The sequence below is a fragment of the Peromyscus maniculatus genome, chromosome 19, assembly GCF_049852395.1.
Source record: "Peromyscus maniculatus bairdii isolate BWxNUB_F1_BW_parent chromosome 19, HU_Pman_BW_mat_3.1, whole genome shotgun sequence".
NCBI classification, from domain to species: domain Eukaryota; kingdom Metazoa; phylum Chordata; class Mammalia; order Rodentia; family Cricetidae; genus Peromyscus; species Peromyscus maniculatus.
In genome coordinates this window covers 55279300-55351388 of record NC_134870.1, presented here as the reverse complement: position 1 = coordinate 55351388, position 72089 = coordinate 55279300, and positions in this window count along the sequence as shown.

Here is a 72089-nt window from a genome sequence, read left to right as displayed (position 1 = left end):
ACTGTGAGCCTGTGTGTGTGTGTGTGGGGGGGGTAGGGTTGGTGATTACAGACCTGAAGGTATTTTCTTTAAAAGCCTGTTTAGCCAGAGCCTGTTTGTGTGCTGGGGTGTGAAACTCTATGAATGTATTATCAGCAGGGCCTTAGATGGGTTCCCGAGATTTGCTTTGGGCAGACACAGACTCCTTCTTCCCAGATTCCCTGGGGGCAGAGAGACCACGGGACCACCTGCCACTCTAACGACCCACCCCTCCACCCACAACTGATGCCAGAGATGTTTTGCTTCTTAAAGGAATAGTATCAGCTTGCTCTAAAGGTGAAATGTGGAAAACACTAGCCCCTGGTCCCAGGTGCCTACTTGTACTGCTAGAATTGTAGCTAGTCCAAATTCAAATGTGTTGTGAGTATACAATAAAACCCACCAGATATTAAAGGTTTGGTGGAACAAAAGAAAACAAGGCACCCTGTTATTAATTTTATATTGATTGCATGCTGGCACGCTAATGTTTGGAATATACTGGAGTAAAACTATCTAAAATTACACATATGGATCATATTATATTTCTACTATGAAGTCTTATTCTAAAAGATACCTTATCCAGGGATATAATTCCAGAAAGCATGTTAAGTTTAGATCTTGAAGGATCTATAAACTTGGATACACAAGACAATGGAATTTGGCACGAAGAAAAATGCAGACATGTGAACTCACGCGATATATAGGGCAAGATAATAGACCAGTTGTTCACAAACCCACCCAGCTTCCCTGTATTTTATTTAATAATTTGGGAACTCCAGTGACAACTTCACTGTTATCTCAGTACTTTGACCAAACAAACACTACAATGATAACTAACATTGGCTGACAACTTGCTATGTGCCAGGGGTTATGCCAAATACTTCATATACAGCATGTAAATGCATATATGTAGGCACCTAACTATCCTCAGACGGTATGCAAGACAAATCACATGGAAGTCACTGGCAATGGAAGGTGAGGGACAGGGAATAGGCACAGGCATTGCCTCAGTTCCTTGCTTGACAAGTAAGTAACTGCTGAGCCCACATCCTGGCTGGGGATGGCAGAAGAAGGAATGTGCTGGGCATCGTCACAGCAGATGCCTGCCAGAATGCCTCCTGTGTGACATGTGTTCATTAAACATTGGTTTATTACCTGATCCTTCTCCTTTCCCCTTATTTGAGTCTTGGCCCCATTACTGCTTCCCAGAAACACTCTGCCATTTATTGCTATATGCTGGACAAGCAATGATCATTAGCATCAGATGGACTTTGGTGTGGAGCCAAATGCCACTCACTGACTGCGTAACTTAGGAAGGGAGGTGATAATACCCACTCCTAGGGTTGTAATGGGGTTTAATGCCGTGTGGGATGCAGGGAATCTCCAGGGGGAAAGTGAATAATGAATACCAGCCAGTGCTGCTGCTTAATCTTTTCATGTGATTTCCTTCTTTCTTTTTCTCTATTGTTTATTTATACTTTTTAAATTTATTTTATTTATTCTTCATTACAGTGTCTTATTCTAGAGCTCAGGTTGGCTTAGTTCCTGGAATCCTTTTACATCACCTCGTGGAGTACTGGAATTGCAGGTATGTGCACTACACCTGGCTGTGGCTTTCTAACCCCTAAATCTCAATTTCAAAAATTAAGGGGGTCTAGAGGCTAAGAACTGAATAGGAGCAATTTCTCCTCTAAGAGCTACCCCTGACTCCCTCAGGTTAGTTCACCCCTAACTACTCTGTAAATTCCTTAGAATCTAAAAAGAGGGAATCTAGAAAAAAAGCTTAGAGGCAGCTGAGAAAAAAAAGTGTAAGGGCACCATGTGGAGAGCAACAGAGAGGAGAATAGAAGAGTACACATGATTTGAAGGGGGAAATGGGGAGAACTGAGGGAAAGGAGATAAATACAGAAGATGGAGGGTCGACTAGCATTAAGGATGTCTGAAAAAGTCATAAAAGCATAATATTATCTATCTAAAATTATGTATAATGCATATATATTTAAATGAACTCTTCCTATCTGGGCTGACAATGGTTCCCCCCAAGAGCCAGAGATTGTCTAATGAAAACCCCTACACCAGGCATGAGAACCTTCTTTTGAGTTGTTAGTTAGGGTCATCCAAGCTGTTTCCCAAACATATATCCTATTGGTGTTATCCTTTGTTACTTCGCAGAGGTGGAAGTTTAGTCCCTATTGTTGAAGACACCGTGTACTTCAGGTACAGGGCCCAGAAACCCTTTTCCTGGAACTGATGAATACTGATTTTCATGGTATCAGAAGGTGCCATACAAGCCTCCAAAGAAGGGAGGCAAAGAACAATCCTCACCAGGTGTGACACCAGTGAGCTATAACAATAACCGGCATGTGCAGTGGTGGTATGCATGCCTTGTCTGTAACCAACAGCATTGGTCTTAGGGTCTGCTCAATAAGAGGGAAACCACGCCTGATCCTTGACACCTAGTCAACTAGTTGGTAGTGAAATCATGGATCTTGGAGGAGACTCTACAAGCCCTCACTTCACGAAACCAGCATAATTACTAACAACATACTAAATATTTGCGATGATATCAAGGGACATGCTAATATGGAAGAGGGAAAACTTGTGGGGCCTCAACCCTAGACAAGGAATTATGAGCAACTGGGGAAGGCTGAAAGTGGGAGAAACGCACTTCCCCAGAGAAGAGCCCTTCCCAGTTGGTCATCTAATACCAAGTGGCCAGTCGTGTGTGTGTGTGTGTGTGTGTGTGTGTGTGTGTGTGTGTGTGTGTGTGTGTGCGTACATGTATATGTATATATGCATATACAAAATTTGAGTGACAGATTCCGTTTATGTATTTAAGAAAATGCATGAACTGTTGACCAACAGCTGAGGAGCCCCCATGGTACTGGACTAGGCCCTCTGGATAAGAGAGACAGTTGTTTAGCTTGAACTGTTTGGGGGTCCCCAGGCAGTGGGACTGGGACCCCGTCCCTAGTGCATGATCTGGCTTTTTGGAACCTAGGGCCTATGCTGAGACACTTTGCTCAGGCTTGGTATAGGGGGAGGGGCTTGGACCTGCCTCAACTGAATGTACCAGGCTCTGCTGACTTCCCAGGGGAGACCTTGCCTTGGAGGAGATGGGAATGGGGGTGGGTTGGGGGTGGGAAGGCTGGGGGTGGGAGGAGAGGGGAATATGTGGTTGGTATGTAAAATGAATAGAAAATCTCTTAATAAAATTTATTTAAAAAATAAAAAAAGAATAATCTATCTCTATGTGGCAACTAAGGAAAGAGGAGCTGAGTTTAAGAGCAGGGGATGATGCATGGGAGGATCTGGAGGGAGGAAAGAGAAGGGGGAACAATGTAATTGTATTATAATTTCAAAAATCAAAGACATCATTATAAAGAATCAAATCTTAAAAAGATATGAAGAAGCAATACCGCCTTTAGAAGTGAGATCCTCATTGCTTTTAGTAGCAGCCCTCATTAACTGATTGTTTTACTTACTGTGGGGTCTATCTGCAACCTATGCTGGCAAGAAGAAAAACCTTTCTCATTGTTTATAAATTGTTAATAAAAATCTTTATTTCTTTTTCCAAATGAAGCTTCTGGCCTCTATTATATTCATCTGTCCTATGTCATAAAAGTTAGGGGCTGCTTGAACTGATTCTTTACTCAGAATTTTTGTGCATTAACTATAATTAAATATTTTCTTAGGTTAGAAAAAAAAAGATTTTTCTTAAGCAGTTTCTGTAAATATTTGGAGGTCATTTTTTGTCTTTGAAATTTCTATATGTCACTGAAAGTCCCAAAGTACTTGGAAAGCTACTTTGCATATACACATAACAAATAAAAGCCAAAGCTGTATGAGCAACATAGTTCTCCAATGTGAGCTTCCCTATTCCTCTGTTGTTAGTCCAGCCATTACCACAGCTCCAGGAAAACTCAGCGAGGGAGCTGGAGAGCAGCATGTCCTGCGGCAGCCTAGCCTGTTGATAGCAGGCAAGGGCTTCTGTTCCAGCTCAGACATATAGGCTGAGTTGGCTGCCGGCCACCTCTCTCCTCTCTGGATATCAGTATCCATGTCTAAAAGGGAGCTGAGTCAAAAGTCTCAGCTCTTGAGACCTTTGCTGGAAAACCTGAGAGACACAGACAGCGCTATATTTCTTGTCTAACTTGTACCAAGACCTCCACGAGCATTTACAGAGTAAATGGGCACTCCCAGCTGTTTGGGCTATGACTTCCTGTGTCATAGCTACCGCCATTCCTAAAACATCTCTCTCTTGAGAAATAAGGATTAAGAGGAATAGCAAGTGGATAGAGTTGTCCTGGGAAAGCCAAGAGGTTCTGAACATTTTTTTTCATCTATTGCATTTCTAGACCTTGTATACACTTGGCCTGACCCTATTTATAACACAAGATAATAATAAGATAGATCACTTAATTCAGGTTCCTTAGTATACGGAGAAACCAGTAATAGAATGTGCATGCTTAGTGTCTCTTCTTGCTTAATAAATTAAGACTGCTTTATTTAGATTCCAGGGAAGGGTCCTCGCCAATGCTTAGCTAGTCATACTGGTTAAGTGATAGTCATTGGCTGCAAATATTTTTCTGATATGCTTCTACCAACTATATGTTCTATCCAGGAGGGAAAGAGAAGCTGAGGCAATCTGGCAGCCTTCATTAATAAAGTCCATTTCCTCAAGTCCTTTAAGAAAACCAATGTCTGCAGACCCCTCCTGCGGCCATTGATAGTTAATGAGCACATGGAATCTTCTGCCTTGCGGAAGAGATGATATACATTTGAGCATTTGGACCAGGGAGGTACTCAAGATATGTGGCACTTGGGAACCAGTAAACAGTAACCAATGACCTATGGTTGGAAGCATGCCGTATCTCAAGCCCAAGGTGAAGGATGCTATCTGAAAAGAGCTCTCTCTTGTATAGTCAGGATGAAAAGAGGGTCATGAGTGGGGTACTGCAGTATTTCTAAACAGACAGGTACAGTGGGGCTTCTGAGAGCAGGTGAAACGATGCCTTGGTCCAAAGAAGAGTCACAGCCATGGTCTGACTCTTCAGTGGAGTCCTTCTGGCCTCCAAACTCTTAGGTCCCTTATTTCCTGCTATGCAAAGCTGAGCAGTAAGATATACAGAACACCATAAATCATACAGATTAGAGTAGTATCATCTTAATGGGCTGACCTTTGCAAAAGTGTGTGTGTGTGTGTGTGTGTGTGTGTGTGTGCGCCCGCGCGCGCGCGCGCGCGCGCGCGAGCGTGCTTATGGATTAGGATAGACTAGAAGGCCAGTGAGCCTTGGAGATCCATCCATTCCTGCCTCCCAAGGGCTGAAATTACAAACACACACTGCCACACCCAACATCTTCATATGGGTTCTGGGAATCACATAGATCTTCACATCTGAGGCTGAGCTATCTCCTTCCCTAATTTAGTTTTAATGTGCCTGGTCTTTGTCCCATTTGATCTTGTTTTCTAGAGCCCTTTCTGGGGGTTACAAGAAGGATGACTTCTCTGTCCAGTTCTCCACAGCTTCTGGTATGAGAGGACAGAGGTGACCACCCCAGCTCTAGGGTGCCAGTTTCTCCTGGCTGTAAGTGCCCAGCATGCCTGGTGGACAGTGTAGTGTCATTTTACTCAAAGCGTTGTTAGATCTCCCTCTGGGAAGGGAAGGGTTACTGCAGAAGTTTTTCAAGCCAGTTTCTTTGGTTCTGATGAAATCCAAATCCCTGTATTGAGCATTAAATGATTGCTTAAGGGGGTGGGTATCTAAGGCTGTGAGATTTTTCCATCATTTACAATTCTGTAACTAGATTTTCAGAAAATGCTTGGATCTGCTGGATAAAGGCAAGGTAGATTTGTAGGCTGGCCCTCTCACTAGCAACCTATACAGAGGCACTGATCCAGACTGTAGCATACACTTTCTCGTCATTAAGTGGGAAGGATAGTCCTAGCCATGCCATATTCCATCGTAGGGTGCTCCATCAATTTGTAGCTCTTGTTCCATCTAGTCGGCAGTGCTGTTTATTCTAGTATCAAACATCCAAAGAGTATTGGGTTTCGTTCTCACAGTACAGGAACTTATGTAAGCTTTTCAGATAGCCTGCAGAGCACATTGACATCCTTTTTTTTCAGATAAGGTACAGAGAGGTAAAGTGCTGGGCCCAAGACCATTTGCCACTGAGAGAAGGAGCTGAGCTTTAAGGCCGGGCAACTTTGCCTCAGAATCTGGGCTCCTGATCACTGGGCCACTCTGTCTGCATGTATGTGGTAGGGAGGCTGGGCTCTGAGGAGTTCTGCATCAAACAAACAGCTGTTCCCAAGCCATTGTGAGCAAAGGGCCCTCAGGAAGCAGGGGCCTGTGGTGACTAAAAGTAGAGTCTTGTCAGCCATAGCCGGGCTCATCTTCCCTTCCAGTTACAGCCAGGGTGTCCTTGGGCAGGTGTCCAAGCTCTTTAAGCATCAGTTTTCTCAGGCATGAAATGGGGAAGGGGAAGATTAAAAAGACAAAGTACAGACATGTCTTTAAATAGCGGTTAGCATATTGACATATTGTACAAATATCAAATTTTGCTGCATATGGTAAATGAAGGCTGACATCGGTATCTATTGGCATATCATGTGGATGTCAGTTTAATATATAATGGTGAGATATACTACACACACACACACACACACACACACACACACACACACACACACACACACACAGAAACACACACACACCCCAGAGATTTATACATGCACAGGACCAATTAAGCAACTACAGCACTTATTTCCCGAAACACACTTTAGGGAGTATTAGTATAACTGCGTCAAAGATCTTTTATTTTCCTTTTCTTCTCATTTCATTTCTACTTTTGAGTTACAAAGTTGCTATTGACCCTGTTAAATAACATGTAAGCTTCCTACAGGGAATGACTGCATACTCACAAGGTAATGTATCTGGGAAGGGGCTTAGGGACTGTGGTGTCATACTTGGTTCATAGAAAGCAGAAGCCTGGAGGCTCTGGGGACCTGCTAAGGGATACCCTCCCCATGCCAGCATAAACAATGTAGGACTAAGGGTTGGCTCATGACAGCATGAGCAAGGTCCTGGGTTCTATTCTCTGTTCTGAAAAACAGACACACAGAAGATGAACCCCCGGCTAGAGAAACCTGTAAGAAAGCACCCCATCAGGGCTCTTGCTTTGGGGTACTGTAGGACTTAGAATCAATATCCACAGGCAGCTCCCACAACCTCAGGGTAGGAAGCCCCATGCATGCCTGGACCTCTTTCTGGAACCGCATAAGATAGCTGAGGGCTCCCCCAGAGCCTCTGTTGCAACCGACTCCTCGTGCTCTTTCCTTGATGGGTATCAGCCACATGAGCGTTATCTAAGGTCTGAGTCACACACTCTTGGGATCACACACCCTTGGACCTTCTTGACCAAGCTTACATCACAGATGGGCGTGGGCCCCTACAGGAGACACTGTGAATGACTGTCTGTGGAGGACCCCAGGCCCCAAAGCGGGCCCTGGGTGGAGCTTCCCAGGACTGTGTGCAGAGGAATTAGAAGCCTGGTTTGAGTCTTGTTCTCACACTTGGTGTTTGTGTCTCTTTCCTTCGTTCCCCATCTGAGTCTTGTTCATCTGTATAGGTAGCTGGCCATGCCAGCATGATTGTTTCTCTGAAGCTTTGCAGCCTTCTCTGCATAGGCCTTTGTTTATTTGGGGCTGGCCTTCCAGCAACTTTCATAGCCACCTTAAGAGAATTGTTACAGGGAAGAGCTGACCTACTGGGTACCACTGGGTCCTTTATTTATCTAGGTGGGGGCCATATGCTTACTTTTGGCCAATGACATGTGTGGAAAGTGATGTGAGCTGCTGGCATGCCTGGACTACATAAGCATCCTTTTGAGATCCTTGGCCATCTTCCCTCTATTTGCTGGTCTTACGTTGAGGCCCAAGGTGGCCTTGAAGACCATGTGTTAATGATAGCAGAACCCTTGGCAGTTCTGACCCTGAACACCCACAAGGAGTTGCAGCCCAGCCTCTAGCCCCACTGCTGTGTCAGAAACACACTTAGGGTGTAACGGTACCGGCATCTGAGCGTGTTGTAGTTAGTATCCTCCTTAACACGCTCCTATTTCTTCCACAAGCAGTATTTTCTGTTCTTGATTTCAGCTTATGTTTTACTCTTTTCTGAATGCCCCCTTGGCTTCACTGCCCTCAAGGTGCACTGTCTCTGCATTTTTTAAAGCTCACATGGCTGCATCCACGCAGCCCCCACCACCACATGGGCTAGTGGTGCTAATTGAGAAGGACAGAGCGTTCATTGTGCATCTCCCCAAATGCCCGGCAAACGGTCAGCACTCAGTCAATACCAAGTGATCGATTTGAGCGGCTGGAATGATCCACATCAAACTCCAAGCATCATCCGAGAGCTTTCTGAGTAAACGAATGAGTCTTGCAACTTTTCACATACATTACCCCTCGGCCTTTGCTGAGGGGGGCGCCCTGGGTCTCAGCCTCCTGGCTAGTGAGTCATACTTGCTGGCCAGCTGTTGTCCGGTTCACTGGGGCTCAAGGTACTCTGGGCCACTCTCAAATGGCTGAGGCATCAAGTGACATGGTGACTGAAGATAAAATGTCTTTGTTCTTTCTACACTCATGTTTTAAAAAATTCACGAAAATAAAAAGCCCCTCAAATGAAGTGCAGACTCCCCCTCTTTTATTACCTGGGAAAGATGGAACAGAAGAGCGGAATGGATGTGTCTTCCAATAACTATGCCGGTATTTTTGAAGTATCATAAGTTGTGGAAACTGAGCCCATCACTAGGGATTTCTAGTGTCAGCAGCATGCTCAGAATTGCTGGGTCCCATTCAGTGGTCCTACTGTAGTGGGGAGTGGGCAGCACAATGATCGAAATGATCTTAGAGATGGAAAAGTTAGCGTGTTTTTTTTCTTTAATTTTTCATGATTTTTGAGGCACCAATACTTTGTTTAATGAAAAAAATCTAGATAACGTCAATAAGCAACTGGAATTTATGTGACATGTGTTTCTATGAATGAACCATAACTCACTGTGAATATTTTCATGTGTGTCTTGCCAGACTTTCCCTGACATCAACATATGAATTTCTGTGATGCTTGCATCACTTGCATCCCATTTCAGCAGCTAGTGTTTGCTTGACTTTCTACGTTAACATCATCACTTTCACTGACTCCACATTATTTCTTCTTATAGAAGTGTGTCGCCTTTAATCCCAGCACTTGGGAGGCAGAGCCAGGCAGATCTCTGTGAGTTCGAGGCCAGCCTGGTCTCCAAAGTGAGTTCTAGGAAAGGCGCAAAGCTACACAGAGAAACCCTGTCTCGAAAAACCAAAAAAAAGAAGTGTGTCATTGCTCAGAAAACAATTCTTATTTTTAAGAACTATTTTTCTGTTTTTTTTTTAGATATTACATATTCTCTATAGATTAACATTTGCACATGTGTGTGACTGTTTCCAGAGGGTCTATTCATAGAGTGGATTGGTTTGGTCATAGGCAACATAAGATTTTAAAGTAGAGCAATGGCTTTGGTCAGAAATGTCACAGCACTTACCCTCTAGCTTGGCATTCCGGTTGCTTTTAAGTTTATTCAAGTTGATTTGTATAAGTGGATACAAACAAGACAAAGATAGGATGGGAGGAAGAATTTAAATAGTCAACTTCTGAAGTGGAATGATTTGATCCAATCTGTTCTGGGTGAACTTCTATTGATCTTTAAAAAAGACCTTCGGAACTCACTCTGTAGACCAGGCTGCCCTCCAACCCAGAAGACCCCCTGCCTCTGTCTCCCAAGTGCTTTGACTCTTTTGCTTGCTTTGGGGACCCCTTTCCTCCTGCTGGGTTGCTTTGTTCAGCCTCGATAGGAGGGTTTGTGCCTAGTGCTACTGCGACTTGTTATCTGTGTTCAGTTGATGTCCCTGGGAGGCCTGCTCTTTTCTGAAGGGAAACAAGGGGAGTGGGTCTGGGGGAGAGGGGTGGTGGGGCGCGGCAGGGGCTGGGAGGAGTGGAGAGAGGGCAAACTGTGGTCAGGACTTATTGTATGAGAGTAGAATAAATAAATGAAAAAAAAAAAACTTTCGGGTTTAGATCAAGTTTCCACACCATGAAATGTGGCCATTTGTATACTTTCACAGCTACAGAGGAGATATGTTTGCTTTCAGCATCCTCCCAAGTGGCAAAAGCTGTATGTTCTGGAGAGCAGTGTTTGTCGGGATATATAGTGGTGTGTGTGTGTGTGTGTGTGTGTGTGTGTGTGTGTGTGTGTGTGTATTTGTGTGCATCTACATTCAATGTGTAGCTCAAAATCCCCAAGAGCCATGTCTTGGTTGTTTGAATAGGAAAAAAGGAGAAATCTGTTTTTTGAGATGCTCAGGGGAGAGAAAGGCAAGGTGAAGAGTGAGCCATTTATCTTCCCAAGAAGCACCTCGGAGCAGTGAAGAGCTGCATTAGCAAAGCTGTTTTTCCCCCTATGTGCTAATGTATTAAAATTCTTTTACTTAATGTGTCAAAAAAATCTCTTTTCATAGTAAAAAATAGAAACTGGCAATATCTTCTCCCCTCTGCTCCCTACCCTGCTCCATTTTCTTGTCTGCCTCCTGACTCCCACACTGCCAGCTTGCTCTCAGAGGATGATGAGGTCGGTCAGCACTGGTGGCAGGGACTCAGAGGCTGCTGCATGAGCTGTCCTGTGGACCAGACCTTTGTTCAACCAAAGGTCACATGTCCCGAATTACTTGACCCACGTGGAAGAACTAGGGTTGGCTTGCTCATGAATCTCTGAGCAGGGCTCCTTCTGGAAGGGGAGCACCAGCTGCCTGGTGGAGAGTTGGCTACTGGTTAACCCTTTCCTTCCCAGACCATTGAGGTCTGTAGGTCCCAGGGCAGAGGGGAGGGGACATCTGTTATGTAGGAAGTGGGAACTGAATTGGATCAGGAGTCCTGGCTCTGCCTGTGAATGTGAATAGTAGAATGACATTGTCCAAGTCACTTACCCTCTCTGAATAACATTATCCAATTGATCACAAGCAAATCCAGGGCTGCTGACCCAATCCTAGAGAGAAAGGGAGAGAGAGAGAGAGAAAGAGAGAGAGAGAGAGAGAGAGAGAGAGAGAGAGAGAGAGAACATGAAGTTGGGTGGGAGGGAGGTAAGGAGGATCTGGGAGAGGACTGGGGGAGGAGAAAGAATGTGATTAGAATATATTATATGAACAGAATATATTATATGAAAAATTAGAAATATATAATTAAAAATAAAATGGCTAAGAAATATCTTAGAAAGGTTTCAGAATTCTTAGTACTTAGAGAAGTGCAAATTAAAACTACTTTGAGATTTTATCTTACCCCAGTAAGAATGGGTAAGATCAAGAAAGCAACTGGCAACAAACAGCAGTGAGGATGTTGGGGAAGGGGACAGTCATTCACTGTTGGTGGCATTGCAAAGTGCAGCATCTATGGCCATCAATATGCAGAAAAGCTAAGTTTGAATCCACCATACAAGCCAACTGTACCACTCCTTAGCACATAACCAGGGGACTCAGTAGCCGACTCCACAGATACTTGCTCAACCATATTCACAATAGCTAGGATAGAAGCCATCCAAATGTCCTTCAATTGATGAGTGGGTTATGAAAATGTGGTATATGTAGACAACTGTAAAGAAAAAATGAAATAATTGAATTTGTAGGCAAATGGATGAAACTAGAAAAGATTATACTTAGTGAGCTAACCCAGACCAAGAAAAATAAATGCCACATGTTCTGTTTCTCTTATTTATGGATCCTAGCTCCAAATCTTTAGATTTGAATATATAACCTGTAAGAACCACAGAAGCCAGGAGAGTGGAAAAGAATCATGGAGAGAGGGGTGGATGGGGGACTGTGGAGGGCTGGATGGGGGATTGTAGTGAGGGGGTGAATAGGGGATTGTAGAGGGGGGATGGGGGACTATAGTGAGGTGGTATTGGTAGGACATGGGTGCTATGAAGGGAGAAATGGAAGAATTGAAGACCTTTAATGGGGGGGGGGAGAAATTGGGATATACAGAGGAAAAGGGAAGCAAGAGAGGTAATAACACTAAGGATGTTTGGAAAAAGTCACAGGGAAACTTGTGTGTGTGTGTGTGTGTGTGTGTGTGTGTGTGTGTGTGTGTGTGTGTGTGTGTAATAGAATTACAGAACATGGGATAACATATGTTTACCCAAGTAAACTATCTAAGAAGATCCCAGTGTTAGGCATGGGAAACCTCTTTTCAAATTGTTGGTCAAGGGCATCCAAGAGACTCCTAAAACAATATGAGACTGCCCTTAGTTATTTCTCAGAACTTGAAAATTAGACCACATTATTCAGATACAGAGCTTAGAACAGTGATTCTCAACCTTCCTAATGCTGTGACCTTTTAATATACTTCCTCATGTTGTGGTGACCCCAACCATAAAATTATTTTTATTGCTACTTCATAACTGCAATTTTGCTACTGTTATAATCATAGTGTAGATATCTGTGTTTTCCAATGGTCTTGGGTCCCCCCCCCCATGAAAGGGTTGTTTGGCCCCCAAAAAGCTCATGATCCATAGGTGAAGCACCTTTGGCTTAGAAGAATTGAGCTGGAAATGACCTGGAAGTCTTCTCCATGAAGCCCAGCTTTCTCCCAAAGGTGCTATACAAGCTGCCAATGGGTAAAAGTAATCAATAGTCCTACCCAGCTGTACTATTCACTAACCACAAAAATAACCAGCCTCAGAAGATATGCCCAGTGGTACAATAGTGGTACTTTTATCTCAGGGGTATAACATGAATTGCTAAATGGTCTTTTAGTAAAAAAAGTCCCAGAGCCAGATAGTGGAGTGAAGGCTGAAAGATCAAAGAATCAGAGCAAGCCACAGCCACCACCTCTTACCTCACCAACTCCTCAGCCTGAAAGAGCTCTAGTCCAAAGGGCTTCCTCATCCAAAAAGCCTTTAGTTCCTGTCTCCTCACACCTTATATACCTTTCTCTGCCCAGGCAACACTTCTTGGGATTAAAGCCATGTGTGCTTCCCAGTACTGGGATTAAAAGTATGTGGCACCACTGCCTGGCTCTGTTTTCTCTCCTAGACTGAGCTGATCTCATGTAGTCCAGGGTGGCTTTGAACTCACAGAGATGCAGAAAGATCTTTGTCTCCTGAGTGCTGAGATTAAAAGTTTGTGCTACCACTGTCTGGCATCTATGTTTAATCTAGTGGCTTGTTCTGTCTTCTGATCTTCAAGCAATGTTTATTAGGGTACATAATATATCACCACACAGGAGTAACTAACAGCTGCCTAAATAGACTTTACGTGCACTCAATGGGAGGGAATTCATGCCTTGTACTGTAAACCCAGCCAACCACATGTTGTCAATGGGAGAGAATTCATGCCTTGTACTGTAAACCCAGCCAACCACATGTTGTCAATGGGAGAGAATTCATGCCTGGTTTTGTAAGTTCATTCAAGTATGTGTTGTTAATGGGAGGGAATTCATGCTTGGTATTGTAAACCCAGCCAACTACATGTTCTCAATGGGAGGGAATTCATGGCTGGTGCTGTAAACCCAGCCAGCTACATGTTCTCAATAGGAGGGAATTCATGCTTGGTATTGTAAATTCAGCTGAGTCTGTGTTGCTGAAGAGAGGTCATCGACCCCAAAGGAGAATCTACTATTGTCATTTTCCTAAACCAGCAAATTCCCAACAAAATTCTAAGTACTAATCTTTATGCCACAGATAAATGTAGATCTTACTCCCCATCAAAGAACCTTATTTTTTCAGTATATGGAGACAGTTACAAGGACTCACAATTGGTCAAAATTCAGAGAATAAGTGAATGTGGGTTGCCCATGCCTAACTGGTGCATCTATAAGACAATCCTCCCATCCAAGGTTGTAAGAGCCAGGGTGCATGTTGCTGGATAGTTTCTTCCAGACATACATGGCAAGCAAGCTGCATCTATGAAATATCATCAATACAGCTGCCTAAATAAGACCTGCATGACGACAACACCAGATGGCATGCCAACATGGATGAGGAAAGTTTCACGAGGCTCCACCCATAGATGAAAAGCTATAGGCAATCAGTAGTTGCTGAGAGAATAATTTTTTTTCTTCAGGGATGAGCTCTCTGGTAGGCTTTCCAGTCTCAAGTAGTCAGCAATGCCTTGTAATATTCTGGGAGTCTTTTGGATAACCTTGACCAATAACTCAAAAGAGGGCTTCTCATCTGGTGTTGGGGTTTTTGTTAGGTGGTTTTTGTCTCTTGGAGGAAGTATTGTCAACCCAAATGGGAAATTTTTATTTGAATAATTATACACACACACACACACACACACACACACACACACACACACACACACACACGTATGTATGCCCACTTATGTGTACTATAAGTATTTTTTACAGAAAGTGAAGAGTATCGCTCCTTGTAACATTTTCTAGACATCCTTACTGTTTTTTCCATCCTCCCTCCTTTTTTATTTCTCTCACACCTCCCTGATTAGAGCTCCCATTTTCCCCATCAGACCACTTCTAACCTCCTCCTCCCCTCTCTATTGCTCCCCCATGCCCACCCCAGCGATGGTCCATTTTTTTCTTTCCTGGTTTCTGCAATTTTTCCAGGGTATCTACTCACATCTGAAGATCTGGAGCTAGGAACCTCAGATAAGAGAGAAAATTCAATGTTTGTGTTTGATCTTTTCTAGTCCCATCCATTTGCCTGACAATTTCACGATTTCGCCTTTCTTTACAGCTGAATAGTATTCCGTAGTGTATATGCACTACATTTTCATTACCCATTAATCAGCTGAAGGACATTTAGGTCGTTTCCATTTCTTAGCTATTGTGACTAGAACAGCAATGAACACGGCTGAGCAAGTATCTGTAGAGTGTGATGTAGAGTGCCAAGGAGTTGTATAGCTGGATCATAGAGGAGATTTATATTCTGAGAATCCTCCACAGTGGATGGACCACTTTCCAGTTCCACCAAAAGTGGATGAGCGCAATTCCCCCCAACCCCCTCCAGCATCTGCTGTTGGTTATGTTGTTGGTCTCTGCTGTTCTAACGCAGCAAGATAAAACTTCAGAGTTGTTTTGAGGCACCATTTCTCTAATTACTAGGGACAATGAACATTTTTGAGATATTTCTTAGCACATACCTGTAATCCCAGAGCTGAAGAGATAGAAAGAAGCAGGCAGATTCTTGGGGTTCTTGACTAGGCAGCCTACCCTTGCCAGCCTGGCTCCATGCCAAAGAAGATACCCTGTCTGTAAAACAAGATAGTTGACACCTGGGACACAACATTGGAGGTTACATTCTAGCCTCCATGTACATGTGCACGAAGTTGCACATCACACACACACACACACACACACACACACACACACACACACACGTGGGGGGGTGGGGTGTGAGAGAGAGAAAGAGAGACTAACTATGTTGATACCTAAAAGAACTTTGAGTTGTTCCTGTGTTTGAACTTATATATGTGGCATCATGCACTTCACCCACCATGAGTGTAGTTGTGAGATGCATTCGCACTGTGACTTCACACTGAATTTGTGTGAAGCATGCTCTTTGCAAGCTGAGTATTCACTATGTCATAAACAGCTTTTATTTTGACCATGAAGGCATGTCTCATGATGATTGGGTTAAGCAACTAAAGGCATCCAGTTTCTTGAGGTGAAGAAAAGTCTTGGTTAAATAGAAGGTTTTGTACCTTTATTTAAAAAAATACAATTCTCAACCTCTTGGATGATGACCAGAATGTCCCCTGTCCCTGTGATGAGCTGTGGGTTTAGCACCAGAGTCTAACTTACACTCTATTCCTTACCAAGGGAAACAGCAGTCCCATCAAGTGTGGGGTGAATATGAAGAGCTCTTTTGTCACCTCTTATAATTTATTTTATTTCTCTGTGCCTCACTTTTTGAATCTGAAAAGGGTGACATCCAAATTTTGTTTGTCTTGTTGAAAAACCAAATAATGAATAATGGTGATGAGAGAATTCTGAGAAAGATTTAAATATAAAAGTTGTTTTTATTGTTAGAAGTTGTATTAGTCAAGATTCTCTAGAAGAACAGAACTTATAGAATGAATATACCTATCCTATCCTATCCTATCTATCATCTATCTATCTATCTATCTATCTATCTATCTATCTATCTATCTATCTATCTATCTATCTATCTATCTATCTAAAGAACATTTTTTAAAATGACTTACAGGCTATGGTCCAACTAGTCCAACAATGGCTGTCTACCAATGGAATGGTCAAGAGATTCAGTCCATGAGATTCATACACTGGAATCTCAAAGAAGTAGGCTCTAATGCAAATGAAAGAATGAACTTGCTAGTGAGAGCAAAACCAGGGATAGGTAAAGAGAGAGAGAGAGAGAGAGAGAGAGAGAGAGAGAGAGAGAGAGAGAGAGAGAGAGAGAGAGAGAGAGGGAGAGAGAGAGAGAGAGAGAAAGATACACAGAGAGAGCTTCCTTTTATCATGTCCTTTATATAGGCTGCCATAAGAAGGTATGGTTCAGGTTAAAAATGGATCTTCCTATCTCAAAGACCCAGATTAGAAGTAGGTCCTCTCACTTCAAATGATTTAATTAAGATTAAATCCCTCACAGGTATGCCCAACCTGATTTTAGTTTGTTATAGATATAGTCAAGTTGACAACCAAAAATAGCCATCACAGTTGTATAAAAACCATCATTTAAGTAGGTGATAAATTGTTTTGAAGACCCTAGAGAACAACAGTTTTACACTGTGGTGTATCAGGTATGAGTGATAGTGTCCTGAGTCTGTGCACTTGCCAGTAATATATATCCTGTCATCAAGGAAAGCAAAGGCAGGTTATTGGTATGGAGAAACACAAATGTGACAATTAACAGTAGCACCTACACCATGAAGCACACTGTATGAAATTCCAATACCTTTTTCTGAAAACCACCAATATTTTCATTTTTATTAAGAGCTTCATAAGGATTAGGACAGCTGAATAAGAAGCAATTTAGACGAGATCAAGCATGTTTGTGGTGGTATCTTCTTGAGAGTTAGAGTCCAAAGGTGCCCTCATAGACCTCCAAATATCACAGGCTGATGTTTATTTTCCATAACCAGCCCTGATCGCTAGAGACACAAGTTATTTATGTCATTAAACATGGAGAAATTGAACTGGTGTCCAACTAGAAGCTTCACCCCCTACTGACTAGCATTTGCAGTGCTGGAAGGTACTTTTCACATTACCAGGGGAGAAATTAATTACCAATTTCACCTACCTACAAATCCTGTGACCTACAACAGAGACCTGCCTACAAGATATACTGGCACAATAGCGCCACAAAGTTATGGGAGCAACCAACCACTTTTAAAAACTGGCTTTAAAACTCACTTTATGATATGGAACCCACTCATGACACTATTAAGTGGCTAAGAACCTCAGACTAGATAGGTAATATGCCTCAGGGAACATCTACTTCTATTATTCTGCTTAAGGAACAAAGCAATAAAATGACTCCTAACGATAGTGCCATACCCATAGATCAGCTCAACATCCAAACCTCCTCCGAGAAGCTTCTTGCAGTAGATGAGCATTAACACAGAGAGCCACAACTGGACAATGTGAAGAGAGTGAGGAACTTTGGACCACTCAGCTATAAATGAGATGTGTTTAACAAACTTCTTCCCTAAAATTCACGGTTCTGAGCAGAAGAGGAGGCAAAATGATTGCAAGAAGCAGAGGTTGTGGATGACGCTAAAGGAACCTTGTCTTCCAGACACAGCAGGACTGATACACATATGAACACAGACACTATGACAGCACACACAGCACCTGCACAGGTTCAAAATGGACAAAGTCCCAGCTCTGAAAAGGGAAGTGATCACAAAGTTCCACCCTTAACCAAGAAGATATTTATAATTGATACCTTCTGGGCAGAAAATCAGTTTTCTTCAATGGAGTGGCACTGGATATATCAATCACACTCCAGGGTAGGCCCCATGCCTGAAAAGTATTTGGCCAACACAAAATGGACTCTATCTTTGTGTGTGTGTATTTGTGTGTGCACTTTGGGGTTTTATTTTTTTATTTTTGTTTTTGTCTCATTGATTTTCTTTAGTTTGTCTGCTTTGAGTTTTGTTTTTTGTTGTTACTATTGTTCTTTTTTTTTCAAGAGAGAATGACATGAAGTTGAGTTGGTAGGGTGGTGGAGGGGATCTGGGAGGAGATGGGATAGGGGAAATATGATCAAAATATATTGTATTGTACATAATATATTTTTAATATATTATATATATTCTTAAAAAGCACTCTATAATAGAACAGATATGAGAAAGAATTTCCTAAGTGTGACACTCACCTCTCACTCATTTTAAACCTGGCTTATGGACAAGTCACCCAAAGCTTGACTGCTGGGTTGGCACTGTTGTCTTTTTTTTTTTTTTTTTTTTTGGTTTTTCGAGACAGGGTTTCTCTGTGTAGCTTTGCGCCTTTCCTGGATCTCTCTCTGTAGACCAGGCTGGCCTGGAACTCACAAAGATCCACCTGCCTCTGCCTCCTGAGTGCTGGGATTAAAGGCGTGTGCCACCACCGCCCGGCAAGGCACTATTGTCTTTTACAGTGGAATCCATACCTCCTTGGCACACTTAGTCAACTATTGGCCAATGGCTCCCTCCTGTAGGCAAGTGTGATTGAGGCTTTCTCTGTGGTTATATTGACTTTCCAAAGAGCCCTCCTTAACCCAGACTGGAAGGGAGCTGTGGTTAAGGACCCAGCCTCATCATGCCTTAGTAACACAACTGTGAGGTAGGTATATTCTCCACACCATTTTACACCCTCAGAGGCATTGCGCTCCACGTTTCCACAGTGGCAACCCGACTATTGAAATAACTCATTGGTCCTGTTGCCTCCATTTCTCAGTTTCCTGCTATTTTCCCGAAGAATATTTCTTAAGTAGACCATGTGTACTGAGCCCTCATCTTGTTCCACGCTAAGTGCAGTGCAATATGTTGTTTGGTGGGGGGGGGGGGCAGGGTAACTTAAAACCTTTTGTTACTGTAGCAGTTAAGTATGGACTCCGATTCTTAAGAAACAAAGAAAGGAAAAAAATAATGAAAACGTGGAAGGGTTTTTCAGAGTTAGACATTGGAAAAGCCTTAATTAAAACTTGCATAGGGACACATGAAAAAACAATCTAGGAAAGCTACAGTATCAGAATGCACCAAGTCTGGATGCACCTGTGAAACGTGGTTGTGTTGACATTTTAGTTCATAGAATTAAAAAAAATGATTCCTCTGATGAGAAATTCAGATTGCCCCTTATAATGAAAATAGTCAGCCAACAGAATTCTTAACATCACTGCAGTTAATCCCAACACAAACCCCAGACTGAAATCTACAGCTCTATTTAAGCCCAGGGCATTAAAGTGGCATTATAAGGGTAGTTGTTTATTGTTTGTTCTGTGAGCCAGGCACTGTGCTGTGTCCCTTGAATATCACATGTCGTCTAATTCTGACAGCAGCTCGTGAGGCAGGCTTATTTTGTTATCTACATTTTGCACATGGCAAGCCTGTGCTGAGACTTTAAGGAGCTTGCCAAGACTACATAGTTGTTTGCTTTGCAACTGAAATTCAGGCTCTAAAGTTTTAACCTTCTGTCTTTCTGAAGAACCATGTGTTCAGCTCATTTCTTTCTTAGTGAAATTTGCCAAATGTGGTTCTTCACAAAGGGTAGGTTTTGATTTTATTAATTATAATTTATTTGTAAAAATTGCACTTCTGTTTTTCTTTTTCACTTTCTTTGGATTATTTGATTACTTTTCTCATTTGAGAGTCCAGTTCACTTAACTTCAGTTCACTCTCGAGTGCATGCATGAGTGTGTGTGTGCGTGCGTGCGTGCGTGTGTGTGTGTGTGTGTGTGTGTGTGTGTGTGTGCTGGTGTGTGGCTAGAGTTTTGTGTTGTCCGTTGACCTCTGAGTACCACCTTGCCTTCATCCCACGTACTGCTTTTGTTGAGTAACACATGGTTTGTAATTTGCTTGTGTTTCTTCACAAGCTTGATCTAAGAGCCGATTAAAAATCTATCTGGAAGTTTTCAGGTGTGGATTTGTTTTGTCTTTTTGTTTCAGATTTCCAATTGTGTCACATGGTTGTCAGTGAATCTATCCTACATAATATCCTTTTTGTCTTGATAGAATATGTGAGGTTCTAGAGTTTCCATCTGGATTAGAAGAAATGTTCCACCTCTATTGTCTACAGAGCTTTAATAGAAAAAAAGACTTCATGTGATGGCTAATCTTGGCTGTCCACTTGACTACAATTGGAGTCAACCAAAAGCCCAAGCAGCTGGGCATACCGTGAGGGAATTCTTTGGAGGATCATTTGAGGCAGGAAGACCCACCCTGAATCTGGACCCCATGTATAGGCAGCCTATATAAAGGGTATGGAAGGAGGAAGTTTTGCTTTTTGCCTGCTTACCCCCACTCTCACTGATATGTTCACATACCCTGTAGCTGAGGCACTCTTTTCCTGGTGTTAGGACTGACTTCTTCCAGATGTCCATGTAGATGGACGACGAGCCACTCTCTAGGAATCCTCTTGCATGCCAACACCAGATGGAGACTGCTGTGACGTCCATTCCCATGTAATGAACAACTACCTTTCCACTGGGAGACAGCCATTGTTGAACCACAGGCTTTAAGCCACTCTAACAGATCCACTTTTAGTAATAAACAAGTATATGTTCACCCTATCCGTTCTGTTTTTTTAGATTAGTACATCCCACTGATCATATATGCTAAAGAATGGAAGATGAACTAGATATTGTGGCCCACACCTATAGTTGCAGCACTCAGGAGGCTAAGGCAAGAGGATGACAATTTTGGGCACAGCCTGGGCAACATATTATGATGTTGTAAAACAAAACCAGAATAGAAAACAAAAATCCCAAATAAAGCAGAAGCACAGAAGATAGTTGGGTGATATTGGCATCCTACCACCAACCTTACCATTAATGCAGGCCATTAAAATGAATCTTCAAATGCCTTTTCCAGCATTAGTAATCCCCAGTTTGGCGGTATGCTCAAAATATGTCTTTCATACATATTACATTTATAGTTATACTCATCATAAAATAATTAGCACCATGTTTTAATATGGAACTACTAGCAATGAAAGCAAGAAGAATTAGAGCTAAAATAGTGGTGGCCAAACGTCACTAAGTACCACAAGGGGAGAAAAGAAGCGTGATGAGGTCCCCGTGGAATGAATGGGGAAAGCTGGAGTGCAGTTTCTGATGAGGAGGGAAGTAATGCCAGTCTGTAGGTCAAGCAAAACACATTTGTTTGCATTAGGGTAGAAACATGACAAGCAGAATTTGACTACAGCAAATAATTTACAATCTAATTTGGGAATAAATCTAGCTGATGGGGCCAGCATGTTCAGGGTTTCGAAGTATAGAGCCAGAACTTGAGTTTCGCACAAGAAGTAAGAGTCTCTGTTGTTGAAGCTCGATGAGTGTGCTATGGAGGTTCATTCTTCGGTGATAGGCAAATGGACTAGACAGGAGAGGACAGTGGTGACGAAGGAATGGGCTAAGTCTAGGGGATAGTTTGAGGAAAAAAATCAGTGGCACCTGGAGATTAGTTGAATGTGTGGGTTGAGACTAGGAAGGACTCAGAGGATTTCTGGGTCCCAGTCTAGGGGAATGAGAAGTGATAATGGCATGCAAGGCCCAGGAGAGTGGGTCTGAAGGCGGGGGGACCACAGTGTGGCTCCACACATGTTTCAGAGAATATATAAGAGGAGAGGTTTGAATATCTCAGACTGACTAAGACAGAAGCAGTAGAGAATTCTACAGAAAGGGTTTCAGAGAATTCTACAGAAAGCAGGAAGAAAGAATTTCAAAGAAGTGTGGGAGTGGGTATGGGGGGGTTGTTGTATGACATGAGGGTGGGAGGGAGTTGTCAAATGTGTCAAATGCTGTAGAAAAATGTGGGCAGGATGGTTAGATAAAGCACTTGAGATATGACCTTAAGGAATTCTGTGTCAATTAGTGTGATGGTGACAGACAGTCACAATGACTGAGCAGAGTATGAAGCTTTAGGGGGCAGAAAAGGCAACAAAGATGAAGAGGTAATGGCCCAAAGGACATGAGCAATGTCACTTTACCCAGCCACCCTTCCCTTTCATTTGCCTGAAATCTTTAAACAAAGGTCTAAGAAATGGAAGTGGCCTTGGAGAGTGAGGCACTTCGAGGAGTTATGTCTGCCAGGTGCCACAGAAACTGAAATTGTGCGTCAAGCTTTCTGGATGGGACTCACTGAGATGATGGCAGGAGACAGTGGACAACTGGCCATTGAGAAGCGGAGTTAGAAAAGAAATGTAAATCTTGACTGAAATCGTCAGGGTTGTTGGAAAATGGGTCATGTCCATAATGAAGGTGGCAAAGAAACCAAGCTAGTTGAATTATGGACAAATGGCTTTTTAGCGCTGTGGCAGGGTTATAAGAGCTGGTAGGTTCAAGGCCATCTCTTCTTTGGAGAAATTGGAGTAAGAAGGCAGGACGACTTTCCTTCAGTGCTTACAACAGGTGGGTACTTTGGGGCTTTCCATGGTGACCATAAGCAGCTATTCACGCCTCCATAAATTTCACTCATAAAGATTTACTTGGAGAGCACTCTTGCCTTATTATGATCAAGGCAAGGAAAAGCTTCTCTTTTTGATGGACCCGAGAGTTCAAATTCTTTTTCTTCAAGGTCAAAGTCAGAACAAGACTGAAACTTCATTAGCTGTCCTTCAGTTCTGAGAAGAATCCCCGTAGGACTCAATATTTATAGCCCGGGAAGCATAGAGCTTCTCCAGAGGGAACGCACTGGGTAATTTCCAGTCTCTGAGGTTCTTGAGGAAAGGAGGCCTTTCTCCTTTCTGTCAGGACACCAGAACGCAGTCAAAGCTGTCAGTGACACGTGGTGATGTGCACTGCAGACAAACATGCCGATTTGAGCATTGCGGGGGTGGGGGGGTTTGGGTTTATATTAAGTGCATTCAGTAAGTCACTCACCTTCTCTGGCTTCTGTTTTCCTTCTCTATAAATGATGGACACAGTACAAATGTAGAAAAATAAGCTATCTGTGCTTTTCAAACCCAAATTCTCTTGGAATCCAAGAAGAACATAGTGTCATCAAGAGAGAGGAAGATTAAAGCAACGTATCTATTTTGTAGGGGGGGTTCTTTTCCTGCCTTGGGGACATGAGGTCTTAGTAACAAATATTCCAATTAAAATTCTGACTTAAAAATGGTTGGCATCGGGCTGGGGTTTCAGCTCAGTTGGTAAAGTGCCTGTCTTACAAACAGGAGGGTCTGAATTTGAGTCCCAGAACCCACATAAAAAGGCCAGTCATGGTGATGAAGGCTTATACACCTAAAGCTTTGGAGGTGAAGACAAGCAGATCCCCAGGGCTTGAGGGCCAGTCAGTCTGGCTTACTTAGTAAGTTGTAAACTATTGACACCTGAGGAATGACAACTAAGGGTTTCTTCTGCCCTCCATATGTGCATGCACACACATGAACACACACACACATGCATACATGCATGCATATGAACAGACGCAAAATATTTGGTGTAAAGTACCACCTAAAATCAATTGTAGGATGTCCTTCCCTAAGAAACAGAAAGTGTATGATGTAGAAGGCTGGTGATCAGTCTTCAGATTTCATGGGATGAAGGCCATATAGAAACTGAGACTCTTTGTAGCAGGGGTGAACTGGTTAATCTTGATTGTCAACTCAACTGAATTGACAAATGCTAGGAAACCAGTAAGGCACATTCCCGCTGGTGTCTGTGAGGCTGCTGACAGAGACAAGTGGGTCCGCAAACTAAGGGGGATGTCCTTCCCTGAATATGGGCAGCATCTTCAATCGCCTGGAGCCCAGATACAACGAACTACATTATAAGAGGGAGCCCACATGCTTGCCAGCTTATTTCTTCTTGAGCACACTCTTCTTTGCTGACATTACTTACAGATATCAGGCTCCTCGAGAAGCCTTTGAATGAGATTCATACCAGCAACCATCCAAGGAATTTCAACCCTGGGCTGAGGCCAACCCCCTAGCCACTCCTTTCTGAGACTTCTAGTTTCTTGGACTGAGGAGGTATCTTCAGGTTCCTGCAACTTGCAGATGGCCATTGTGGGACTTCCCAGTGTATGATCATTCTAGCCGACCCAATTAGTTTGTGTGTGTTTATGTGAAATATATATTTCTTCTATAGCACTCAGACCAATACAAAGAGACTGGGCCCCCGTTTCCTACGAAAAGAGTCCCCTGTGCCTCTTACAAGAGGTGCCTCAAATATCATTGTGCAATTGGCCCATCACCCACAATGGCCAGCTGGCTGGTGATGCCAAAGTGGCAATTCTGCATTTTCCTTTTTTTGTCTGGGAATTTTCTATGAATAGGCTATGTAGCTTCTGGGGGAAAAGAAGATAGAAACTCATTTTCATGATGAGATTATTTAAAAATGAGAAATACCCTTCATTACCCCCACTCATGTCCATGTTGTTCATGTATATCTCATCTATTTCTCTGTCATTGGGCGATCCCTGTGTCTTTCTTGGGGTCCTTTTCTAGGTAGCCTCCCTGGAGTTGTGAGTAGCAGTCTAGTCATCTTTGTTTTACATCTAGTATCATCCTATGAGTGAGTACATACCATGTTTGTCTTTCTGAGTCTGGGTTACCTCACTCAGGATGATTTTTTCTAGATCCATCCATTTGCCTGCAAACCTCATGATGTCATTGTTTTTCTCTGGTGAGTAGTATTCCATTGTGTATATGTACCACATTTTATTTATCCATTCTTCAGTTGAAGGGCATCTAGGTTGTTTCCAGGTTCTGGCTATTACAAACAATGCTGATATGAGCATAGCTGAGCAAGTGCTCTTGTGGTATGATTGAGCATTCCTTGGGTATATGCCCAAGAGTGGTATAGCTGGACATGAGTGGGGGTAATGAAGGACAAGGGTCGAGGGAAAGAGAGCGGGAGATCCCACCTGGATCAAGAACAGAGAGGGAGAACAAGGAATGAAAGACCATGATAAATGAAGACTACATGAGAATAGGAAGAAGCAAAGTGCTAAAGAGGTCCACAGAAATCCACAAAGATACCCCCACAATAGACTACTAGCAATGGTTGGGAGACAGCCCGAACTGACCTACTCTGGTATAGGATAGCCAAACACCCTAATTGTCATGCTAGAAACCCCATCCAATGACTGAGGGAACCAGATACAGAGATCCACGGCCAAGCCCCAGGTGGAACTCCAGGAGTCCAATTGATGAGAAAGAGGAGGGTTTGTATGAATGAGAATTGTTGAGACCAAGGTTGGAAAAAACACAGGGACAAATAGCCAAACAAATGGAAACACATGAACTATGAACCAATAGCTGAGGAGCCCCCAACTGGATCAGGCCCTCTGGATAAGTGAGACAGTTGATTAGCTTGATCTGTTTGGGAGGCATCCAGGCAGTGGGACCAGGTCCTGTCTTCAGTGCATGAGCTGGCTGTTTGGAACCTGGGGCTTATACAGGGACACTTGGCTCAGCCTGGAAGAAGAGGACTGGACCTGCCTGGATTGAGTCTACCAGGTTGAACTCAATCCTCAGGGGAGTCTTTGCCCTGGAGGAGATGGAATTGAGGGGTGGGCTGGAGGGGGAAAGCAAGGGAATCCGTGGCTGATATGTAAAATTAAATTAAATTATAAAGTAATAAAAAAAACTTTCAAAAGTAGCATTAGCAATAAAAGTAAACACTTTAATTTATATGGCAATTTTGGCTTTCCTTAGCATTACAGGGGGAATTAAATTTATAAGGTTTATTTAATGAGTAAAAAGTTATTAAATAAAATTGTTTCTGAAAAAAATTTTTAAAAATCCTACAAAAGAAATTTAAAAAAAAAGAAAAAGAAACCTTTTCAGACCCATGACCCTGTCACCTACCACCTTCTTTGCTCCATCTTATAACTAAACTTTTTGAGAGCCTTATTCATATCTTCTTCTTCTAATTCTTTCCTGTACTCAACACTTACCCACTCCTGGGTTCCATCTCACCACTCCATAGCAACATTTCATCGGCGTACCCATGAGAATAAGCCCAGACACCCTTTCTTCTGCTCTTGCTGAGCTCCTTGGCACCACTGAACATAGTTGACCGGGATTGACAGACACAACCCCTAACAAACATCTCTCAACCTGTGGGTTGAGATCTCAGAGGTCTCATATCATGTATCCTACATATTGGATATTTACAGTATGGTTCATAACAGTAGCAAAATTACAGTTATGAAGTAGCAAGGAAGACAGTTTTCTGGTTGAGGGTCACCACAACATGAGAAACTGTCTTAAAGGGCCACAGCATTAGGAAGGTTGAAAACCACTGTCTTAACACAATAGGCTATTGTGTTTTCTTTCTGTCTTAGCCATCTTCCTCTGTTTCCTCAAGGATTGCTTCTCTCTGTCCCCATTTATGTCTCGCATTTTATGCTCTCAGTGGGCAATTTGATTTACTAACCCCTTGATTGTCAATGACACTCAGGGTTAGTCCACAGATAGGCCCTACATGCTCACTTCTCAGGGTCAGAATGGCTTTCCATTTGTGTCTGCCCCCCGCAAAGGCTGTGAAATACACACAAACCATTGTAAAATTAAATAACTTTCCTTTTCTATTCAAGCCAGTTAACTGATACAACACTCTAGAAAACTCTATGTGCATTGTGTTGGGGGGAGCGGCATGCATGTGATCAGGGAACAACCTCAGGTGTTGGTTCTCACTTCCCACCAGGTTCTCTTCGTTGTTTGCTGCTGAATGCATTAGGCTAGCTAGCCCATTAGCTGCAGGGAATGCTCCTGTCTCTACCTCCCTTCTTGTCATAGGAATACAGGGATTACAGGCATACTATCCACCCAACTGTTACACAGGTTCTGGAAACGGAAACTCTAATCTTCCTGTTTATACAGCGAACTCTTTATCTACTGAAGTATCTCTTATCGCCAAGTCAGTAGTTTTCGATCAAGGTAGTTCAACCCACAGTGTTAGGAAAATGTCAGACCTCACTCCAAAGGGGACTATGCTCTATATTGTAGTTGAGAGGGAAAAAGGAAGCATGTGCCTATAAAAAGAATGCATCCCAGGATGCTTTGCAAAGAAGTATGCAAAAGAACAGAGGTCACGAGCTCTATTGCAAAAGAGGTAACTGTCTGATCCAGAGAGGCATTGGAGTCCTTCCCTTTGCATGCAGGTATCTATTAGTCAGAAATAGAACTTGACATTCTGTAGGATTCTGTCACAAATTAACAACATCATCAGCTCTCATCAAATAACACGTGAACAGCACATCTAAAAGCTATTTAGCAGAATCACTCAATATTACATGTGAGGTTTGACGATGCCTGTTTGGAAATTGCTCCTTTTAATCATACACTGGAAACATCAAAATGTAGGAAAATAATTCTTGCCTCAAATTAATTAGGATTCTCTATGGTTGAAAGCTTTTCAATGGAAGAAATGGAAAAATAATTAATGCCACATAAAAGATGATATGGAAAAGGGTTGTATATGAGTATAATGACTGTTTAAGCTACTTGATGCCTGGAAACCATCCAAAGCTTTCTTTGGGAACACTTGTCCCATTGGGGAAGAAGATTTCTTTTATTCCCGAGCTGGAACTGTGAAAGCCATTTAGAAGGAGAAATAGCAAATGGAAGCTAAAGATTCAAATTTTTTTCAAAGTTGACTTGTTGGGAAGAAAGTTGTCTAAAGGGGGACTTGAACTGGTGGAAGCTCCTTGAATCAGCATCTTCCAGGATGCCCTTCTGCTCTATCCTGGTTTTATACACATCCCATATTAACCTCCAGGCATTGTGGTTCCATTCTCTGGGATTATTCACTTTTGGCTAAGTCTGACTCTTTGCATCATCAGCCTTCTTTCCCCTATCACATCCTACCCTCTCAAGACCTTCATCACCCTGAGGTGTATGTACTTTGTTACTTCCAGCGTTATTTATTTTTTTTTTTTCGAGACAGGGTTTCTCTGTGTAGCTTTGCGCTTTTCCTGGAACTCACTTGGTAGCCCAGGCTGGCCTCGAACTCACAGAGATCTGCCTGGCTCTGCCTCCCGAGTGCTGGGATTAAAGGCGTGCGCCACCACCGCCCGGCAACTTCCAGCATTATTAACTGAAAAGCAACCTTCTGCAGTTGGCCATGCGAGGTTAAGAGTGGCTTACAGGGAGGAATTACAGCTGCCTGACAGGCACTCCTCTGTGATCCCAGCATGCTCAATGTTTGGGGAAGAGCACTGACTCTTCAAGAAGTGGAGTCTTCGTGGTCTAATGTTGTAGGTCCTACCACTTCCTTCCCAAGAGCTCTTGGGAATGTTGCTTAACCTCTTTGGATATCCTTTTTTTTTTTCATCTATGAAAGCTAGATCAGGATCTGTGCTTCTTAGGATTGAAGAGGATAAGAGACAACAGAGGCCATGGGCTTAGACCTGTGCCTAGAACAAAGTAGATGCTTCTTAGACCTAAATTTTGGCTGCTACATAGGTCAATCATCCTGCCTATAGACATGCCATTTTTATAAAGTCTTCAGATTCAGTTGAAAGAATAACAGAGATAAAAATATGATTGAGGAGGATGGTAGAAACCATGTGGTACAAAACTGAAGGATGGTAATGTTTAAGTGGGCATGAGAGAATGGAGACATAGGGGAGAGAACAGAAGGGCTAAACAAATCTAATGATATATGAGAAAGACATAAGGAAATCTGATACTTTGTAAGCTAAAAAAAAAAATTAAAGTTTGAAAACAAAATAACCCCCAAACCTGACTGTTCCTCAATCACCAGTCAATCACAGGCCCGTACCCTGGCTGTGTTTTCATACTAGCTACATGGACTCAGTCCAAAAAGATTCCCCAAACCATATGTGTACATTCTAGTTGTCAGAACATCCACTGGTCTCAGAGTTAGACCCACTATTATTCCAGTGGGCTCCATCCTAAACTGTCTGATCTACAGAATGTTAGATTTCACTTGAGAATTAAATCAACTCCTGCAGAGGCCTCCAAAGTGTACATTTCTATTTAAGTGTTGATTGTGAGGGATCTCATGTCCAGGTCAGCTTCTCAGGTGTTGAGGGAAGCCAGATCTTCGCATGCACCCAACTCACAAAAGGCCCCAGAAGCAGAGGATCTGGGGGATGACTGGGATTGCCAGGAGACTTGTTTACAGGAGACTTTCCAGAGAGTGTTTCTACACCATTGTTGTGTAAAGACATTCCCATTTCCTGCAGGTGCCTCAGATTCTCCTGAAGAAGTCTCATGAGGTGAAACATGTAATTTTCCTTCCTTCCTGAGTAACTTGGCCTGCCATCTCAGATGCTGACCCCTTCATCCAGGGCAAAACTTCTTTTTGTAGGCCTAAAGGTGGGAGGGCTGGAGGCATTTTAAAACAGTGCCTCTCAGCCCTCAGTGGAATGCTCATTATTTTAGTATTTCCCCCTCTCATTCATTAATATTCTGGGACAACAGGAGGGACTTCACCTGGTTGTGACACAGCATGATTGCAAGAGGGGATGCTAATGATGGTCCTTACATTTGCTTCAGCAGAGATGCTCAGGGACGTAATTTAATTATGTGTACATAGCCCTCCAAAACAGCTGGCTCAGCACCAGTCAGGGGCCAAGATGAGGGCTCAGTGATGGCACATAGCACTGAGGTACCTTTAAAATTTAAACTTCCAAGGGTTCAAGTTGTGCACTTAGCAGTGTGCCCCCCCCCATGTTAACCCAGAGAAGGAAGATGAAAGAGAAGAAGTTAGTAAGAAAGAAGAGGTTGAGTTCATTCTATGGAGGAGATTTGGTCCTTTCTTCTTTGAACTCCTCCTAAGGTCTGGAAATCTGAGAGTGGGTAGAGACTTCTGTCTCTTACTTGAGGGGCAAAGCCCTGGGACACAGCCTCATAAATAATCCCTCCGAGCATCAGAGTAGCAATGACATGAGATGAAGTGAGTGGAGAAGAGAAAACTAAGCAAGCTTCTGGGAAAGTGGGAGCTAGATGGACAACCTGCAAAGTGTAGCTAAAACCAGTGACAGCGGGTGAGTGCATACTTGCCGTGGTCACCTGGAGGGGGTAGTGGTCTCAGGCAAGTAGAGGATGAGGATGGGTCAAGAACCCAAAAGAATCAGTCAGCCTCACTTGCTCCCAGGGCAAGTCATAGCAACATTGCATTTGGATTTCCAGGAAGGTTCCAGAATGTACAAACAACTCATTCAAATTCTCTTGTGCAGATTATCTCTAAAGGCAAGCTGAAAGTTTTTAATGGGGAAAAACAATTCCAAAGGTCTGATTTTTCTAGAAAGTTGACAGCAACTAGGAGAAGAAAAAAATGTGCCTGGAATAGACATGACATCTTAATCATTGGTACCAAGAAGCCATAATGCCAGACTATAGAAAGCTTAAATAAAACTGTAGCTCTTTTTTTTTCTTTTATTAAAGAAAGAAAGCCCAGGAGTTCAATGCCAGAACAAGAACTAATTTGGGAAGCTTGCTGGTACGATATTGTCAGTCACACCAGTGATGTGGATAAAAGGTTTTAGCACATGAATAATTTCAGTGAAAGGGCTTCACTGCTTTCTATTTTCAGGACATTTACAGGAGAATAAACATGTTGGTGAATATTATATATGGAGTGAAAATCAGCAGGTGAAAGGGAAGACCCTCAGACCCAGTTACCAGGACAGACAGGGTTGCTTAGCAACTGGGCAACTAGAGAATTCTCTCTCCCTTTCTTTTGTTTTTAGATTGGTGTAACCTTTGATCAATTTTGGCTCTATAACAAAAGCCTGGGATATTTTGAGAGAAGGGTACCTGCTAATTTGTAGTAGCAAGGATTTAGATGTGATAACAATTTCATCTCTCCAAGTTCATGTTAAACAGCAGAACAATCTAAAATTCCCTTTGAAGTCTTATTGCAGATGGCTGGGTCTCTGATGAATCAGAAGATACACGATAATTGATTCAGATGGTGTTTGCTGTCTGTCAGTTACTCTTGATTCTTCTGTTTTTTGACCAGCTTTGGAACCCTTGTTCTTGGTTCTGAATCGAACCCCCAAATCCTGAATCCTCAGGGGCCTTTTTGCCCTTTTGAAACCATCCTGGGATCAGGGGATGCCATTGTGAAATGGCTTATATGTACCATCTCTTCTGATTCCTTTCTTTATGGTCTAAATTTTAATCTTGTGTATGTGTACACATGTGTGTGCATATGGGGATGGATGGTGCCTGTGTATGGAGGTCAGAGTTCAGCCTTTGATGTCATTCCTCAGGATGCCACTCACCTTGTTTGTTTGATATTTATTTATTTGCTCCTTTTTTTGATAGGATCTCTCATTGGTCTGGCCTTCACCTTTTCAGCTAGACTGGCTGGCTAGTAATCTCCAAGGATCTGCCTGTCTCAACTTCCCAGTGCTAGGATTACAAACACAGGTTCCAATACCAGCTTTCTCACAAAGTTTCCGGGGACTGAAGTCGGGTCCAATTGCTTGTGTGGCAATCACTTAACTAACTGAGCCAGTGCCTCAGTCCCTCATTCAAATTCTTACATGCCAATATGTCCACGGGTTCAGCTACCAAGCGAGTTCACACCTCCTTCTTCTCCTACAGGCCTTGGAGGCTGTGAGGGCTAAGGCCAAAGAAGATAATGGTCTGACCTGATCAGATTCCTATGCGCAGGATGCAAGGAAAACATGGCACAGTCTGCATTCAGCTTGTTGGTACAGACTATGCCCCTTAACTTCCTCAGGATTCAGCTGCCAACAGGTGAAATGTAGAGATCAAGCCTATTTCCATGAGATTAACTTTCCTGAGTCAATCAGTCAAGGACTTCTAATAAATTAATAGTGCCTGGTTTGTCTTAGGTTGAAAGAGATAAACATGAGAGATGGTTCCTGAAGGAGGTGACAAGGGAGGAACCAAAGTTGGGGACAGTGGGGATCCTTGCTGTATGAACACTGGTTCTCCCGCCTGGGGGTCTATCAGTCACAGACACATGGCAATGTGAACAGTGTGGTTCCTGTATTCATTAAAATGAAAAGCGATGACAACTACCTTGGGAGACCCAGCCTTGGAATGTGTGTTTCTTACAGGAGTTGAGGCTAAGTTCACACATTGCCCATGGCTCAGTTTATCTGAGAAACTTCTTTAGGTGGGTAGGGTCCCTGGCTGGGTGGGTTCTAAATGTCAGATGCTGGTGTGATGTTATTCTTTCCCCTTTTCTAAATGTCTCAGTATGGCACCATCCCTTAATGTTTAAAGGCAAGTCATTATTCCAAATCAGCCCACTGCACATTGTAGGGGTGTCTGCCCCCCCCCCCACTTCCCATCCCTTTTCCTTTCTGAATCCGTATTCAGATGTATGGTCAGCTCACTGTTCACTGAAAACACACAGCAACTCTTTGCCGGAGGGAGGATGTGTAATGTCCTCCTGCCCCCACAGACTGCCCTCCCCCAGCTCAGCCTGCCCCAGTTAGGCTGGTGCCTGACACCTGGTACTTTTCTCCCTGTCCACAATTGCTGCCACCAGAGCAACGGCCGGGGTGGGGTGGCACTTTGAACTCCAGCTACCTTGATGTTTGCACTCTAAGCTGAACCTTCACTGTGGCTCTCCACCCATTTCTGCATCCCAGGGAACTTCTGCAAACTCTGCTGGGGGCTCATGGAGAGCCTGGAGAATCCCTAGGAGTCCTGTCTGAGACTCCAGGGCATAGAGAGAAGAAGCAGCCCTTCTGCCTCTCATGGGCTGCCACCAAGTCTCTGTGCCATGAGCAGATGAACACTGAATGGAATTCCTTATTACCGCTTCTTTTTCAGGAAGGACTCAGTATGAACACACTACAACGCCGAGACACTGTGCTCCTTCCCTTACTACCAAAGCAGCCAAACCCCAGAGATAAATAGGTCAGTGGAACAGCTGAGCTGTTAAAAGCCCTACCAACTCCAAGCAATCGCAGGAGGGCATGTCTTCAAATGGTCGGGTTAACTGTTTTACAGCTGAGACTGTTCCATCCTGAGGTCTGATAATGTCTGGGTGAACCTAACCTAGTTACGGACAAGAACTCCTCCTAATGCACTCTTCATGCCTCGGTTGATGGTATAGCTGGCAATTCAGTGTGAGGTCAATTTAATTTAGTAAACCGCATCGGCAAAGTTGGTAATTCTGCGATGTAGAGCAGAGCAGAGGCCTGGCGGACTCAAGCTGTGGTTTTACTTCAACTCGAGTTGGACTCAGGCAGGGGGCATTGTGTAAGCCTCACATCTTTAACTTCACTTACAAACTGGGAACTTGGGGAAGAAATAGAGGGATTTGGTATGATGGCATTTTAAGAAAAAATGGATCATAGAGAAAACAGCAAAGATAGACATTCTGGAGTTCATAAACCTGGAAACATCTGTATTTAAAAAGTCACTGATGAGTGCATCTCTCAACCCTCATCGGAAAGCCTCCTCTTGGGATGACAATTATCCCAGGAGCCACAATGCAGAGAGTAGAACAATAGAAACCGTGGAACGCTCAGCCCTAAATGGGATGCCTATATCACACCCCTCCTCCTAAGGCTCGAGGAGCCTTGCAGAAGAGGGGAACAGAGAGATTGTAAATGACTACAGGGAAACATTTTTTTTTCTGGATACAGCAGGGCAGCCGCACGTATGAATTCAGAATGGTTGTAACAGCAGGCAGAAAGGTCTGCACGAGCTCAAGCCAGATGTTATCCCAGCATGGAGAGGGGAGCTGGCCACAAAGTCCTGCCCCTTAGCTGAGGAACTACTGGTCTTTTACAGTTACTGGGAGAAGAAGAGATTTTTTTTTTTTCTTTAAGGATGTGAACCTGTAAGTTGCCCAGGGGAGAGTTACATACCCAAGAGTGTATGGTCAGCATACGTTAGCTGCAGTGTGTTTAAAAAACAAAGAAGAAAAAGAAAAAGAGGACACAAAGCTGTGTGGGTAGGGACGGGAGTAGAGGGTCTAGGAGGGCTTGGGGGAGGAGTGGACATGATCAGAATACATTGTATGAAATCCTCAATGAACTAATAAAAAATTTAAACGTATTTAGATTAGGTGTGAGTCAAGATCATGATTTCTGTAATTTTAGCTCGATTACCTATTGGAAATAGTATTTATTTTTAACCCTCGTAGAAATACTCACTTGGGTAGAGAATGCCTCTTTAATGTTCTCGTTATCTTTTGGTCACAACCAGCTTCACAAATTTATATTTGGAAAGTGGACAGTTAACTTGCCACCTGTAAGAGTTTAATCTGATTTATCACAACCACAACTACTTCCCAAAGACCTAGCCACATTGAGGGTTGAGATTTCAACATATAAATTTGAACACGTATATTATTAGGCTGCTACACTTTATAGTACCAAGGTAATTAACCCCAGCTTGCTCGTCTCTCAGTTAAATCAAGTCTGTTTTTATTTATTAAACAGTGAATTTCATTGTAGGCTTGCAGTCCATCTCCTTGAACCCGGATCTTTCCTTAGTAAGTAAATTTGAGTCACTTAAACTCTCCGTGTCTCTCTCAGAAGTTGTTATGAAGGGCAGGTAGAGAGCTGAGATTAGTTCCCTGTCCATAATGAATTCTCAACAGACATGTTAGTATTGCATTGTGATACTACATTATTCACTTAGTCACAGCCGTGGCAAGTGGGCTTTCAAGTGAGACTGTCGGGAGAAGGGAAGAAGGATTCAGCTTCCCTTCACATGGCAACTCAGCCAATGCTCCTTTTGGTTTCAGTTATTTCCATTGGTGATAAATAATAGCTCCATTTTGCTTTTAGGATCTGCTAACGTATTAAATGGCTCCATAGTGGTCAGATCACCTCCTCTGAAATTAGTAGTGGATTGGGACTAGAGGGGAGGCTTGGAAGTTAAGAGAATACATACTACTTTTACAGAGGAGCAGGGTTTGGTTCCAAGCTACAGGGGAGGGGAGTGCTCACAACTTGCCTATAACTCCGGTTCCATGGGCTCTGACACCCACTTGTGGCATCTGTAGATCCTTGATTCATGTGCATGTTCTCTCTCTCTCTCTCTCTCTCTCTCTCTCTCTCTCACACACACACACACACACACACACACACACACAGAGAGAGAGAGAGAGAGAGAGAGAGAGAGAGAGAGAGAGAGAGAGAGAATTTAAAATTAAAAATAAAAATCTTGAAATTAGTCATAGAGACAGACAATAGAATCCCGTTGTCATTGTCTGGAGTCTATTAAAGTAATTGTTGAGATTTTCAGGACAGCTTGGCCTCGGCACGAAGCTCAAATGACTCCAGAGGCTGGAGTGGATGTTTGGAGTTCCCAGTATCCACTCAACATTCATCCTGTGCTGGCCGCCTGAAAATGGGAATGTTGTACTGGAAGTCACTCTGGATGTGGGGCAGGCAGGAGAATCAGATTGAGTGCCACATATAGGGAATGCCAGAACCCAGTGATTAGTGTAGTCCACACTCTAGGACACCCAGGTTTCATCATTCGATTCATATGAACACTTGAGGTATTTAAAGTTTCCCGGGCCTCTAAATCTTCTCTGGATTTGGAAAAGTCTAGTCTGTGGCCAGAATTAAATCCTGACTAAGGAAACACATTCACAACTTAAGCAGTTCTGTTTTTAGGCCTCTGCCTCTGGTCTCACAGGCATAGAACAGTAACTTCTCTGAGCCTAACAGGTAAAATTGGGAGAATAATAAAACCTGCCCCAAATATTATTATGTGGCTTAAATGTACTTGGCACATGGTAATTATAAACTATTATAAACTCTACATTTTTAAATTTATGAATGATATCTAGTTAACTAAAGAGTCTAATTAGGTATGGTGATTTGATTGCAGAGATCAGATTGTGGGGAGCCCAGCCCCAGTGAATACATCTACATCATAGCTCCTGAATCTATGACTCAGGAAACATCATGGAATAGGGTGTGGACAGATTATAAGAGCCAGAAAACCAGGAAGTCTGCTGTGAAAATCTGCTCACAGAAATGGTTGCAGGATCTGAACAATGGCAATATCCATAGACAAACAAATGCAAAAGGTGAAAAATCTCATGGGGTCACACCCCTAGACAAGGAACTACAGGCAACTGATGTCTGCTGGGGGAGGGAGATGTAGCTTCTCCCGGAGACAAGACCCAAATTGGTTTTCTAACACGAAGTAGTCAACCCTGAAACCATATACACACAAACAACAAAAATGGGGTCAGAAGGTCATATTTATGTATTTATACACATACATCTGCAGCAATGATAAATGGGGAAGAAGAGGCTATCAGTTCAGGAGTTGGGGGCACATGGAAGGAGCTGAAAGTCGATGCGAGGGATCTTGGAGGGGCTGGAGGGAGGACAGGGAAAGGGGAAATATGTGCAATTACATTTTAATTAAAATGTATAGAAGGTAAAAGACTGGGTCGGGTGTCGGTGATGCCCACCTTTAATCCCAGCGCTCTGGAGGCAGAGCCAGGCAGATCTCTGTGAGTTCAAGGCCAGCCTGGTGAGATCCAGGACAGGCACCAAAACTACACAGAGAAACCCTGTCTCGAGAAAGAAAACAAACAAACAAACAAACAAAAAAGGAAGTTAAAAGACTGAAAAAAAAGCCCAAACAAATAGTACTTCCAAATAGACTAGAAATTCCACCAGAGTGTATATCCAAAGGAAGTGAAACCAAATATATAAAATAGAGATCTGCACTAGAGCATTTAGAGTAGGCAAGCTATGGAGTCAGCCTCAGTGTTCTCAGTGTTATGTCTGTATAGCTGTACAGCATGGAGTACTATTCAGAATTTAGAAAAGGAAATCCAACATTTGCATCAGTATTGATGAACCCAGGGGAACTGAATTAACTGAGATACCCAGGCATAAAAAGACACATGGTGCACAGTGGGATTCATGTGTGGAATCTAGGACTTGAACTCATAGAAGAAGACAGAAGGATAGTGGTTGATGAAGTGAGTAAAATTGGGGGGATGTTGATCAAAGGATGCCAGCTTGACATCAACAGGCTTGGGATATGGTTATTGTACAGTGGCAACTGTGGCTAGTGACCTTGTACTCGTGGCTAGTAGCCATGTGCTTTCGCATGGTGACTGTGCGTGTGAGACTTGCTGAGAGAATAGACTGTAAACTTTTCTGACCTACAATAAATGATGAGTAGATGAAAAAGCTTATTCGAGGTAAGGAATATCTAGGCATCAAAGACTGTAAGTACGTGGATTCTGGTTAATTGAAATTACTTCGTAAAATAGGCAAGTTTTAAATAATAAGATCTGTTTTTAACTGTTTAGGAAAGATAGCATACTATATAGTTAGCCTTGAAAGTGTCAGACATTTAAAGGTTTTTTTCCTCTTGTTGAGCAGGTCTTAAGTCCGATAAGAGAGCTGTTGGTTATCGTTAAGGTATGCACACCACTACATATATGCATGTCCCAACAATTAATGAAAGAAGAGGCTATACATTTGAAAGAGAGCAAGGAGGGGCATAGAGGATCTGAGAGGAGGAAAGAGAAGGGAGAAATGATGTAACTATGTTATAATTTCAAAGAGATAAAAGAATTATAAAAAATGACTAAAAGAAAAAGTTTGCCCTGGTATTTCCAGAGGTGCCACACCCACAGAAGTGTGCCCTAAATACTAACTGGCTGGTGAGACATGGGGAAACCTTCCCTCTCCTGCAGCTGTTATCTAATGCTCCCAGGTTCAGTTGCCAAGGCCAGTTACACCACAAAAGGTAATTTTCCCTCTGCTTTGGCTGAGTTCGACAAAGGACGGCCTTTTTGCAGTGAGAATGAGGTTCTAAGAATTGTTTCACCGGCTTCATCCTGCTCCGAGTCGGTTGGGGGTGTCACTGTTCTTATTATGAGATAACTTATCCCAACAGGAAAAGACTGGGACTCCAGGAACTCGAATTGAAGCTTTAGTTACTAGGGCAAGATAAGAACAGCTGGGGGGTTTGTCAGTTCATGGGGTTGTAGGGGCCAGCAAGTGGGGAATCATATTTAGTGCCCAGAGTCAACATGGCTGCCATCCAGCTCCATTAGCTGTTATTGGAGGGGACACAAAAGGCGAGCAATTAATGTGTGGTTGCTCTTGACGCCCTTTTTCTTGACATTCTTATTATGATTATGATATATGATATACTCTGGCCTGTTCATAATTGTACTAAATGTCATCCTTTAGACACTTAAGTAAAGAAATAAATTTTCAATTAAAAAATTGGCACTTGTTAAAAGGAATTTAATGCAAAACAAATTCTTAGGGAAGTAAGTTAGATGGAGACAGCCATAGGTTCCTCCCCACCCCCAAACGCACACTCTGGTATACATTGTAGAGAATTCAGAGAGGCAAAGATTTTCCTTTTCTTGTGTTTGTCTTCTGCTCTGCAAAGGTCAAAGTGGGCTGGTTTCCTGATGATAACCACAGGTCTGTGTCTAAATGTGTGGTAGAATTCCATGTTCTCTATATTGCTGTAAGTAAAGATATTTTAAGAGGTGTTGCAGCGTGTTAGCAACCAGCTCTTATGGAGGGACTGACCCGTGTGGTGATGGTTACCACCACAGAACCTTCTCATGGCTTCATTTCTCTTCAAAGAGGAAAAGTAGAGAATCCGTGTAGAAAACAGAACCCCCGCTAATTAGCAAACCCTAGCCTTCTGCTCCCCATAAACTCATTTATCAGATTTGCTCCTATTTTAACCAGTTACTTTAAACAAGCAAACATTCTTTATCAGGCATGTCTCTCTTTTAACCAATTACTTTATTGCATCTTTATTACAAGTCAAAGGTTAGGCAGAGTCAGTGCCTGCCGTCTACCTGGCTCCTAGTCCCAGCAAACACTGCTGATCAAGGAAGTTTGGAACTAGGCTTCTTATTGTCTGGCCTGTCATTAGTCCACAAGTAATTATTATAAATGTCTTTTATATGTCAACCATTATGTTGAAAGTCTTCCCAAGTTCAAGCGCATGAGAAGGAAATCACCTCTCACTTAGATTCCTGCGATAATCCTGAGAAGATTATTTTCTTAACTTTAAATGGATATGCATAAAATGGCCCCTTCTGAGATAAAGCAAATGTACTGCCTGGCTATAAATGGAGGTGGGTAGAAATGTAAGTATTAACTACATAGCATGTTGGCTTGAGCTATAATTTCAGCTTGCCTTGGATTTGAATTTAGAAACCCATTTAGCAACTTGGCGGTTTGTGTTGGCTCCATCCAACAACTGTACTTACAATGTCCTCTGTGATGGACAGAAGACAGAAAGGAAAAGCAGCAAAAGCGATTGAACAGAAATAATTTAAGGATTTGGAATGGCTCTACTGCTTATCACTTAAAGAAATCCTGCTCTGTGTTTGGGTTTCCGCCTTGTTTTGCCTTTCGTAAGGAAGGAAGACCGAGGACTAGAGAGTGAGGCACCTGAAAGTGGGGTGTGGACAGTCCGGTGGGACTTTGAACTGACCATTCTGAGTTAATGTCATCACTACTTTGTTCAGATGACAGGTCTGCAGGACTTTCCCATAGACAGTGCTATGACTGTAGGTAACTCACTATACCTTTTACAGCCTGAATTTTCTCATCTGCTGGGTGAGAGGCCCCCAAGTGTGGCCTGTGAGTATTGCTTAGTGCTTATTAAAAACATGAATTCTGGGACTGGGAAAATAGCTCAGTTAGTAAAGTGTTTTGTGGTGATATTTTATTTGTGCTCTAACAAATAAAACTTGCCTGGGGAATCAGAGGATAGAGTCAGCCACTAGATTAGACATAGAGGCCAGACAGTGGCACACATGCCTTTTTTATTTTTTATTTTTTTTCTATTATCAGCTTGATACAGTACAAATTCTTAACCTAATAGTGAAATGTTTCACTGAAGCTTGCCCAGTGATTGAGTAAAACCAAAACTTATTATAAGCCACAGTCATCCTAGGGTCCACCCTGCTATGTAGCCTCCCTGGATCTGTGGGTTGCAGTCTGATTGTCCTTTGCTTTATATCTTGAATCCACTTATGAGTGAGTACATACCATGTTTGTTCTTCTGGGGTTGGTTTACCTCACTCAGGATGATATTTTCTAGTTCCATCCATTTGCCTGCAAATTTCATGCTGTAATTGTTTTTCTCTCCATTGTGTATATGTACCACATTTTCTTAATCCATTCTTCAGTTGACGGGCATCTAGGTTGTTTCCAGGTTCTAGCTATTATGAATAATGCTGCATGAACATAGTTGAGCATGTATCTTTGTGATATGATTGAGCATTCCTTGGGTATATGCCCAAGAGTAGTTTGGCTGGGTCTTGTGGTAGATCAATTCCCAATTTTCTAAGAAACCGCCATACTGATTTCCACTGTGGTTTTACAAGTTTGCACTCTATTAGACATAGAGGCCAGACAGTGGTGGCACCACATGCCTTTAATCCTATGACACGGGAGGCAGAGATATATCTAGATCTCTGTGAGTTCAAGGCCACACTGGGAACAGAGCCAGGCGTGGTGGCACACACCTTTAATCCCATGCCTTTAATCCCAGGAAGTGGTGGCAGGAAGCAGAAAGGCAGATAAGGCATGAGGACCAGGAACTAGGGGCTTTTAAGCAGATCAACTGAGACCCTCAGGAGTGAGGACTCAGAGGCTTTCAGTCTGAGGAAACAGGAACTCTCTCTTGGAGGCTGAGGATTTCAGTCAGAGGATTTGTGGAGTTGGTGAGGTAAGAGCTGATGTCTGTGGCTTGTTCTATCCCTCTGATCTTTCAGATTTCACCCCAATATCTGACTCCAGATTTTTATTAATAAGACCATTTAGCAATTCATGTTACAGTGCTTGCCATGTATACATGTTATCTAAATGTGATCCCCAGAAATCATATGCAAAAGATGAGCATGGTAGCATGTCCTTTTAATCCTCACACTGAAAAGGTGGAGATAGGTGGGTCCCCAGGACTCACTGGCAAGCTAGCCTAGCTGAATTGTCAAGTTCCAGGTTTACTGAGAGGACCTATCTAAAACCTTAAGGTAGACAGTAATTGAGGAAGTCACCCCCTCATTGACCTTTGGCCTTCATATACACCTGTATGCACACACAGACACATGGGACACACACACACACACACACACACACACACACACACACACACACACACACACCAACCATTTCTTGCAGTCCCATGAATTTAGCGCTTATTTACTACCCCAAAGTACAAGCTGGTGAGTAAGCAGTCTACCTGACACACAAACAGATGTGATCTATTGATTGAAGATTGACCAACACAAAACTCGTGGTGCTGCGGAATGAGCTAAGTCACGCTGCAGTGTCAAGTTTTGAATTGTTTGAGCAAGAGTTCCCATGCTGTTCCCTACTCCAAGACACAAAGTCTCACTGCAAGTATTTGACCCCTCACTCGATGGTGAACTCTCTGAGGTGGGCTCGGTATCCTGCTCGCCCTCATATGTGCAATGCTGAACAGTGTACCTGGTGCCCAGTAATCCTACATAGTAGTCTGCAAGAGCAGCTATAACCAAGTACCATGGTCTATGCGTCTTAAACACTGGACAGTAATTTTGTCATCGTCATGGAAGTCTGTAGCCCAGGATCAAGTTGTCAACATGGCTGGTGTCTTCTTAGCGCTCTCTCTCTCTCTCTCTCTCTCTCTCTCTCTCTCTCTCTCTCTCTCTATCTATCTCTCTATCTCTCTATCTCTCTATCTCTATCTCTATCTCTATCTCTCTGGCTTGTGAATGGTAATCCCACCCCTGTGTTATTCATCTTCATATTATCTCCACTCTGCACACAGTCATCCTAATCTTTTCTTTTAAGGACTCCAGTCTTCCTGGGTTAAGGACTAGCTAAATGGTCTCATTAATTTAACTACCCCTTTAAAGGTCCTATCTCCAAATGCAGTCATATTATGGGATACTTACTGTTGCTTAATATTTGGGTGTATGAATTTCTGAGGACACAATTGAGCCTATAATATCCGTCAATAAATGTTCGGCCAAGGTCTGAATGGATGAAATAATAAGACCAACCTGTGTCTTAGCTGCAAACAAATCTTGTTTTCCTTATCCCTTCCAGACACATTTAAACAGGCATGGAAGATTTATTGGACAACATACAAATAGGAAGACACATTCAACAATAAGGTCAAGGCTCCTGATGACTAAACCTGTGATTATAGACTCATCGAAAGGTCTAGCGACGGTACAGGCTGCAATTGGGTTTCTTACTTTACTATGGCCCTGAGTGCTATCAGGCTTGGAAGCAGCCCTTTGGCAGTGGAAAGATTTTCAAGAGAGATAAGATTTTGCTCTCTACTACATTTTCCATTCAAATGTCCAATTTCCCATTCCTAGGTATATGTACCCTTGAACAAGTTTCTGTTGAAAGCCTGCACCCCAATGGAGTTAGGAACTCAAAGAGAAAATGACAGAGATGGCCATTCATTATTCCCTTCCATAGATGGGGAGACAGAGCCATCAACATAGCTTCCCTGGTCTGTTGTTTCCTCTCCAGGGCACATTACCCAGCTGTCACTGTCCAGAGTCTTCCCTCTCTTCATCCTGCATCATCTGCCCTCCCGACCATCAGCTTTGCCTTCGTGCTCAGGAGGTGCTTGCTCAGTCATCTTGCTGAACTAAACTCTCTATGTCACACGGCCTGCCATCCATTGAGTTGTCATCACGTGCTGGCCACTGTGCTTTGGCCTTCCACCACGTCATCTCACTTCGTTCTGCACCTTTGTGAATGTCTCACTTGCTTTCACCATCACAGAAAACCAAGGCTTTCTTTGCTTGGTCAGATGACTGGCCGCAAGTCATAGAGAGAGGCAGTGAGTGAGAACACCAAGCTCCAAAGCTGAGCCGATTGGCTGGCCCAGGTACTGGCTGTGCTTCATGATTGCCTTATACAGAACGGTGGTTACACAAAAACTTGAAAACAAACTAGACCAGATTCCAGGTTTCCTCACTCGGGAGTCAGGAAGTTCCCAGAGCTCCCAGGAAGGCAATGAACGTTCTTTGAAACAACGTACCCAGGCGACATTTTCCACATTAAACAGCTTGTATATCCGAACACCTTGTTTTTGGTTCATTCTAGATGTGTTAGAGCTGTGTCCCTCCCAAGCTTCCCTACACCTTCCAACTTCAAGCAGGAATTCAACTTCAACAGGAATTCAGGACTTTCAAAGCTTGCTCTTTCCAAGGCCACAGAGGCAGCCCATGATGTCACTTCTAAAGGACTCTTCAAGGTAGACAGGAGACGTTGAGTACCCCCCCCCCCCAATTTCCTTTGTAAACTGCAGAAAGTTTCACTCCCGTGAGAAACTCCTCTCTAGCAGTATATCACGGTAGAATGTATTACCAGCAATGATTCTCAAAGTGTATTTTAGAAACTATAGCCGTACTGAGTCTTTTCATTCACATCTGCCCCTTCCCTCAGTAGGAAGTGCTGGTTACCTCTGGGAGGAATTTCACCACTCTTAGCCGGCCAACAACATCCTGTGCTTGGGTGTGCATCTCTGTCCCATGCCTCTAGGAATCAGCTGTGTTCTTCAGTCGGCTGAATGTGGCTGTAAATTACACGGTGCTTTCTGTCAGCTCTCTGACACTAAAATCATATTTGCTGTCAGAGGTGACAGGGGCCACGATGATGATGTATTTGAAGTGTTACAGAGTGACTAGGGAACGGGCAGGGCAGGCTCCTCTTGCAGGCCTGCTGTCCCCTGTGTGTGGCCTGCATAGTCCAGTCACATTTTGCCCGAGAGAGCAATGATACGGGAACTTCTACCTCATCCCAGGATTGCAAACAGGGCCATCTTCCATTGAGGTCTCTTAATAGGCTTCAGATGTTGACTGGATTCTACCTCTTAATTGTATTGTGGGACAAAATGCAAAATCCATCTCCTAATTACTTCCAAGCACTGGGTTCTAAAGCATTTTGACTGCATTCAAGTAGCTAATTCATGTGGCTTCATTCTTGCCACATGACTGATCATTTCTTACCATTTGTCTCTGTTGCCTTCCCTCACCTTCCACCAGATGTCTCTTTCCTTTTTTTCTCTTTAGAAACTGACGTGAAGCCGCTCCTGACAGGTGAGGTGCTCAGCTCTGTGTCCTCGCAGCTCACAGGATAAAAGCTCAGTGTGCTTCTGGCTCTGCCCAGTCCTTAGCAACCAGTCTTTGCAACCTTTCTTCTGAGTTTATCTAAACTCCTCCTTTTCCTGGATTCCTACTCTGGAGGACTGGTACTGGCTTCTAAGACACCATTATTGGAAATACATCACTGTAGCAGCAACAGCCACTTAATAGTTCTCACTAGGGCTGGCTATCATATGTTGTGTTTGACCTCTATCTTCACAGCAGACAGGGAGTATGTGGGAAAACCAGAGTTTGGCCCACCTCCAAGGACCACACAGTCTCCTCTTTGCCATGGCTCATAGTGAGCTATGATGGTCTTGGTTTTGAATGATGTGTATGTTGGGCATTTGGCATTCCAGGCCATGCAGTTTAAATTCTCTTGTTTGGAGTTTGATAATTTATGGTTGCTGATCCTTGGCTTCCTGAATCATCTTGACTTTGAGTTTGTGTTTTGTAAACAAAGGTCTAATGGAACAATGGTGGATCCACTGTGAATTTGAAGCCTTGGTCCAGCATCATGTCACCATCTATGGCCTCCCTCTTTCTTTTGACCAGGGATTTTGATAAGTCCAAAATCAAAGTGTCCACATGACTGATTCTTCTCTGGGCTGGGAGGTAGCATTTGTTGTGGACTCTCCACTGCCTTTTAGTGGTCTCAGGCCTGTTAGCTTGCAGATGGCCTTTCTTTGCCTCTTCATACAGCCCTTTCTCCAGGGGGCCGTAAGTCTGGGTCCAAATTTCCCCCTTTTAACAGGGTACTAGTCACTTCAGATCAGGGTCCACCATAATGATGGTATTTTAACTTGCTGGCCTCTGCGAAGTACTGCTCCAATTAAGGTCATGTTCTGAAGTACCAGGGACGAGGGTTTCCATAAAGCTTTTTTGAGAGGTACATGGTTTAACCCATAGCAAAGTGTATGCACTCCATAAGGTGGAGAGAAAAGTAGAGGGAGATTAAACAGTGAGAATTCTTCAGCCATCTTCCATTGGAGATTTGGTCCACATGGAGTGTGGTGAGGTAGGAGGTATGAATTTTCTCTTCTCCCTGGGAAGTTCTATCTCCACATGGGTCTCAGTTAGGGTTTCTATTGCTGTGAAGAGACACCGTGACCAGGCAACTCTTATAAGGAAAACATTTAGTTGAGGGGACTCACTTAGAGTTTCAGAGATTCGGTCTGTTATCATCATGGCAGGGAGCATGGCAGATATGATTTTGGCTATATCTTGATCAGAAGGCAACAGGAAGTTGACTGAGACAGTGGATGGTATCCTGAGCATAGGAAACCTCAAAGCCCACCCCCACAGTGACACACTTCCTCTAACAAGGCCATGCCCACTCCAACAAAGCCACACCTCCTAATAGTGCCACTCCCTATGAGATCATGGGAGCCAATTACATTCAAACTACCACAACAATCCTGCTAAAGTGTGAGCTTTTTACACTTCAGTGTTTGGCCTGGCCCTTGAAGACGAGGCAGCCAATTCCCCTGCGGAAGCTCTGATCTGTGGCAAGAGATGCCCCACTGAGTGCTATCAGCTGTGAGACTAGCACTGACCAGGCCACATTAATGTTGTGTTACTTTTTATTTGCTTGCTTCGATGTTTTGAGATAATGTCTTACTTTGTGGTCCCAGCTTGACATGGAATTTACTCAGTAGTCAATGTGATGGCTATTCTTGGTTGTCAACTTGACTACATCTAGAATGAACTAAAACCTGAATTACTAAGTGGGCTTTTTTTTTCTTAATTAAATCATTTAAAATAGGAGGACCCATTTCTAATTTGGATCTTTGAGGAGATAAGATACACCTTTAATCTGGACCACACCTTCTCTTGGCAGCCTATATAAAGGACATGGAAGAAGGAAGCTTGCTCTCATTGCCTGCTTGTTCTCACTAGCAAGTTCATTCCTTCACTGGCATTAGGGCTCACTTCTTAGGGGTTCTGGCATACACTGAAGACCAGTTGAGACATCCAGCCCCATGGACTGAACAACTACTGGATTCTTGCAACTTACATTGGTAGACAGTCATGGTTGGACTAGTTGGAACACAGCCTGTAGCCATTCTAATAAACCACCCCCCTCTATATACGTTCATTCCATAAGTCCTGTTCCTCTAGAGAACCCTGTCTAATACACACAGGTTGGCTGACCAACGGTGATTCCTTTCTTAGGCACTTAGTTTAGGATCCAAATCTGATGAAACTGTAGATGTCATTGCGCCATGCCCTTCAGCTAAATATTTACCACCAAACTGAGATGGAATTATTTCTTCCTAAAGATAGGATGGCAGATCTGGGATTCAGTCATTGAGTCTGAATATCCCAAATATCTACTCTGATGTCCATAATTTGCCAATGAACCAAGGAGAAAGCATTGTCTGACCCCCAATCTCTAGGACTAAGCTCCCAGAGTCTGGAACAGACTGGAGCAGGATCCAGAACAATGTTTTCCCCATCCCAATAGGAGAGTATTTGTTCCTTCTCCACACCATGTCCTGAGGTGTTAGTTGTGTAGGATCTCAGATCTCCATCTTGGGTTTTAGAGATGCCCTAAAAGGCAGAGGATATCATCTTATTTCACAGAGAATAACTTTGAAAAGGATCCATGGGAATACTGGTGTCTTCTCAGATGTGTTCTAGGCAGAAGTTCCTATGAACACAATATTTCTAATCTCAGGCTAATGTCTGATGGTCAACAGGTGCCAAGAAGAGAAAGCCATTTAACTGAGCCCTTAAGGTGGAGATGGGGAGAGAAGACAGATAGAAGGTACCATGTTTTGGCCAAACATAAAATACATGTAAACAAGAGTTAAGCCACGAGGCAGAAGATGAATAGTTGGGGGTGCTGTGGATATCGTCCTGTATAAATAAAACACTGATTGGTCTGGGGGTCCATCAGATAAGAAGTATTTAAGTGTTGATTTTAAGGTCAAGTTCAGTTTCTTAATATCCACTGTGTTTTCCTATGGAATAAATGTGAAGACAGTTCCTAGTTCTCTTACCATTGTTTCCACTTTATTTCAGATTCATGAACAATTCACAGGTGTGCACATCTGAGCACTAATTCCAAATTTATGTGAATGATGAAGCAACAGCTCATACCCAAATAACAGCCATTAACGGAGCCCTCTCACACACTCCAACCCCTCTGGACTCAACGGGGTTCCTCTGGCATTAGTGATTCCTTTTCAACATATGTGCTTAGAATTCAAAGGAAACAGAATTGGCAGGGGATTGATTTCTTACCTTTTGAAAACTAGAAGAGAGGAAATCCAGGAGTGTCTGACTGAGCAGGCTGGACAAGAATCTATCGGGCTAGTCCTAGCCAGAGGCAAACATTAGCCATAAAGAACTAGTCTCCCTTCAAAACCATCCCACTTGGGGCAGGACAGGTGGCTCAGAAGTTAAGAGCACATTCTGGTCTTGATGAGGACTTGAGTTTGGTTTCTAGTGTCCATGCATAGCAGTCCATAACCATCTGTAATCTCAGCTCCAAGGGATGTGATGCACTCTTCTGGTCACCATGAGAACTCCTGACGTGTGGCAATCGCACATGCACACACACACTCAGGCAAAATAAATAATAAATTTCAGGAAAAAAGAGCAGCCTTGCTGGTTTTCTACTTGCCCATCATCCTCTGCATCTGAAAACGCTGAAGGCTGCTCCTTTGCCTTGTTTCTCTTCCCCCCTCCTACAGAATGAGGGCAGCAGCAAGTGCTAGGGTAGGCGCAGGATGAAACTTGGGCTTTAATGTCAGAAAACTGATCCCTAACCTTGAATCCACAGCTGAGACATTTGGCCTCAGAACTGGTTTTCTCTTTTGTGCATGAGGACAGTCGGTCAACTCCATTTGCATGGCCGTGAGAATGAAATGGGGGAAAATGCATGTGTAAATCTTTGTACATCCTAAGGGTTCACTAGATCATGTTCATTGAAGTGATGGTGAAATGATGGCCAGGGAGGGGCAGTGTTTTTGGTTGAGTTCTGCATTGAAGATAACTCCAGATCTCAACTGTGGGAGTCCCCTTGGGAAGGCCAGCAACGAATGCAGGGAGATGGGCTGAGGGGAGGGGAGTCATAGAGAGCCAGCTCTTGACCTGGATTGACAAGGCGTCAAGCAGACTTTGTAAGCGACTAGTGCCCTAGTTAGGGGTTCTATTGCTGCAATAAAACACCATGAACAAAAGCAACTAAAGAGAGGAAAGGATTTATTTTTTTCTTACAAGTCTCAGGCTCACACTCTGTCACAGAGGACAGTCAGAGCAGAAGTTCAGGCGCAAACCTGGAGACAAGAACTTAAGCAGAGACCATGGAGGAGTGCTGCTTCCTGGCTTGCTCCTCGTGCTTTGCTCAGCCTGCTTCCTGCCAAGGCAAAGAAGTGGAATACACACCCCATGTACAATACTTCAGAGGATGCTAGGTCTCAGCGCTCAAGACAAACATTGTGATGGAAAGTTACAAGCCTTAAAACGAATGTAACGCTTGTGATGGCAGGTTTCTCTCAACATGGTCCACGTGTGAGATACTGACGATTCCAGCTGCTGCTGGCTACTGTGTCTTTCCTCAAGGCATGGTGTTCTGCTACTGGAGACACGAGTGTCTTGGTCCCACACTGGCCATATAGGTCCCATATCAGAGTGTCCACCACACTAAGAAAGAAGGAAGTTGCATTTAAGGCTTGGTGGTCAGACCTCACATCCTAAATGTTTACCCACTGTCCTCTCTATCTCCTAGAGAAATTCAAAGGAAGTATTTCCAGGGAAAGAAATGATAGAAGCAACTGAGGAGTCTGTCGGTAGAGTGGACAAGGTTTGGATAATGCCTGTGATGCAAAATTAAATCTACTTGCTGTTCTTTGCCTTGTAACTGCCAACAGGGCTTCAGATCGCTGGAATCTGCACCATGTTCTATGGCCACGTAGATGCTTCTGGACCTGGAGAGAAAGAGTCCTGCCTGGGCTGCTGAACAAATTATTGAAACACTGATACAGTCCAATCAAGGTCATAATATCCCAGGACAGAGGGCTTGCTTGTTCTTCCTTTCCCATCAACCCTTTTTGAGTGATAAAGAGCTTGTGCCTTGGACATGTTACCAGTTGCTTTAATGACAAATATTGTAGGTTTTACTTCCCTGGTGCTGAATCTTTGAACTCAAGGCTGATAGGCTCTAGGCTAGGATGGATGGATGGATGGGCTCTTTACATTGACCTCTGGCCTTCATCCAAAAGCCAGCCTCCCCAAGGCCACCTGAGTAATTCCCTCCTCTCCTTTCAGGTCCTGATTTCTGCACCTCCCCCCATCTACTGACAGAACCTAAAACAAGAGACAATCTTTCTTCAGCAAGCTGTGACAATTTCGTAGCTTCACAGATTCCAGGTGATGGCCTTGGCTTAGTTGTTTCTGTAAATGAAGGTCCTCACACATGACAAATGGCTCCACACACTGGACATTTTATCAAAGTGGAAGCACATTCTCTAACCATTTAACTGCACTATTTTGCAGACGATGCCTTGGGATGGCACTGCCCCAGGTTGATCAGTTCCAACAGATAAGAATCACCAGCAGAGGCCTAGTTACTCCCTCTTTTCTGCTAAATGATAGAGTCTGCATCTTGGCTTTGAGCTCCAAGAGCCCCTGACCTTCTCAATCAGCAGAACAACAGAGACTATCTGTTCTTCTTCCCAGCAGGCTGAAATTTGGCAATATTAGCATATGATTTTTTTTTCAGATACTCCGTGATCACAAACAATGTCAGATTTTTTTTTTTCTCCCAGAGAGCTGTCCATTCCCACTCCTCTCCACGTCAAAGTTGTCAGAACCATAATTTATTCATACTTTTGACCTCCAGGGAGGACGATATCGGAAGGGTCAGGGAGCGTTATTGGATGTCAGGAGGAAAATTCACTGCCCCAGCTCCCTTTACAATGTTACATTTAATCAGGCTTGCATGAGTGTGGCGGAGGCTTCCCTGCTGTAATTACCCCTGAAGGGTTACCCCTCCTCATTAGTGAGTATGCAATATTTATACGTTTCCTAAAGTCCTCAGCACGGAAGGCTGCCGGGGCCTCCTTGATTTTCTCTGTACGCAGGTAGAAGTCTGATTTTTGTTTCTTTGTTTGAATCTCCACCATGACCTCCCTGGAGGAGTAGCAATGTCAAGATGGGGGTCGGATCCATGAAGCATCCGACCGTGGGTTGGTTCATGTCGTCTGTGTGGGTGCTTTCATGGTCACTCACACGAGGGCCGTTCTTCAAAGGCTCACGGTAAAGCTCCTTTACTCCGAATGTCAAGGCTCAGGCAAACTCGAAGTATAACGATTTTTCTGAGAACTGTGTGGAGAGGTCTTGGGGGGGCTGGAGGAACAATTAATCAATGCTAAATAATAACAATAGTTACTCTGACTCGTGGGCAGAATAAATCCTTCATTTCTGACCTACAACAGACATAGCTCAGATGTGCACAGCCGGGCTTGGGGGTTCATTAGAATTCTTACCAAGTGTGCCCTACATGTTTTCCAGAGGGTTCTATTTTTACAGTCATTTTTAGACAGCTTGGATAGAATTCTGGAAAATCCTCTGGTGTTGTGATTGTGTTTTCTTCCCATTTCCCTGTGGCTGCCCAGGTCTTAATACATTCAGACAAGGAATAAGAGTCAGATCCAGGCTTTAGATTCAGGCAGACCCGTGTCTGTGTACTGACCCCTCCACTTGGTAACCTTAATTACGTCCTATAGCCTCTCGAAGCCTTAATTTCCTCTCTCACAAAAGAGGAACAAGAATTGTGGCTCCGCCTAGGGCTGTTGAGAAAATATGTGATTCCGAATATATCTGACATAAAGAACACGTTCTCTTCTGAGCTGCTGGGAGACAGAGCCTGTGATGAGGAATGAATGCCTGATGAGTTCTTCTGGGCTGACATCAGGGCTTGGGTCCCTGCATTCAGGCCTCAGAGGAAGGCAGAGGCTTCCCCAGAAAGGGCAGGGGAGGCACTAACAACTGGAGTTGGGGAGGGGGCAGGGATAGAAAAAAAAAAGGCAAGTAAAACGAGGAGCGGAGTGCAAAGCATCCTTCCTGAATCCTTTCCCCCCAAAGTTCCCATGACTCTGAAACGTTAAAGAGTGCTTCATGCGTCTTAGATCCCTCATGAATCCTGGTGAAAAGCTAGCAGCCTTGGATCCCAGAGACGGCAGGAAACAGAGAAGGACGCTCACAGGAATCCTCCAGAAAAGACTTTGGCTTTAAAATGTGGTAGGTGGTGGTAGAGGAATGCCATTTTCAGTCAATGGTCCCTCAGCTGGTGTTTTCTGTGGTGTACAGTAGACAATTGCTACGTCAAATGTTACCATGATCTCTTAGCTTACAGGAGACATACGAAGACTGATTCCCAAGTAAAACCGGGACTGGAGGAGCACTGTGCCCTTGGGGAAGAACTAACAGTTCAGAGGTATTGACATTTCCTAAGAGATGGGCCGCTGAGAAACAAACTCCACAGCGATTCCTTGTGTCTTCCTACCATGCCATGACTTGGGTGGGCTTATGTACCTTGTACTTATTAGTGTAAGTCTTCACATTAAGTTTGCTTTTTAATTAAAATGCACCTAATATAGTTTCTAGAAGCCCGAGGGTGGAAAAGCTGCTCTCTCTTGACATTTTGTGTCTAGAGAGCCCAGCAAAAGCCTCTCCTCTCTAGCTCCCTCTTCACGATGCTCTTCCCTCTGCTCTGAAGATCTGAACCTCACCGGACATCCCAGGACCAGCTCAGGTGACGTCCCTGATTTTACAGCCATGGCCAAAGGGTCATTCTTGGTTCCACATGCCCACTGCAGCTGGAGGTACCTCCTTTTGCGTGGCGCAATGACATTTTCTTCAGGGCACAATGACAACAGAGTAGACCCGTAATGTTCACAAAGGACACACCTAGGACCTTCCCAAGGTGCCTAACTCACAACTCCCATTCACCATTATGGATAATGACTTCCACGCCACCACAGAGTACTAGTCAAAAAACACCTTGGCTTCTTTTTCACTTCCCTTCCCTGTTCAGATACTTGGTTTTCCATCGGTAGCCATTTCAGTTTTCCAAAGCAACAGTGGTTTCTCCCTGTACTTGAGCTCCTGTATCCACTAATGCTGTCTAGGAGAACTTCCTGTAATGGCAAGAATCATGGCAGCTGGGCTGTCCAAGAGCTACAGTTGCTGTTAAGGACCTGCAAGTGGCGAGTGCAACTGAAGATCTGACTTTATAGTATTGTCTATTTTTGATTGCTTAATATTTAATTTAAATAGCTCCAGATAACTTTTAACTACCACCCCAACATCTCAGGCATGGACACTGGCAAGCAGAATGTTCTACACCTGGGTGGCTTGTATCCATCATTCCTGGCTACACAGCCTGTTGCTGCAGACAAGGGCTTAGCAGTCACATGACTGAACATGTAGCTCATCAGAATTCCAGCTTACCTCACAGAGAGGTAAGAAGGAGGCAGAAAACTTGGCAGGCCAAAAGTCAGTTGTTTTTTATTTTATCCTCAGTACCTTTCCTTTGGGTGAATACATTTTCAATTTTCTGAAGCCCCCAATGATGCGAGTGCCTCAAAGAATATATGGGTAATTAGTATTGGAAGAAGAAATGGGTGGGGATTCTTATGAAAATAAGCAGCAGTTTCCACAAACTTTGCTACCACTGTGAATTTTAACAGTGGGTGACATTTGTGGTGAGAACATCAGGAGATTGGGAAGAACTCATCCAGTAAAACACACATCAAAGGTAACTTCTGGTAATTGTTCTAAGTCTCCTCCCTTACAACACAAAACTCTGGAAGCTTCCTTGAGGGACAACAGGGGATATTATCCATGTCATCTGGTTTTATGGTTTGCATTGTGTCCCCTCAAGAGATCTATTGAAATCCTAAGCCTCAGCATTTTGGAATACAGTTTGCTTGGCTGTCATCCCAAATACAATTAGTTTGGATGGAGTCTTCCTGGCAGAGGACTGTCTGTGGTGCAGTGCCCCCAAAGCACATTGTCCAAGACTGCTCACTTGCTACTGAAGACTCGGTGTCTAGCATAGGCTAGATGCTCAAGGTTTGCTAGGAGGAGAAAATAGCAAGTCAAGGCAGAGGGGCTCCAGAGATCCCTCTCCTCCATGGGGATCTGTCGGCAGTTAACAGCTTCCAGGAAAGGACACATGTTTTCTCAAATGATGCAAGCCATTGGCAAGGTACCCATGCTCCTAGACATAACCTCTCACCCATGCCTCTAAACAGCCCTAGTGAAACTCACTGGGAAACATGCATGTACACACACACATATAAATCATAAAAATTAGAGGAGGACTAGTTGGGGGGAGGAAGGAAACCAGAACTGAAAAGGGGACAATAAAAAGTAATGGGGGAATATGACCAAAACATATTATATATGCACACGAGAATGTAAAAAAAAAAACAGCCAACCAAGGCTGTGTATGGAACTGGTGAGTGTAGGGCAGAATCCAGGGCCTGTTGTGCAACCTGATGTTTATTGTGGGAGCAGGATACATGAAATACCTGAGGGTTCACTTTTTTCTTTTTCTTTTCTTCTTCTTTGTTTGCTTGTTTTTGGAGACAGTTTCACTATGTAACCTTGGCTGTCCTGGATCTCACTCTGTAGACCAGGATGGCCTTGAACTCACAGAGATCCACCTGCCTCTGCCTCCTGAATGCTGGAATTAACGACGTGTGCCATCACCACTCAGCTGAGTTCTCTATCTATATTATTTTTCTCCTTTGCATCTCAGATGGATGAGGGAGAAGTCGAAAGGAACCAGGCTGGGCTGGGGCCCCTGGGATCTGCTCCTGACTTAAGACCTCCGAGTCTCCATTTTCCATTTTCTGGCTGGTAGGAGAAACAAGTCAAAGTGTGTTTCAAGGATGGTGGCATAATTGCTCCAAAGACAGTATGGAATATGGTGAGACTTGGTATTTTTGGTTGCTACTGCCTAGAGAAAGTCTAAACTGATGAGCTGGAGTTGAAAATGACCAACCAAATGCGAGGCCGGGCAACAACTCTGCCAAGAACAAAAAACCTTCAACACAAACAAAAAAGCAGCAAAAACAGCCTCCTCTTAACAGGATGGTCCTCCACCCCCCACCCCACCCCCCGACTTCTGTCCCTTTTCAAACAAAACAGACCAAAACCCTCCACGATTCCATCCTGTGCTAGGCTTGATTGGGATGTTTTTGATCACATTTGAGCAGGTTTTACATCGTCTAGTTTTTCTGTTCATCCTTGTCAAGGTTTCTAACTTGACCAATCATTATTTCCTTGGTTGACCATCTCAGGGGAGAGGGATGGTGACTGGGAGACCTTCACGGAGAAACAGAAGGTTGAACAAGGAGGTGATCACTCCAGGCTGCCATCAGCCTCCTGAAGCCCCCCGCCCCTTGAAATGGTGATTTCAGTTTAACCTGGACACCAGATTGTAAAGCTGCTCCTTTCTTCTCTCCTCCCCATGGCTTCCTGCTCCTGAGCCCTAACCGGCTCTGGAAGTGGAAGTGGGCAGCTCCCTTTCTTGAGTTCATCCTAGATGAGAAGCCAGTCTCTGTGAGATAGAGCTATTGCCTTCCTCTTCTTCCAAAGGAATATTTATGGATCCAATTTCTACAATTTACATCTTTCATTTAATATTCTAGTTTTCTTTCCCCAAGGCTTCCAGTGCTATTCGTGTCAGGAGAGATGTCTTATTTCCCAAATGTCTTTTGCATTATTAGTTTCATTTATTATTTTTATGTTTTCTATTGGGTCACATACATATCATTTTCCTCAGATAACCCGAGCAGCTCACAATGAGCTGGTGGCTAGCATCTTTCAGCAGTGACTGTGAATGGAAAATTAGCCCCATTAACTCCTCTACCATCCCTAAAATGTCCATGTAGAGGTTGTCAAGCTATCGACTTTGATTCTTGTCTGTTCTGGACAGTGGAAGGCTTAAAAAAAGACAAAATTGAAATTCTGCTTTCCCAGAGAGCTGCAGTGCCCATCCCTTACTCCCATATGGCTTTGGAAGTTACCCAAGATCTGAGAAACACACAATGTAAAAGGACCACTGTGCGTAAGTGTACACAGATATTTGTGGTGTGCTACTTATAAACAGCTAAGTCATGGGATCAACCCAGGTGTCCATAAACAGAAGAATGGATAAAAGAAATATAATAAACATGACACACACACACATTTCACTCATCCATGAAGAAGAATGAAGTTACACTGTTTGCAGGAAAGTGGATTCAACTAGAGATTATCAAATTAAATGCATTAAGTCATACTCAGAAAAGCAAACGTGTTTTCTTTTCTTTTTTCTTTTTCTTTCTTTCTTTTTTTTTTTGGTTTTTCAAGACAGGGTTTCTCTGCGTAGCTTTGCGCCTTTCCTGGAGCTCACTTGGTAGCCCAGGCTGGCCTCGAACTCACAAAGATTCGCCTGGCTCTGCCTCCCGAGTGCTGGGATTAAAGGTGTGCGCCACCACCGCCCGGCCAATGTGTTTTCTTTCATCTACAAATCCTAGGTTTTATATAGATATTTGAAATCATGTGATATATATATGTACATACACACCTACATATATATATATATATATACATATACATACATATATATATGACATGAAAGTAGATACAAAAGTGTCTAGAGGAAGAAAGGGACTGATGGGTAGTGAGAAGGAAGAGGAGGAGGGGGCTGAGGCATCAGGAGTGGATGTTGTCAAATACATCATACACTGGGATGAAACTGCTGTCATGCTATCTGCTTCTATGTATAATGAAGAGATGTAAATGAAAAAATATGTAATTGTTTTAAAGTAGAACAGCAAACTGGTTTCATTTGGCCTTTTAAAGTCATGAAAAGTACGTTAAATGAAGTGAAACCCCACAGAGTATCTGTGGACCCTACAAATCCAAGAGGATGGTTTGTAAGGTCACACTTTATAGTGGCAGCCATGATTGGATGCCACCTGTCACTTTCAGAATCGGCAAAACTCTCGAACAAAGCCACCTTTCTGTATATGTATTTACCAGATAAACTGATTTATCATGAGAGCACATAAACTCTCGCTTGGGGCTTGAAAGGCGCTGTGTTTTGAAGGGGTTTTGATTTGGGGCAAGAAGATTGTGGAGGGCACGTGTTCTGGTGACTCAGAATGGAACTACTTGTTTGGCCCTTGGGAAGTCCCAGGGGCATCGTGTGATTCTATCTGCAGTTGCTGTACTGTGAGTTCTTCCCTGGGAAGTCCTCTGTCCAGTCTCCTGTCTGTCTTCTGCCTCACCCTGTGTCTTGTATTAAGGAGCTACCCAATGCTCCCTGCATCTAGGTCACTGCTCCATCTCTCTCCACCTGCTTTGTAAAGAGTAAAAAGATGTTGGCCAAAATGACATGCTGAGTCTGAGTGCATAGGGCCCTCTCAAGTTGGGGACAGTTCTGTGCATCATATGATTTACTGCTAGCCCTCCTGCTAATTGGCTTGATCACCAAGTCCTCTTCAAAACCCGCTTGCCCTGTATAGTGGTAAAGTATTGAGGAAACCACATATGAGATCCAACTTTCAATGGACGCCCCTGGATCACTTAAGATGACTCTGTCTCGTATTCATCTTTGAGTGGGCTCCGTCCCATGGACCACAATACTCAAAAGTCTACTGATGCTAACTTATCCCAGAAGATTTAGATCATTGTATAGAATATTGTATCTTGCAGACACTTGGTGCTCAGTAAGGTTTACAAAGTTCATGTGAAGAAGTTCCTAAATGCAAATGGACAACTCCTGTCTTAGTTACGGTTTTTAGAGCTGCGATACAGCACCATGACCAGAAGCAAGTTGGGAAGGAAAGTGTTTAGTTGGCTTACACTTCCCCATTGTAGTCCATCATCGAAGGAAGTCAGGACAGGAACTTAAACAGGGCAGGAACCTGGAGACAGGAACTGATGCAGAGGCATGGAGGGTGCTGCTTTCTGCCTTGCTCAGTCTGCTTTCTTAGCGAGTCCAGGGCCACAAGTACAAAGGTAGTACCATCCACAATGGGTTAGGCACTCTCCATTAATCACATTAAGAATTGTCCTACATTCAGATCTTATGGAAGCATTTTCTTAATTGAGGCCCCCTCCTTTCAGATAACTCTAGCTTGTGTCAAGTTGACATAAAACTATCCAGCACACCCCATGTGTTTTCCCATTCAGCATTCTTCTAGAGAGTTAGTCGGTTGAAAATGACTGATTTTTCAGTTTTATATGTCATCTTTTCAGAGAATATTCTTGGAAGTTAATTGTTTTTCTATTACTCAAGTGAAAATAATGAAAAATTGCCTGTTATTTGGACTGGTTTAACCGAATACTCAACTTGGGTCAGACACAGTAACAAATCAAAAATAATAGCAATTTGGCTAAGACACTATGTTCATTTTCTGGGTAATAGTAAATTAATAATAACTGGAGGGAGGAGGTAGATATATTTTTAAAAAATATATATTTGCTTCAAAAAATATGATGCATGGTTTTTTAATTTTCTTGTAGATCCAGGTTCCTGTTGAAACTTAGCAATATATTTCCATGTCTATTACCTCATCTTCAATGAATAGTAAGTCTCTGAAACACACATTCTGTAATGTTATTACCATTCAGTCTGCTGTGGGGTCTTGCAGTCAGTTTTTCAATTAAAAAAATGCCCAGTGCTCTATTAACCTTTTGTCTACTGCTCCATCCTTCATAGCACCATTGCCTGAGATGGCAAGCCACATATTAAGAAAGGGCACATGGTACTATGAACCACCCCAAGTTCTCTGTCATTAGAGAGATGAATTATTGTCTTTTCATTTTAAAAAATGAGACAGTTTGTCATACTCATGGATGCTTGAGCTAAACTCTTTGTTCCGAGAGATGAGAAGTAGTGGCTAACACACAACATCCTCCAGCCAACCTAGACGTTCCCTTCCCATGGGAAGAGCTTCTCATGGGAAGAGGAACTCCAGGCTGGATGTCTGCTCTCTTTCTTACTTTCATACCTCAGAGGAAGCTTTCTGGAGTGGACAGTCAGTCATGCTACAAATGTTCATGTCAACTCAGGAGATGAGCAGGTCTAGGTGTCTGAAACCCAGCCCCATTGTTAACTTTGTAGTACTAGGGGTCAGCCACTGAGAACCAGTGGCTTGACTTTGGATTTCAAGAAAACTTAAGAATTCCCTTTATTTTCCATTCCAAAGTAAATACAAGGGAGAAGTACCAAGGGCAATTCTTTGGAAATATATCTTGATGATGTTGAGTTGGGCATAGGGGTGGGTTGGGCTTTGATACAGCTAAACTCTCTATTAAGTTGCACCTGATGGAGATCTACGGGACCTTATTTTCCTTCCATCCAACTATAGGTGGGGCCTGATCCAGCAAAAGAGAGTGAAAGGTCCTAGTTTTCCTATTCTGTGTCTCCCTTGCCCTCCCCATGTGTGAGTCCCAGGGCCCTGCTAAACCCCTCCCCACCTAAGTTTCTCAGGGTCCTCCCAACCCCTTCCTCCCTATGAGTTCCTCCTAACTCTTCCCCACCTGGGTCCTAAGGTCCTCCAAACTCCTCCAGAAGACTCACAGGAGGAAATCAGCATCTCATCCAACTCAGCAAACATTTATAGTGCCATGGTGATTGGCACTGGGTTTTGGCATCACCTGTTGAGAGCTGTGAAGTGATCCTTTCGTTCTCGTTTAATTGAACACATTTCCTGGGCTACTCACTTAGCTTTTCCTAACTCTGCTTTCTTTCTTTGTGGAAGAGACAAATCTGCCACGCCACTGACTTCCATGTGTCAGATGTTGCAGGATGCAGTTTGGTGCTGCTGTTGATAAAGACGTCATACTGCTTAAGTTCTGGCTCTATACACTTGGAAAAGTTATTTGATATTGGAGGCGAGTTTCTCATCTATTAAGTGGGCTGTTACAGGATTCACCTCATAAGGAAGGAGCTTAGGGAGAAGAGCAGGAGGACAAGAAAGGGTAATAGGGTTTGAATATGGTCTGCGAATGTATTATGCGCACAAATAGTAACATCATAATAAAATTCATGTATAATTAATATATGCTAATTAAAAGAGTTCATCTTATGAAGCTAGTGTGCAGATTTAATGAGATTATTGTGGAGATGCTCAGTCTGTGCCTATCATGTAGTCATGATCAATGAAGAACAACTACTAGCATTTTTAGTTGTTATGATCATATATCTGCCTCTTGAACACTTTGAGACTCCCTCAAAGTAGATCGTGAATGATTTGTTAGTGATGGAGATGGAAGGTTAGTGGGAGAGCTGGAGAGCTGTGGAGCTCACACACTCACACCTGTGGCTTCCACAGTGCACTTTCGACCGTGCTTGGTTCTATTTTCTCCTGACCCCTGCCTCCTGCCTGGGTGCTCAGCAGATGGCCAATGAGTCCCTGTCCCTGAAGCACATACTCCATGTTGTAGTAAAAAATCTAAACAGTGTTATTAATAATAATAATAATAAAATGGAGCCAAATATTGGGGTAGATGCTAAAAGATCAGAAATACAAAGGAACAAACCACTGCCACGTCTTACCTCTAGGACTCCTCAGCCTGAAAAGCTTTTAGTTTCTGTCTCCTCACCCCTTATATGCCTTTCTCCACCCAGCCATCACTTCCTTCCTAGTGCTGGGATTAATGGCGTGTGTGTGTGCTTCCCAAGCACTGGGATTAAGGGTGTGAGATCTCAAATGCTGGGATTAACGGCGTGTGACTCCCAAGTATTGGGATTAAAGGTGTGTGCCACCACTGCCTGGCTCTGATTCTCTCCTAGACTGAGTCAATTTCACATAGTCCAGGGTGGCCTTGAATTCACAGAGATCCAGACAGATCTCTGCCTCCCGAGTGCTAGGATTAAAGGTGTGTGTGTCACCACTGTCTGGCCTCTGTGTTTAAACTAGTGGCTTGTTCTGCTCTCTGATCTTCAGGTGAATTTTATTAGGGTACATAATATATTGTCACAACTTCACTTCCTTCATGTTTGATCTTCCTTTGTCTCTACTTTATTCCCAATTGCTCACTATGCTAATTATCCCATTCTTTTCAGCTTCCCTTCCAGCTTCCAGCAATCATACTAGATTCTTGTAAAAATATTTATTTATTATTTTATTCACTCATTCATTTCTTTGTTCATTGTTTTAAGACGTGATTTCAGTACACAGCTCAGGCTCTATGTAGTCCAGCCTGGCTTTGAACATATAATATTCCTGCCTCAGCCTGAGTGCTATGATTACATGTATATATCCACATGCCAAGCTCTTTCACCATAATATTGCCCCATATATTCCATCTCTGCTTCTCCATTGGCTTAGCATCAGTGGGAAGTTTTCCCTATTAACTAGTACATTAGTGTCCTGCCCAGTGGTGTGCTGAAACGAACTCTTACCAGTTCATAAGAACTAACTGTTATAATTTCAGGAAAATTTTAAGACAGTTGACATCACACTGATAGTTTCAAATCAGTTGTTGTAGAAATATTTGCCCTCTGAACACCTGCAAATTCCAGAAAGGAGAGTGTAACTTTTGCTTCTGGAGAGTCTGTTGTGACATACAGCACATCGTTGTTACCCCCACATTCCCAACCAATTTCTTCTTCCCTTCAAAACGAAAGTTCCCGAGAAAGTGATACACTTCTTCATCTCCCTTCACACTATCACCAAAACCAAAACCAAACAAAATCTACTTATTTTTGCTCTTAGCCAAGGTCAACAGTGGTCTCAGTCCTTCTTAGCTCAGCCACCAACCTGATCTTCTTCTGCATAAACATGTTTTTTGGCTGCTGTGACCTTCTGCTTCTCTGGTCACTCATTGTCATTCCTCTGGATTCTGAAGCCCAGTTCTTGCCTGCTTTAGATTCCCATAGTAGATTCTATCTGTGCTTCATTGCCTCATCCCTGTCAGACTGAACCCCTGCTGTCTCCTGAGATAACTAAGCACAACACCTCTATTGGCTTTTCTGTATTCTCTATTTGTCTGTCTTTCTCCTCTTTTTCACTCCACTTCTTGGCATTACTCCCCCAGCTAAGCTGGCTGCAACAGGTCTTATGTCTCAGATACTTTGGGGAGTGGGGAGTTCACAGAGCAGAATACTTTAAAGTTGAACTTTTAAAGTTAGACTTGCCACATCAGCTTCAAGACCGATAGTAATATACACCAGTGTTATGTAAAGATTAACACATCTTAGTAGCCATGGAAGAGTGTCATCTAAAGAGCTACACAACCATAAACCTAATCTATTGCCTTCTGTGTCTGTTATTCCTTCTCTGAATAAGTATGTATAGATACACCCTAGCACAAGCCATCCATGTTCCAAGGTAGAAATCTTCAAGTTTCTGTCTTCTACTTCACCTATCCAATCCAATTGTTCAAGTTGTCTAACGTTAAAATGGCTCTTGAGTCAGTCCTTTGCTTTTATGATAAATTGATAAAAACCCTAAATTCACCAAAGATGCTTTTTCTTTCTGCAAAGAAGCCATGCAAGCTCTCATGCACACTTTCCTCTTGCACACATGCACCAGACAAGCACACCCCCCCCACACACACACAGTGGCCTGGTGGATTCACAGGCACAGATGCTCTGCAAACACTGAGGAGGTGCTTTTCCTCTATGAGCATCGGCACTGGGACCTTAGCAATTTCTTTCCCTGTTCTCGGGGAGGGAGCAGCTACTCTGTCATAATGCAAAAACCTCAAGAATTATGATTCAATTTGATTAGCTGTGTTTTTGAAATGCCAACCAATTGAAGAAATACTAATTGAATATGATAAAATTTGTACCCAGTGAATGAGCTTTGTTTCCTTAGTTTTTGAATCTCATTTTGCCAACTTTTCGGTGCTTTTAGGTGGGGCCAACAAGTAGATACTTGCTTCTGATGTTCCAAAGCCCCAGTTCTCAGGGCACTGCTCTGTTTTCAGTGCTGCTTGATGGAAAAACCTCCCCTTTGAAAACATTACCAAGGCTGTTCCACCATACCACAAGGACACTTGCTCAACTATGTGTATAGCAGCGTTATTTGTAATAGCCAGAATCTGGAAATAACCTAGATGTCCCTAAACTGAAGAATGAATAAAGAAGATGTACATTTATATAATGAAGTATTATTTAGCTGTTAAAAGCAATAATATCAGATTTGAAGGCAAATGGATCTAATTAGAATATACTCTAAGTTGCTTTTGGTCATGGTGTTTTAACACAGCAACAGGAAAGTGATTAATAAAGGTGATCATTTGCCACCATTAATCATTCAGACATATTGGAAGACATGCAACAGGACTTAGTAGAGGGTGCTACCCAGGCATTTGAGATATATCATGGAAACGGGCATTGTAGCCTATATCAGTGAGCCAGAGTAGAAGTACTACCCAACCTGGCACTGCATGAATGTCAGTAGTCATGTGACCCATGAAGCCCAAACCTCATCTCCTTCTATCTAGGTTAAGTAACCATTCTCCTGCTCAGATGGAGTTAAAGGCATAGGTTGTGCCAAACACCCAGCAATTCAGCCTAAACAAGGACTGCAGCCTAAATTCCAAGTTCCTGAGTGAACTTGTCAGTCTTGCTAGGAGAACACCTTCAGGCTGAAACTTTAAAGTGTTTTGTTCAGGGCATCCTCTGTACTAGTTGGCTGTGGTCATAGAACATTTGATAAAAACAGCTTACATTTATTTGTATTTCATTTTCTATTTCATATTTCTTTGCCCCATGTTTTGCCCCTTAATCCAGGCTATTAAAAAATAAATGGTCAATATGTTGAAAGAGAGAGAGAGAGAGAGAGAGAGAGAGAGAGAGAGAGAGAGAAAGGAAGAAGAAAGAAAGAAAGAAAGAAAGAAAGAAAGAAAGGAAGGAAGGAAGGAAGGAAGGAAGAAAGAAAGAAAGAAAGAAAGAAAGAAAGAAAGAAAGAAAGAAAGAAAGAAAGAAAGAAAGAAAGAAAGAAATAACATTACCAGTGAAGAATGACATACATACCTCCCAAGACAATGATATTCTCTCTTCCAAGAATTTGAGAAACATTCAAAAATATTGACTGCTGCCTAGACTGACTCTAATGGAAAACTGTCAGCAGATGTAGATTTCTTTGGCTTTTGAGGCTAACATTTGGATGATATGATCAAGGGTTGGCTCTGAGGAGCATCAGAAAAGCTAGTGTGTGCTGGATGTGGTGGCACACACTCGGAATACCAGCACTCTGCAAGGCAAAGCAGAAGGAGTCTAGTGTGGGCTGCATGGTTCTGTCCTTAGAAAAAGGATTCACTTGAAGAAAGAAATAAAGAAAGAGATGGACAGACAGACAGACAGGAAAAGTACCAGTGAAACCCATATTCTGGGATGTGCTCAGTTTAGTTGTTTGACATTAGAAATTGTGCTTTGATGCACACCCTCTCACATCCACATTCTTTTGCACCAATGAATCATTTCTCAGTGACACAAATGGAATTTCTGTGCTCAAGAATATTCACATACTGAGGATCTTTAGTGCATGTTGACAAACGATTCTCAGAAAAGTTTGTATTAATTTTTAATCCTACTTAGTCTATGTCTGGTCCTTAAGCTCTTGTAGTCTCTAGATACTACACTTTAAAGATAAACATAGCTCCCAAAGCCTTCCTGTTTAACCTATGGAGTAATGCCCAGATTCATTTATAACGAGAGATATGCAAATTAATATTATCCTAAAGTTTTACTTACCCTTCACGCATTGGGTAAACTCCAGTCATTTGATAAAATACTGTTGTATTAGAGAAACAGGCACACTCATATGTGGAGTAAGTTGACAAAGCCTTCATGGGTTTTTCAACAGCTTTCTGATTAAGCTTTCTGGCCCCAGCTATTACCACTTTTGGGGTCGATGTAAACTCCTCCTTATTTCAGAATTTATTTTCATTTTCTGCATGAAGCCAGGACGCAGCTTTCTTTTGTCTCCAATGGTGATGAGGTCATTCTAAACTCATTGTTGACTAGGTCGTTTATGCCCAGTTACTGTCACAGAGTATGTGATCTTCACTCTCAAACCTGTGTCTGGACTTCGTATTTTCTGCTTCCGTTTATCTGTCTGTCTAGACCTCCCCAGACCAGATCAGTACACACTAAGAGACCTGCATGAGCTCAGAGCCTTGTGCTTCCACGTAACCTCTGTCAAGACTCTGGGCAGGAACTGAACCTCCCTCCTTGCATTCATACCTCTTGTTTTATTGTGTGATCTCTTCTTATGAATGTGTTTGCTTCCCTTCACGGCTGTTGTGTCTGAAGGGCATGTCACCAGCACTAATCTGTGAGCCCTTTGAATCTCACATTTTTCACACTTCTCACTTGTGCCCAACATCGGCAAGAACACATGGTATCAGCAACCAGCGATGGAATGGAAAAGATTCTGTTAAATTCCAGCGTGGCTGTTTAATAGTACCTTTGTATTATCTTTGAAAAATCTTGTGTCTACTCTCACCCTTTGGCTATCTGCCACCAAAATGGAGATAATAATCCTGATGTCATAAGGATAGCATGGAAATTAAAGTAAAAGATACTCCTAAGCATTCCTGGTATAGATTTGGTATGCAGGGATGCCTTGGCAAAAAGCTTCACTCTTCATTCATTCACTCACTCACTCATTCATTCAAGATTCATTTTAATCAGGTATATATAAAAGCCGTCATTGGCTCGTTCTTCCTTCCATGATCATGAACTTACCATGCAGAATTAGCTTCCTCTATAATGGCTTCCTGAGCTGGAGACTAAGCATCCCTACTAATGGGTTCCAGTTGCTTACAGCAAGATCGAATCCCAAACTTTCTTAATCGGGAGTTTGGATGATGCTGTGGTGTGTACAGTGAGAATAGCCAGACAAAGAACACTGAGCTTAAGAAGTATAGAGCTCTGGTGTGTGTATGTGTATTCCCCCTTTCTTCCTCTTTCTCTGTGTTTATATATGTATGTGTGTGTACTTGTGTATATGTGTACATATGTGTGTGTGTGCGTGTGTGCGTGCGTGCACGTGTGTGTGCACATGTGTGTTCTCCTTTGTTTGTTTGCTTTCAGAAGTCACCACAGAGTGCATATTCAGAGAAAAAGAGTTCAGGGCGTGGCCAGGTAAGTGGTCCATGTCATCATCTCTCCCTATTCCACTCTTTTCTCCTACTTTTCCTCTTCTCATTCCCACACTTTTTGCTTTCTCTGGAAGATTTAGAGTTGTTATGTCTCTGTGTCAGCTCCCAGAGATTGAAAGATGAGCTGCCAGTCAAATTTCCCTTCTTCCTCCATAAGCATGGTGGACTGACTCCATTAGCATAATAGGGGTAGAAGATCTAGCAGAGTAGTGGATGTAAATGTGAAAATGGAGAGCTTGCTAGAGGACAGCCTGCTCCCACATCAGACTTTACCATTCTGTTCCTGTAGCCTGGGATCACCCATTGATTCTAGGTGACTGTGTATCTGCATGTTGATTTTCTCTCTAGATGGTGACTTCTCCAAGGGAAAGTGTTGAGTATTTGTTTTCTCCAAGTACCTGGAATATAGTGGAAACTCAGCAAATACTTGCTGTATATACGTAAATAATGAATGAATGAATGAATGCCACGTGTATTCTGTTGGCCAATTGCTGGGTTTTCTGCAAAACTGTATGTGCATATCACTCAAGCCTTATAGGACACAGGAAAGAGTATGCTGCAACCCTACACGTACAGACAGACATGTTCTTGGGGATCAGTGCAGGTGATACTGGCTTCCATTTCTTCTCTGAAACAGCCACATGAAGCATTTCATCCTCACTTCTAGTGCCCATGAAGAAGCTGTATGTCTTTGATGGAGAATCCTCACTCCTGTCCCCTACACAAAGAATCTTCCTGTTTATAGTACTTCAAAAAAAGGGGCAGGGGGATTTCAGGGCAAGTTCAAAGGGGACTAGAGTAAGCCAAAGGAGATAAAAAATATGCTTCTTCAAGCTATGTGACTCTGTGCTACAATGCCACTGCTATTTAAGTCACCTTTAAAGTGAAGCAGAGACCAGTTCCAAAGAATTCAAACACGTGGGATGTTAAGAACGGTGCTGACACTGGATAAAATTATCAGTGGTTAAACTATGCCAAGTTGTGTGTTAACAGCTATGCTGGAGTAGATGAAAGGAGAAGAGGAGCAGCTGAGGGCAGTCCCTGGGCTTCACCTTTCTGACTCTGGAAATGCCATTATTTTAGTGAAAAGACTTTACTCAGGCATTGAGGGAGTCAGGTAATTTGATGAACATGATTCTTTTCCAAGTCTGTAATCACAGCACACACAAGTTCTCAACTAGGTGAGTGAGTGAGATTGTTTCATACCTTTATGGTTTTGGGATCTGAACAAGGTTCTGGAGCTAGAATGATTTTCATATCAACCATTCAGTGCACATTGATTGGACACCTACTGTCTGCCAGGGGATACAAAGATGAGTTACATATAAATTATATCCGCCAAGGCGTTCCCAACTTACTTAAGAAAACAACTCAAGAAAAGTTGAATCTTGACCCAAGAATTGAATGATGGCTCAACGGGTCCAGCTTGGGGGTTATTCATGATTTTACCTTGTGAGGAGTGATGACAAGAACCCCACTTCAGGGAAAAGAAAAGTTGGGTCTTTGGGCTGAGAAGGTGCCACAAAGCTGCTCAGGGTGGAACCTGAACCCAAGGAAGGAGGGGATCCTGGGAGAGGAGTGGGGAAAAAGAATTTGTGTGCTAGAGACCTAGTAGACTGGCCTGGATAGAAAGGTGGATTTACACAGTAGGAGAGAAATATGGGTGGTTACACAAGCCAAGCCTTGAATGCCAAGGCAAGAACTCTGGAGTGGATTTCTAACCACAAGAAGTTTTTGAGCAGAGAAGCAACACTGGACACATTTCTGGAACCTTTCTGTGGATATGAGATCACACTAAAATGCTAGTTGGCCCTCATTGTAGACTTTTGATCCTCTACTGAAGCCTAAGTCAGGTTTACTCCAGTTGATTTCTTCAGAACCTTAGTGGCCGAGAATCTCTGGTAACAATAGGAGATGGAAAACAAAGAATGCAGATAACACATTTCACATGAAGTTACTGTCAGATCTGGGGCAGAGTTGAGACTGATCTAGACACCACAGCTCCCTCAGAGAGGGCAGAGCCTTCAATGTGGATACAGGAAGCTGGTGTGAGCCAAAGAATTTGTCTTGAAGAGTATTTGACATAGTCAGAATGGGTACTGTTTTCCCCCACCATTCACCTTCAAAAATGGTTGACAGGCATTCAAATATGAAGTCATTCTTCAAGGCACCATGAAAAGTTACCTTTAACCTCTCCAAAGCATTAGGCTGGTGTTTGTCCATGAACATCAGTGGGATGGACAAAGCTGACCAATGGCTGGCCATGTAGACTTTGATTGATAGACTCTTGTCTAGTGAGTCAAATGGCAGAGGGGTGGAGTTATTGAAGGAGTCAGCGGTTAGACAGACATAGCTCTTTCAGCCCTGGCTTAGGAAAAAGCTCACTTCAGCCCTTTCGTAGCCCTTGTTGAGACAGGGCCTGGGGATGACCCAAAGAGCTAAAGAAGTAAGAAAAGTAGGGGACAGCAACCCAGTCTGGCAATCCACCTGCACTGGTCAGACAAGATTAACTTTCAACTTCAAGGGAATCAGTGAGAAGAGCAGAAGGAACCCTTAAATTTTTCTTTCACATTCTGGATATTTTTTTTTCCCCAGTGAATTGAAAAAAAAAATCTATTCTGCAAAAATATGTGGCCCCATAACAACTCAAACTCAAGGAGAGTTTTTACCATTTGATGTATCATCCCCTTTATTTAAAGTGATGAAAGAGAGAAAATGTTTTTCAAAGTGATATCATTCATCTCATGATAATCAATAAAAACTTCATAACCTAATATATTAAAGAAAACATTTAAGTTCAAGCAGAGCAAAAAAGGCAAGAGTCTTAGAAATACCCCAAGGCTATGAGGGGACACAGTGGCCTACTCCTTTTGACCCCATTTAGGTAAAGGGTGTTCAGCTACCTTAACTTCCCAGATTCCTTTTCTTCCTTCCAAGGCAGCTGAGCGCTAATGAAGCGCGGGGCCACAGATTCCTACGTTGGACTGCCACACCCTGATACCTCCCATTGCCCTTCATTGCGGCCAAGTGACTACGTAGCCATCATCTCCCACGTGTCCAGGGAAGCCAGCCACGCAGCTTTGAGTTCCTGGATCCCACCCAGGCCAGTGGACGAGGGGACCTCAGGCTAAAGCGGGTCCATCCTTTCCTTCCATTGCTGTGCAAGGTAAATATTGTTTACTCACGATCTCTCCATTTTGCTCGGCAGAGAGGAGGTGTCAAGAACAAAGCTCCTCTTCCCGTCTCCCACCTGCGCACCCCACTCGTGTGTGGGTTGTTTCTGAGTGCTTTTCCGTTTCCCACACTTTCTGACCCAGTTCAGCATGCTCTGTTCCACATAAAGTGAGCGCACATGGGCTCGCCTTTCCAAGAAGGCAGTTAAAACGTTGAGAGAGAAATCTGGCCTCCCTGATGACCGAGGGACAGAGCTACCCTGTGTTCTTTTAGGAATAACAAGTCTTCAAGGGAGGTGCAGCATTACTACCCAGAGGCAGAGGAGCTAGCAGCTTTTGAATTTTGATCCGAGGGGCTTAAGCCTGCCTTCCACTAAGCATCTTACTTTCTTTTTTTTTTTTTTTTTTTTTTTTTTGGTTTTTCGAGACAGGGTTTCTCTGTGTAGCTTTGCGCCTTTCCTGGAGCTCACTTGGTAGCCCAGGCTGGCCTCGAACTCACAGAGATCCGCCTGCCTCTGCCTCCCGAGTGCTGGGATTAAAGGCGTGCGCCACCAACGCCCGGCGCATCTTACTTTCTAAGATGTTCAAATGCCTGGCATGTCCCTGCTGCTGTTCGGCGCATACTGGTTAAGCATTTCTCATTCTCTCTCCACCCCTTCATTCCTGTCTTTTTCTCTCCCCTTCTCTATTCTTTCTTCCTTGTCCTTCACACTGCATTTCCTACATTCTCTGTCTCTGTCTCTCATCTGTCTCTCTCTTTTACTCTGTCTCTGTCTCTCATCTGTCTCTCTGTTATTCTCCCTCACCCCGCAACCCCATCCCCATCCCTGAGCATCACCTAAGCATCTTCTCAGAAGAGACAAGCCTTCTGAGGGCCACACATTGAGTCAGTAAATCCCCATGGGAATCAATGGGTTGCTTACCAGGCCCAGGATAATAGCCTTGCTTGCCCACTAGAATGCAAATTGCATGAAAGAAGGAATTAGTAACAGTTTTTCCAGAGCACGGTTCTCCAGACACAGTGGTAATTGCAAAGTATCTGTTAAATGAAAATGAGTCAATGAATGAATGAATGAATGGTCTCCATACTCTTATGTTGTTAATCAACATGTTCATTGCAAGGAGAAGCCAGATGCACTTTAGAAAGATTAATTAATACCTTCAAAGTCTTGCAGTGAAACTGTTGTAAATTCTGAATTCTAATTTGGATCTGTATGACCCCAGAGTCATGACCACATGGGAGAGAACTCACGAGAACCTCAGAGATGAAATGAGGGTCCATGTTTCTTCTGTTTCCTGTCTTTCCAACTTCACACCAAAAGCTTTAGAACAAGGGGTCCATGTTTAACTTGCGCCACAGACCAGGCATAAATTTAGCTTTATGATGGAGTCACAGGTGATCTTAACATATTAACATATTAACATATTAACCCATGTTGAAAATGCCTTAGGAATCAGAAAAAGCATGTTCAAAACAAATGTCATGTTGTTCCCCAGGGGAATTCTGTGTATTCCTGGTTTGAAGACAAGACTCCACACTTTGTTTGTTTGTTTGTTTGTTTGTTTGTTTTGAGACAAGGTTTCTCTGTGTAGTTTTGGTGCCTGTCCTAGATCTCGCTCTTTAGCCCAGAACTCACAGAGATCCACCTGCCTCTGTCTCCCGAGTGCTGGGATTAAAGGCATGCACCACCACTGTCTTGCCTCCATACTTTTCTACAAGTGATATTTTCATGGAAAATTCTGGAAGTGTTGTAGGAAAGCTGGTCTCACTTAGACTCTGTCTGCTGCATGGAGCTTCCTGTCTGCTGTGGCCAATAGCCAAAGGAGTTGGAATAGTTGGACTCTGTGTTTGTTAGGGTTTCTATTGCTGTGAAGAGACACCATGATCATGGCAACTCTTACAAAGGAAAGCATTTCACTGGGGCTGGCTCACAGGTTCAGGGGATTAGTCCATTGTTATCATGGTGGGAAGCATGGTGGCATGCAGGCAGACGTGGTGCTGGAGAGGTAGCTGAGAGTTCTACATCTGGCAGCGGGAAGAGAGAGTGAGCCATTGGGCCTGCCTTGAGCTTCTGAAACCTGGAAGCCCACCCCCCAGTGACACACTTCCTCCAAAAGGCCACACCGATGACTTCACCAAGGTCACATGTTCTCATCCTTTTGAATAAGGCCACTCCCTATGAACCTATATATAGGTGCCCCTTTCATTCAAACCACCGCAGACTCCTAGGTCCTTCCTAGGAGCCTGAGGGCATGATTTCTTTTTCTTGTTCCCTTTCTCATCCTTCTTTTTTCTCCTTGCTCTTCTTCCTTTTTCTTCACCTTCCCCCTCTTTTCTCTTCTTTCTCCCTCCTCCTATTTCTTCCTCTTATTTTTCAAACCAGGGTTTCCTTAAAAGACCTGTATTCTGAGCAGCTGGTGGTGGGGCAGTGGAGATGGTTGAGAGTGGGGAGACTGTGGGAGAAAGACTGCTTTTTTCCTTTTCCAAGCTACAGCCTCTGGTCTTTTGCTCTGTGGGAGGATCACGGCGAATCTGCTGGCTTAGAACACAAGGATCTGCATCAGTTTGCCACCTATAAGAAGGGGGTTGGCTTATTCATCACTCTGTTAGGCTGAACATAACAGAGATGAGGTCTGCTCGCCAAGAGCTTAAAGTGGTGATGGAGACAGCAGGAGTCAGGTCCAGACGCCATGGCACAGACATAATCAAGAGGTATGCAAGGCACCATGGGAACACCCAAAATTAGGACACCTAATTGCTCAGTCTTTTGAAGGTCCCCGAATATATGGGAGATCACATATTTATGACCTAAGAGGCATTGTGCTTATAGGCAAATGAGGCTCCCCTCCTTGACTTACTTCAGGTCTTGTCAGGTCATCATTGACTGGATCCTTCTGTCATTCTTGGGTCTCAAGGATCATGGTAGGCATTGAGATAGGACACTAGGATGCCTCGATTTTGTCATCATGAAGTGACAGGTGTTTTTGAGGGCCCAGAGAATCAGCAATGCCCGCTTGACCTTGTTTGTAGGACCAGCACAAACAGCTCCAAACCTTCCAACCACTCCTGAATTGGATCCACTGGGGTGGGAATCTCCTTTAGTCTCAAGAGTTTAATGTGGATAATGGAGGATGAGTGGATACGTGGCAGAGAAATTGGCAAATTCTCAGAGGACCTTGGAGATAGACAGCAGGAAGGCTGTGTGAGACATTCCAGAACGGGCTCGTGTCCTCGGGAAATCTGGATCAGGATTTCTTTCTTGTCCCGGTTTCCCAGTTTTGGATGAACCAATAAAATTCTCTGCCAGAAGGTTAGAAGGAAGGAGGAGAATGACGCCAGGGTGCTCATCATCGTTACCACCTCCTCCTCACATGAGCCACATCCATTGTAACAGCGAAGTCTAACAAAGGGTACACCTTTCACGGGGCAGCCTTTGTTTGTTTGTTTGTTTTTTGGTACAATGGCAGCTGATGCTCTCTCTGAGTTTGGAAGCCTGTTTT